The sequence below is a fragment of the Armigeres subalbatus genome, chromosome 1 (assembly GCF_024139115.2).
Source record: "Armigeres subalbatus isolate Guangzhou_Male chromosome 1, GZ_Asu_2, whole genome shotgun sequence".
NCBI lineage: Eukaryota > Metazoa > Arthropoda > Insecta > Diptera > Culicidae > Armigeres > Armigeres subalbatus.
The window spans coordinates 154,603,041-154,674,281 of NC_085139.1; the positions used below are offsets into that span (position 1 = coordinate 154,603,041).

Sequence of the window (71,241 nt, forward strand, 5' to 3'; positions counted from 1 at the left end):
CGGTATATAACACTATGTGTCTCCGGGCCTTCTAGAAAAATGTTATTGGAGTGAACATATAGCTTTTACGTATACTTATTATACGAGAAAATATATTTTGGTCATAACGTGTGTTATAAAAATAGTATTTTGGCAATAACTTCGAAACCCATAGTCCGATCTGTCCAATTTTCAATTTCTGTTCAATTTTTTTTCTGCTTTAAATGAAACTTGTTGCAGTTAAGGATAAATGTCTAAAAATGAGTAAGATTAGTTTGCGCACACACATACACAACCACAGACATCACTTCAATTCGTCGAGCTTAGTCGATCGGTATATAGCACTATGGGTCTCCGGGCCTCCTGTAAAAAGTTTGTTTTTGGAGCGAACATATAGCCTTTACGTATACTTTGTATACGAGAAAGGCAAAAAATATTCTGTTTCATAGAACCTACTTAAGCTACAATGTTTATAATTAATGAAAAGAAATATCAATAATTGTTTTGATTAATGATCATTTTAATTTACATGCAAATTAACTACTTCTAATCAGTGCAGCAGGCTTGCGGTTCATCACAAAATAACTCAACAGACATCAAGCGAAAATCTTCCTCTTCTAAACAGGTTTTCTGTTTTCTATCCCCTCCTGTAGGAGCAACGGGAACGCATCACTCACCATGTGTTTTAAGTCGCTCCGATAAGAAAACTTTAAATCAGCTTTTTTATTTTATTTCTGCCCGGCGGAGTTCGCATCGGTTAATGCCGATCCGCACCGTGAGCCAAGCCTCCCGCAGTTCTTTATCTTTATCTGCCCCTATAGACAACGCAAAGTGCTTTTGTTGAGTGGCTTCGCGTTTGAACGGGCATAATTGTCCAACCAACAGTCGTGTCTCAGTGTTTCATCGGATTGGTTGCTGGCAAGTTCTGGAGATATACGGTTCTAAATAGGTGTGTTCTACTTCCGGTACGAATTTACTTTAGAATTGAAGTGATTGTTCGGGTTATTTTAATAAGTCGTGCGAATGTATCTGCATGTGTTAAAATTTAACATAGAATGGCAGAATGTTGTCAGATTTTTTTACAATTTCAGATTCTATTATTTGTCCCTGCTTGGTATTTTCTTCGTATGTTATTTTCTCGTTAGCTTTGAATATGTACAAGTTCAAATATCAGCAATTTCGACGACTTATAATCAGATTCTCATAACTTACCAATTATTTTGTTGGCGAGAATTTCAGCGAGATCTCAGTTAAAGCTACGTTTCTTGGCTAAGATTAGGCAAATAATTTATCGAAGATTAGCTAATAATTGAGTCATTTTGCCAAAACTCAGTTCTTGAATATGCCAAGCGCTCAACTGTATTAACTTCAGAAAGTAAAATTGGATACAAAATTAGACGTACCTATGAAACAGTCGGCCAGGGACGTTCCGTGGTGGAACTCAAAATTGGAAAAACTGCGGAAGACTTCTCGTAAACTTTTTAATAAAGCAAAAATAACCACGAATTGGACTCCGTATAGGAGTGCACTTACTGAGTACAATAACGAAATAAGAAAATCCAAAAGAAGATCTTCGGTTCAAACGTGTGAAAATATTAGCAATACTCCAGATGTCGCGTGATTTCAGAGGGCACTTGCAAAGGATCATACTAATTAATTAGGGAATCTGAAAAAAGAGGATGGATTTTCCACACAAACTTCTGGTGAAACATTAAAGTTGATTATGGAAACCCATTTTCCTGGATCGATTATGTGTGTAGACCCAACAACAAGTGGTTCGTTTGAATGTCAAAGATGTTCAGCAAGAAAAACTAAAATGTCTGATGACTCAAAACTGTTGCACAAGCTTTGGCTGACGATATCTTTACGATAGCCAGGGTAGAGAATGCAGTGAGATCTTTTGAGTATTATAAATCTGCAGGACCGGACGGAACAATTCCAGTAATGCTTCAAAACGGCGAATCGATGCTGAATCCTAAATCATCCAGGCCCATTAGTCTTTCTTTAGTTCTGTTGAAAACTATGGAAAAGGTGTTGAGTGATTATATCAACTCAAATTACACGATTAAACATCCACTGTCTAAGTTCCAGTTTGCTTACCAGTCCGTTAGGCCAACAATTACGGCACTTCATACAGTGGTATCTAAAGTGGAAAAAGTGCTATCGGCAATAGAAATAGCACTTTGTTCTTTCTTGGACATTGAAGGAGCTTTCGATAACGCTTCTTATTCGTCAATGGATCGTGCCATGGAGAAAAGAAACTTCGACACGAGCATTATCAAATGGATTCACACCATGTTTGCAAAAAGAGAAATCTCTTCAGAGCTGGAAAGTTCGTCTCTTACATTATGGGCAACAAAAGGTTTCCCTCAAGGAGGAGTCCTCTCACCACTAATGTGGTCCTTAGTTGTAGACGATCTTCTAGGAAGCTTAGAAGAAAAAGGTTTCGAGGTTGTAGGTTGTAGAAAACTAACCTAAGCCTATTATTTGGCCTATTATGTATAAACCTATTATACTGGAAAAAATCAATAAAATCAATAAAAGTACGATAAACCGTATTTATTCTAATTGATTGCTGGTTCGCTATTTTGAATTAAATTCGGGTATCATTTTTGTTATATTGACTGGTAATTCAACCAAAATGATAACAATTCTAGTTATCAATATAACTGGATAATAAAGTTTGTTATTAATAAGTTATTCTGTTCTCAACTCTGTACAGCTGACTGTTATTTACATAAAATGGTCATATGGCATCATGATTTGATTATAAATAGTTTGCTCTTCTCTTCTGCTTCTCAAGAAAGCGTAATTGGGTGAGTACCTAGAGACGACGCCGTACAATCACTCGATTCGAGTTCGAATCCCAGTGAATGGCAACATTTTTTTCAATGCGTAACGAAGTCGGCAAAAAAGATTCAACTATTTTTTTGGGTCGATCTAAACAGTGATGGCTGATAACTTCAAATACTAACTTCAAATTAGTTATTTGGAGTAAATAACATGTATAACAAAATGTGTTATCAATTTGGTATCAGTGATAACTTAATTTGTTTTCATGTAGTTATTTAACGAATAAAATTCTGGTATCATTTTTGTTATGTTGGCTGTTAAGTCAGCCAAAATGATAACAAGTTCAGTTATCAATATGTCCGATAACCGGATAACTGAATTTGTTATCAATTAGTTATTTATTTGTGCTCGGGCTGGCAGCCTATTACCTGAAAGACTTGAACTTGGCTCATGTTGTTGCTCTACTAGCGCAACAGCGCTCAGAAATGCAGAGTAAGCTGAACAACCTAGCCGATGTCTCCTCTATGGTGGTTTAAACCATCAACGTCAACAAAACCAAGTCGTTGGTTGGATGTCAACACAAATAACACCTCCAAAACTCGGTAGCCGGGCAAGCAGTGGAGAAGATCTACAACGTTCAATATCTTGGCAGTCATTTAGCACAGATCAATAAGGCTCGGGCTGCTTTTGTGAGTTTACAAAGCATGTGGAGATTCAATCAAATTAGTCAACGCACCAAATTTAGAATTTTCAACTACACAGGATTCTGCTTTTACACGATTTTTTTTCGCTTGTAGTTTTGATCGTGTGACTTCAATTTGCCACCAAAGTCTTTGCAACATGTTTCAAATAATCCTAAATAATTTAAAGAAAAATCACATGGTAATTAATATGCGTTAAACATTTGGGATGAGCGCAAAATTGAAAAAACGTAAATCGTGTAAAAACAGAATCCAGTGTATAACGAGAAGTCTGTGTTGTTATACGCCAGTGAGACTTCGTGTGCATTAGCAGAGATCACGCGGAAGCTGCAAGTATTCATCAACCGATGTCTACATAGCTCGCTTGGCCTCACAACTAGAATGCTGAGCGCCATCGACGATGCCATCAAAAACCTATATCAACCGAATTTGAGGGACTCGTGACGATGAAGATTTAACAAAGAGATAAAACGACTTGTACGATCCTACTCATTAGACTGGGGCATGAGTAAGTATTTCGACGACGAGGTGTTTAAGGAAGCGCTCCGCCGCGAGCACAATACCCCCGGTCTGAGCGGCGAGCAGCTGGTAACAGTACTCTCGAGTGCATGCGATGCCACTATGCCTAGGAAAGTCCACCCTAGGAATGGGACTGGCGGACTCAAGCAATTGCGAACCTGCGCACATAGGAGTACGCAGTGTAAAAGCGTGGCCAAAAGTATGTCAATCATTGTGTCGTCTGTAAGTGCATTCAATAGAAACAGTAAAGTATACTTTTTGTTTTTATGTTTATGTTGACATGACATTCATCTAACGAGCGGCAGTGAAGTATGACCACAGGCGGCGTCAGTTGTTATTGTGTTTTGATAGAGCACCACTTGGCGCAAAACGCTGTCTTTGAGAACTACAGCGTTCATGCAACGAGTGGTGCCCTGCATCAGCTCCGTCAGTGAGTATGATTTTCCTTATGTTAATCTTCATTCTTTGATTATTACTTAATAAATTTTCCAAAAAGATGTACTTTGTTTGTTTACTTCAACAATATAAATTTGTCATCGAATCATGTTAAAGTCCCTGGATAATATTTTGTAATATCAAATGGAGCTGATCTTATACATCCGAAATGCAAATCAACCGCTATGTTTCTTAATAAAAATGAAAATGCGTTTGCTTTTATGGATCGTGTGTTCATCAAGGTCTCACTCTTCTTTGGAAGCAAAACGTAATTTATGTGAGGTTCGGCACTCAAAACCATGATTTTTTTTTCTAACATTTATATGCGAACTTCACTAAATAAATAAAAATAAGTCACGATTGCGTGAGTATGCTTGAAATGTTTTTTAAGGAGCTTATTCAGGAAACTCCGATCTTTCCAACGCTGACAATTTTGTTGCTTGGACTGGTTTGGAACCTAATTAAAAGTTTTACTTTGTAAAACATATTATTGTAAAAAGGTAGAAAAAAGCTAGCAATTAATATCATGATTATGGGTCACCTGAAAAAGGTTTCAGATCGAATCATGCTTGGAAAAGTTTTAAATAACCTCTTTATTGATACCTATATTGATTTTCAACTTGAAAGTCATTAAAAATCAAGAAAAAATTGATAAAATGTGAACATTTTTTAATGCACAATTGCGATAAAACTAGCATTGAAACTATGGTGAAGTTTGGACAGCCAGCATCGCTTACAGATAAACAATATTGTTTCAACAGTCCCATGGCAAATTAGTATCACTATTTGAGAATTCAAAAACGAAAAATAAAAATAAATTTTTGTTTTTGACTTTTGGTCAGGATTTGGGCTGAAATACTCCTCAGTGCTGCGCCGCGCCTGCCTATGGGCACTAGAGTGATTTTTGACATTTTTGCCCCCCGATGCTTAAACGATTGTATTTGCTTTTTTATTAACCCACCTAAATTTTAAGCTAATTTGGATGTAAATTGAGTGAGCACGCGCGGTTTGAAGTTTGTATGAAAATTGCTATGAAAACAGTGAGCACGTTCATGAAGCAGCAACCGTTCCCTCAACGCTTCAGGGCCGTACACTAATTACGTAAAGCAATTTTTCTAGGTTTTCATTTCAACTCCACCTCCCCCATGTAAGATTTTTTCCATCCAAATCATTTTTATTTATATGGATCGTAAGAAAATGGCAGACCCCCCTCCCTCATTAGTGCTTACGTAATTAGTGTATATTTACTTCCCCTTCAAGCTCTAACAACATATAAGTACATCAGCAACATGAGAAATTTTTACAAGAAACAGGCCGTCTATCACCTGTCCATAAGACAGGTTGAACAATCCCATTGAATTCCACCCACTTAATCTTTGTATCTACAGCACTCGACACGACTATTTCGACATCAACGGTACAAAATAAATGGGCCGTCTTGTGTCTTGTCGCCCGACTCACCGACAGACTAGAAGTCGAGTCAAGTACTGTTGAGAACTGTATCTGGCAGGATACAATTACTAGTGAATCAAAGCTGGATTGTTCTGAAACTCAGTCTTATGTTTCTAGGTGAAAATAATTCCACTAAAAAGAGCTCAAAATAATTTTCTTTATCAGGGTTAGGCTAATCTATGTTTTGAAAACGATTTGATCCTCGCAAGAAAGTTAATTTAAAGAAAATACTGAATCGTGGGAAATTCAATTTAACACGTAAAGAATAACATCAATAGCAATAATGAGCATTTTTGTTTTCTTCATAACTTTGCTTCCAACTGGCAAACAAAAGAAATCGCTTTATAAAAACAAACTGCCTTACGAAGCTTGAGAAATATTCTGTTTTAGGCAGCAATGTGTTTATTACATTTAAATAGTTCATGGGCCACCTCACGGAACGGTCTTCCACATAAGGGTCAGTTTCCACAGTAATTTCCATACAAACTTCAAATGACGTGTGCACAATCAAATTACATCCAAAATTGCTAAAAATTTTGGAGGATTACTAAAATGACAAATGCAATCGTTTAAGCATCGGGGCAAAAAAGGCAAAATTTGAATCACTCTAATGGGCACGGAGGCGGATGCAGCGAGCACGCACAGAAGAGGAGCCTGTTGAACGACGGGTGGCGTTCGTGGCTGCTAGAGCCGCTCTGAAGACTGAGATTAGATCAAGCGAAAAAGCTTGCTTCCTGTGTCAAAGTGCCAACGCGATTCCATGAGGTGACGCCTATAGGGTCGTAATAGCCAAGACACGTGGGGCGATGGCCCCTACAGAGCGGTCTCCAGAGATGCTGGAGAGGATCATCGCGGGGCTCTTCCCACGTCATGACCCAAGTCCCTGGCCTCACTTTGTGGAGCTGCCAGGGGCCAGAAATTGACGAGGAAGAGTAACTGTGGCAGAACTTGCAGGGATTGCACAGTCCCTTAGTGTAGGTAAGGCGCCAGGACCGGATGGAATTTCGAAACTGGCCATCAAAGCGGCCATTGCTGAGGCTCCCGAGATGTTCAGATCTGTCATGCAGAGATGCCTGGACAAGGGAGTCTTCCCTGAAGCATGGAAAAAGCAGAACTTGATCCTATTGCCAAAGGCGGGAAAACCACCGTCGGCATATAGACCAATATGCCTGCTTGATACGGCGGGGAAGGTGCTCGAGAATATCATCCTCAACAGGTTGTTGATACGCCCGGATGGTGCGGATGGTATATCGAGTAACCAGTTTGGCTTCCGAAAGGGTGAGTCGACCGTACACGCTATCTTGTCGATTACCAAATCCGCGGAGATAGCTATCCAGCGTAAAAGAGGGGAGTTCGCTATTGTGCAGTAGTGACTCTCGACGTGAGGAATGCATTCAATAGTGCCAGTTGAGCAGCTATTGCAAATGCGCTCCTGCGTCTTGGAATTCCCGAGTGCCTGTACAAGATTCTCGGAAGCTACTTCCAGAATCGAGTACTGGTATACGACACGGAGGCGGGGCGGAAATTCGTTGACATAACCTCAGGGGTTCCGCAAGGTTCCATACTGGGTCTGGTGTTATGGAACGTCATGTACGACGGTGTCTTGAGGTTGAAGTTCCCGGTGGGCGTGGTAATCGTCGGCTTCGCTGGAGGTCTACGGCGAATCGATCGAAGAGGTGGAGTTGACTGAGCCCACTCGATCGCAATTGTGGAGGAGTGGATGAGTTCCAGGAAGTTAGAACTGGCTCCCCACAAGACTGAGGTGGTTATTGTTAACAACCGAAAGTCGGAGGTAAGGGCAGGCAACTGCGCGGTCACCTCTGAACGTTCCATCAAACTCTTGGGGGTAATGATCAACGATAAGCTCACCTTTGGTAGCCACGTCAATTACGCCTGCAAGCGTGCCTCCACAGCTATAGTGGCATTGTCGGCACACGAGCTAAATAGTATCGTGTTTAATTTTAGTTACAAAAATAACCATTGTAATATTTATATAAATATCTTTCTTGCAGATGTCACAATGAAGCTAATATACATTCCCATATTAGCAGCTTTTGTAGCTGCTACCCTATCGGAGGTATGAATTCAGATCCTCGTTCGTCTCAATGCCCTCTCAAAAAGATCACATTACATTTACCTACAGAGGTCCTTTACGGTTGACTATGAGAAGGACACTTTTCTCATGGACGGAAAACCATTCCGATTTATTTCCGGATCGTTTCATTACTTCCGCGCCCTACCAGGATCATGGCGGCACATACTACGTTTGATGCGTGCCGCTGGACTAAATGCGGTGATGACGTAAGTTACTTTAAAGTATTATCACTTAAGGTGTACGTTGACATGTAAATATTTTTGTCCACAAGGTACATCGAATGGTCGACGCATGAACCCACGGAGGGAAACTACAATTGGGATGGCATTGCAAACTTGGAACAGTTCATACAGATTGCCGAAGAGGAAGATCTGTATGTTATCCTCAGACCAGGTCCGTACATCTGTGCTGAACGAGATATGGGAGGCTTTCCGTATTGGCTTCTCACCAAGCATCCGAACGTTAAGTTGCGTACTTACGACTTTGGTGAGGTGTTTTACCGTATCTTAATTTAGTGAATAATAACAAATGGGATGACTATTTCAGATTACCTTCATGAGGTGCAAAAGTGGTATGGCGTACTCATGCCAAAGATTCAAAACCATCTATACGGCCGAGGAGGGCCTGTTATAATGGTGTCGATCGAAAATGAGTACGGATCATTTGCGGCATGTGATGGAAGATATTTGTCGTTCCTTAAGAATTTAACAGGTATGAAGTGTGGTGCATCTTCCATTTGCAAACAAATTAAATTTCTATTGTTTAGAACAATACATTCAAAACGATGCTGTGCTCTTTACAAACGACGGGCCAGAGCAACTGCCTTGTGGAAGGATTCCAGGTGTGCTAGCGACTCTCGACTTTGGAACTGGTAAGTGATTGAACTACTGAAAATCATCTGATAGAAAAACTGGTTTGTGTGAGAGAATCGTGACCACCGTGAACCAATTTTGGTCTCATGAATCAACAAAAGATACAAACAGGAATGAAAAACAGCAATTAGCGTAGCACGTTTTTCCATTCTACCGTTACTGAGACACAGACTAACGGAATGTGGTATAGAAACCTAAAATTATCGAGTACCTGACTGATTGCTGAGGGATCCTGTTGATGACCGCTTAGGTAAATAGAGTTCAACCGTTTTCAAGTATCAAGTGCACTCGGGGCATATCGTAATCCTCATATGGACAACCAGTGATCTGAAAGCTTCCGGGGTTTTTGAGCAAAAAGTGCGGTAAACAATACTCGACAATAAACTAGAAAATGGTATGTGGCGCAAGCGCAGGAATTGCGAGCTGCATCAAGGTTACAAAGGAGAAAGTATTGTAAATCGTATAAAACAAAGCCTTCTTTAGTCATGCGATAAGATGCGCGGCTACAAAGCAAGACCATGCTGAAGGTGGCTGGGTTCGATTCCTGGTCCGGTCTAGGAAATCGGTCGACTGCCCTGGGCATAACGGTATCATCGTGTTAGCCCCATGATATACAAATACAAAAATGGTAAATTGGCTTAGAAACCTCGCAGGTAATAACTGTAGAAGTGCTGAATGAACTGAACACCAAGCTGCGAGGCGACAATGTCCCAGTGGAGGATGTTATGCCAATAAGAAGAAGAAAAAGAAGAAGATAGCAGACTTCGTTGGGGTAGCGAGCAGGGAGTTATAATCTTCAGATCATTAGTACCCATAAAAGTGAACAAATAACAACCACGGCATGCAGCTTCATCAGATGAGTAAGGTGCGCTCCTGATTGGGTGTAGCAAAAAGATATTTTAGTTACTAGATAAAGATTGTCGCTGTCGCGCCAATTTTCTCGCGAACAAAGTTTACTATTGAACTGTCAAATCTAACCATGCTTCGGAGCAGGGTTATTTTTAACCACGGCGAAATAACCATCGAACTGTCAAATTTTAACTAAAAGTTAAACGAATCGGTGGAATGGTTCACAGCCTAAGACTACAATCCGCGTCGACTGCAACTTGTTCTGCGTCGAGCAAATCGGATAATGCTAAGTAGGGTAGAATACGGCTTTGGCAGGGTGCGACATTTGTTGGCACCCTCAACAATATTTGCGTTTTCCAGCAAACATACACTATTTATGAACATAAATTTGATTCAATCACACAATTTCAAGTCTAGGCTTTCATTTGAATAAGTTGTTTTGTGTAAAAGTAGCAAGATTTGACGAATTAATCACCAGAAACAAATTTGCACACGAAATCCTTGCCATTATTGCCTTGCCAAGAAAGCAGCAGATGAAAAGCAAACTATTACTTACTTTTTGGATCGCCTGTTTCTTCTCTTTATCGTGTGATACGACAAATTAGGTACGTCAAACTACTTTTACACTTTATTACCTTGATTATCACCACAAATAGCAAATTTATCCAATATTTGCTCTATGTTTCACTAAATAAAATCAGGACTGTTCGTTTTCTTTGACAGCAGCGCACTTGGAAATAGAGCGAGAGAATGTGTTTGTGAGCATATCAAACACGCTAAAAAAATACCACGTACAATTCCATGTGATTTGATTTTAGCAAAACTACGAACAAAATATCCGGCGTTGGCATTTATTTTAAAAAAGTGTTAGAATACAAATGCTTCAGATTTTTACTCAGACCATGAATTATATCAAAAGTGATAGCCACACCGTAGTATTTTAAGCCTTATGTGGCTGACAGAACCGTTTTCCTTTTGCAACTTTAATACTTTCCAAGCTTATCAAAAAAATCATAACCATTCCCGTTCCTACATAGCGCAACTGTGAAACGTAGTGTACGAATGAGGTGGCTCCAGCTCAATCTTATGTGTATAGATTTGGTTTTACATAGTTTACGTCGTTGTACACAACCCCCATGATTATTTTGATGAAACAAACATATCATGTAAGGACCTTCAAATTTAAGGACCGTAATAGGCATATTTGAAACTGGTTGATAGACTTTTCCTTACGCTTGAAGACTCTAAGGCATCACAAAAGACAAAAGATGTAAATCTTGGCAGCGGACGAAAAGTAAGTAAGAGAAGGTAAGTAAGTAAGTTGGAGAAGGGCCAAAATGGCCAACATTATTCAAATAGGTTAAAAATGGTAAAAGTTATGAAATTGTCAATATCTGGGTACACGGGTACCTATCTGCCATTCCACGTCTGTTTTTGTTGGCCGCATAAGAGGGTAACATTTGTTTTACAATGTGTTTAAATGTTTTTGCCTATCTTCCACATGACATAAAATTGATGCCAAGGCTAAAATTCATGTTTTGTTTTAAGCCAGTTTTGATAATTAATAAAATTTCTTCCAAAATTGAGTGAAGGAGATGAGCGTGCAGCCGATTATTATGAATGAATTTTACTACTAGAGGATATAAACAACCAGCATCTGTCACCAATACATTGTCAGTTTCTACTTCCATGTCTAGTTGCTGAAGGGAGCAAAATCATTGCTGATAATAGAAATTGCTATGCCAATAGAAGAAACTTTGACCTGTTACTTTATATTAAATTTACTAAGTTTGTGGTAAAAGATATTATATTAAGTGAACACCAATCATCAAAGGAAGAGCATACAAATGTATACCAGTTAAACTGTACCTGTGTTTTAGTGTAATTATTCATTATTTTTATCATTCAATTTGGCGAATGTCTTAGACTGCCAAGAATAGGTATTTTCCCCTACCAAAAAGAGTGTCTCACATTTTTGTACACATACACAAGATTTTTTTATGTACAGGTTATCAAAAGCTCAAAATAATTTTCTTAAAAGAATTATGTTCAGTTAGAGTCAAACCGCCAAAAGTGAACTAACTCAATAAAAGTCCCGCAATGTGGTCATAATAGACAATCCAGCTACATCATTTTAAAATTATTATTTTAGTAGTAAAAATGATTTTTTTGTGTCTTTTATATACGAAACATGCTGATAACTTTTACTTGTCATATGATGCTGCAGAACGTCAATTTGACATGAGGCCCACTCTAGCGGAGTGACTAAAATAAATTTCAGTAGCTAAGGGGTCCATTACTAGCACTGAAACCCAAATCTGTAGACCTAAAACAAATGTTGCAATAAGGTGTTACATTTTTATACCCTAGATGCGAAGTGCGAAATTCCTGAACCGCAAACCACTGTAAGATGTTTTTACAGCTTGATGTGTATTATGCAAACAAGAGGTCATGAAGCAGATAAAAAAAACGATAGAGAACCGTTCGGACGTGACGAGTACAGGAACAAAATTTATGTCGGAGTGTTTCCACTGTATGATTTCCGCAGTGTGTGCAGTTCTCGTCTGCCACCCGTTGTGTCACGAATAGAAGTTTTCGGTGTTCAATTGCTTGTCGAACTTCTCCACCAGTGCATTTCAAATTTATGGTTGTCATCAGCCTTCAGCCTGTAGAATTTGCAAATGAGATACCCAGAATCTTGACTACGTGGTTCTTTTGTAGCCAATGGATGTGAAAGATATCGTCATAACCCCATATTAAACGCAACGATCCCGCTGATGTCGTCAGCGTAGGCAACGAGAAGATCATCCCCACATTCTTGATCGAACCTGCAGACCAGTGTGTGAAGATAGAGAACGAAGAGTGCATTGATGACCGGTCCTCTTGCTGCACCGAACGAACGCGAGAAACCCCCATTAACCAGGACCCGAGAAGCTGTTCATCATTCAGAACGCGATGGGCTTGCATTACGTGCTCTACCTATTTTTTTGAGGGTGCGAGAGAGGAGCTTGTATTCGCTGTATAGCAGCTATAGGGGCCGGTAGGCTTGGACTTGTTAGCCTCGTGTATCATCGTGTTAGCCTCATGATATACGAATGCAAAAATGGTAACTTGGCTTAGAAACCTCGCAGTTAATAACTGTGGTAGTGCTTAATGAACACTAAGCTGCGATGCGGCTCTGTCCCAGTGTGGGGATGTAGTGTCAATAAGAAGAAGAAGAAGAAGAAGGCTTGGACTTGGACCGTGTTGTCTGTGTTGCTTCACCAGCACGATGACTCTTCTTATCTCCCACTGGAACATTGCCGCCTCGCTGCTTAGTGTTCATTCAGCACTTCCACAGTTATTAACCACGAGGTTTCTAAGTCAAGTTACAATTTTTGCATTCGTATATATTGTATTCTCAGAGCAATCTAATTGAAACGACTTGTTTGTTTCACGTGTGACTAATAACTAAATAATTTTATTTAAAACAAACTAATGGCTTACTTAGATCCTAACGCTCCTCCTTAAGCTACGACTCCTATGGCTTCACGATTTGCTTCAAATTTCAAACGAGGTAATGGTTTTGTGAGGCCATCGGCGAGTTGGTTTTCCGATGATATATAATTAACTTTAACAACTTCTCTTTCTAGCGCATCCCGTATGTAGTGGTGGCGTATGTCGATATGCTTGTCCGAGGATTGTAGCCACCGTTCTTCGCGATCGCAATTGCGCTTTGATTATCGCAATTTATAGTAATTGCACAACTAGGCGCAAATTGTGCGGTTAACCCTTGCCACCACGACGCTTCTTGAACAGCAGCGGACAGAGCCATATATTCTGCTTCGCATTTCAATAAGGCAATTGTTGGTTGGCGCTTACAGCACCACGAAATAGCTGCTACTTGCAGCGTAAAAATGTAGCCGCTGGTGGACTTCCTGATGGTAGCCATTTATGCCATTTCCGCCATCATTGCGATACACGAGCTTGAACGAAGATGTTCCGCGAAGGTAGCGGAACAAGGTTTTCACCGCAATCCAATGCTGCATTCCGGGATTAGAATTGTACCGGCTGAGTTGATTAACGGCATACAAAATATCCGGCCGAGTGCATTGAGCCAGATACATCAGGCTACCCACCGCTTCCTGGTACGGAATTTGCATCATCCGAGCCGCTTCCTGCTCTGTTTTCGGAGACATGTCCTTCGGTCATTGGAATTTTCGCTGGTTTGCAGTTCACCATGTTGAACTTTGTGAGCATCGCCTCCACGTATGCTTCTTGGTCTAGCTCTACCGATCCGGATTTGCGTGTAATCCGAATGCCAAGGCAGTTCTTTGCCGCACCAAGATCTTTCATATGAAAATTACCACTCAAGAACGCTTTTGTTTGCTCCAGCCAACCACTATCATTCGAAAATTAGCATGACGTCGTCTACGTATACTGCCACGAATATTATACTACCATCTTGGATGTGATAATATACACAAGGGTCGTATTTTGCCTGGGTCAGCCTCCTTCAGCATTTGATCCAGCTTTTTGTTCCAGACGCGGCTGGATTGCTTCAGTCCGTACAGTGCTTTGTTCAAGCGGCACACCAGGGTTGGATTCCGTTCATTTTCGAAGAGCGGAGGTTGCTCCATATAGATTTCATCCGTTAGTTCACTTTGTAGAAATGTAGTAACCGCATCCATCTGATGAACAACCAGATTTTGCTTCGCTGCCATTGCAAACAAGTATCGCAGCGAACTGTGCCGAACTACCGGGGAATATGTTTCGTCATAATCTACCCCTTTTCGCTGCGAGAACCCCTTAATGACTAAACGTGCCTTGTGTCGTGCAAGGTTTCCGTTAACGTCCTGCTTGCTTTTGTATGTCCACTTGCAACGGATCGCCTTCTTAGGGCCGATGCCCACGTAGCGTTTTTTCAACCCTGCGTGCACGTGGCATTGAAAAAACGCTGGTGTGCAGCGGTGCGGCGACGCTGCGTTACCGCTTTTTCCCGATGCACACATGCGTCCTTTTAACGCGGTGTGCACACAGCGTTGAAAAGACGCTACGTGGGCATCGGGCCTTATCCACAGGAAGTTCCGTTAGGGTCCATGTTTCGTTGTCCATCAGTGCATCGTACTCCTCCTGCATAGCAACTTTCTATTTGTCGGCATCGTCACGCTACATTGCTTCTTGATGCGTAATTGAATCGTCCGAAACGACGAGACACTCGTCACTTTGCTGCTGGGAAGCCACACCAGTAAATTGTAGCGACCTCTCAGGCCCCGAGGACGAGCTACTTCCTTCGCCGCTTGCCGTATCGGGATGTAATGGAATGTTGTCATCAGGTGTAAAAATCTGCGGAGTATGAGAAGAGGGCAAGCGTTTGCTCGAAATAGCAAAATCATTATACTTGCCTGGAAGTTTGTGCTCCCGACCACTGGGCCCAACACCTGTGACAAAGGTGGATTTGAAGTTTGACGTGGTGGGAGCACAGTCACACAGAATTACTAATGTTGCTTTCAGCTTCTTCGAAATCTTCCTGGTCCCAGTCACTTTCATCGACCTCAACTGGACCAGTCGCACCCTCCAAGGAAATTGGATGCTTGTCAGTAGCTTCTTCGGGATCTAGAAACAATGATACTGCTTCTTCTTCATTCAGTATGATGAACGTTGGTTTTCTGCTATTGGCTGTCGAAACGGTGGTACCAACATCGTTCTCATCGATAAATGTCACATCACGGCTTCTCGAAATCTTCTTCGTCACTGGATCGTAGGCACGATAGCCTTTTGTATCTTCATCGAATCCAACCAGTCTGCATTCGCGGACTTTCCATCCCATCCATTTTCATCCCACTTGCGTCGCTTCGGTTTTGGAATATGAACCATCACTTTAGCACCGAAGATTCGTACGTGTGATAAATCCGGCTTTTTGCCGCTCCAGCATTCTTCGGGTGTCATGTTGTGGCCACGGGTTGGTGACCGGTTGAATAAATACACCGCGGTCGAAACTGCTTCCGCCCAAAATGATTTGATTAAGTTGGCTTCGAACAGCATGCATCTGGCACGCTCAACGATCGTTCGGTTTGCTCTCTCTGCCATACCGTTCTGCTGCGGGGTGTAGTCATTGGTTCGCTGATGTCGAATACCAAACTTTTCCAGGTAGGTTTGGAATTTTTGGTTCGTGTATTCCAGTCCGTTGTCGGTTCTGATCACCTTGATTTAGCGGCCGGTTTGCCGCTCTGCCATTGTGTGGAAGCCTTGAAATGTCTTCAATACTTCGTCCTCGGATTTTGTTCCCAGAAAATACACGAACATGCGGCGTGATCTGTCGTCCACAAATACGATGTAGTACCTGCTACCCCCTAGGGATGGTACTTCCATCGGACCGCAAATATCCGAGTGAACAATTTCCAGTAGCTCTTTCGCACGGGAACCATTCTTCCCAAAGGGCAACCGACTTTGCTTTCCCTTTGCGCACACGCTGCAATCATTACTAAATTTATTAGTGTTAATTGTAATTCCACTCACCAGGCCACTTGATAGCTTTTTCAATCCCGCCGTACTGAGATGTCCCATTCGCCGATGCCACACATCCAGGGAATCATTCGACGGACAGACCAATGCTTTATTGGATCCACTTTGGTCACGCTGTTCCAGCCTAAAAAGCTCGTTTTCGTGGCACCCAGTTGCCACCACGCCACCGCTCGTGTTGATGACTTTGCAGCCATTGTTGTCAAACACTATCGTGTAGCCCTTACTTACGATTTTGTTGACGGATAGGGAGATTCACCGACAGCTCTGGTATATATTGGACATCATTCACAGGTATTTCGATCCCAGATTTCTGACAGATAGGCTTGAGTACAGTTGTTACTGTTGCTTCAATCCCCATAGAAGCTTTGTTTGCGGCCACGGCAGCACCGTTGGATGACTTTACGTTCTGCAACAGACCCTTGTTCCGGGTCATATGAGTTGTTGCTCCTGAATCGAAATACCAGTCAGGTTCACTACCAGCTTCGAATGTCGTCAGGACTGTGCAGAAGGCATCTCCTTTTTTAGACATTCTTCAATCCTTCGCAATGTGCCCAAAGTTTTGATACTTTCTACATCTCGGTTCCTTCGGTGGATTGGCTTGCTTGGATCTGTTGCTGTGATTTTCGTGTCCGAGCTTTTGGTAACCATGGTTGTGGTTGCTATGGTTACGTTTACCTTTCGACAACAACGCCGCGTCCGCCGTTGAAGTTTGTATTTTTTGCAGCAGCTTAGTTTTTATGGTGTCACCAGTGATTTTCGTTCCGGAATTTTCTAGAGCCATGATCATTGGTCTGTATTCCTCCGGAAGACCATAGAGCAGTAGGGTACCAATCCATTCTTCTGAAATTTTGAAGCCGATTCCATTCAGCTGGTGCGCTGTGGAAATCACCCGATTCACATATTCGGCCATCGATGAACAGCTTACCAATTCCGATTTTACCAGCTTGTGAAGCAAGCGAATTCTTCTAGTCAAACCGGAATCCTCAAATGCTTTTTCCAGGTTTTTACACACTTCGCGTGCCATTTTCGCCTCCTTAACGTGAACGTAATTTATTGGCTCAAGAAGAAGAATCACTTTAGCTCTTCCCTCTCGGTCCTTCGCAGGGTCCACAGCTTCGTACGTTCCGTCCGCATTTTGCTTCGGTTTGACGGCTCCCCAGAGATCTTCCAACTCGAGGTACGTTTGCACAGCAAACTTCCACGTGGCCCAATTATCCCGTCCGGATAACCGTTCAATTCCCGGCAGACTTGAAATTGCTTGCACAGAACTTCCGCTTGATCCTGCTTGACTTCCGGTAGCCATTTTCCATTTTGATTCTTCAGAGTTTCGGCTTGAAAACGATGAATAGGCCCATAACCTATTGTATTCTCAGAGCAATCTAATTGAAACGACTTGTTTGTTTCACGTGTGACTAATAACTAAATAATTTTATTTAAAACAAAGTCATGGCTTACTTAGATCCTAACAGTATATCATAAGGCTAACACGATGATACGATGATAGTGCTCTCGTGATATACCGTCGGCACCTGGGGATCGTTTTGGCGAACTCGCTCTGATAGCAGTTGAATAATTTGTTTGAAAAACACAATGTCGAGAAAACAACAAAAACTGTTTTTGAACAAATTGGCACCGAATCTTTAGATTTCTTCGATACAGATCAATAGTACATGTACGCCTGCTGACCATTGATCGTGACCAATGAATCGACGTTTCGCTTGGTCAGCATACAAGGCGACCAAATACTAAGCGAAATTCCACCGAACACGAAACCATCACCCCACGTAAATTCGCGTAGAAAAATAACTTCAACGAACTCACTGAGGAACTAAAGAATCTACTACGTGGTAACTAATGCAAAAGTATTTAGTACTAAGCATTAGACTGTGTACAATATACGCAACCTTTATTCATGAATGCCATGCCGTCTAAAGACCTTTTGCCGTTTGATTTTATAGTCTCTATCGACAGCCTTATTCACTAAATATGAATGGTAAGAAGGCGGTCCTGCTTGAACTATTTTTTTTCTGATTCACAGCTGGCAGTCCCGACAACTATTGGAAAAAGTTGCGGAAATACCAACCCAGAGGACCCTTGGTAAATGCAGAATACTATCCAGGATGGCTTACGCACTGGATGGAACCAATGTCTCGTGTTACCGCTGGACCCGTGGTGACCCAATTGCGCAAAATGCTCAGCCAGGGAGCTAGCGTGAACTTCTATATGTTCTTTGGTGGAACCAATTTCGCTTTCACGGCCGGTGCCAATGATGGCGGACCGGGAAAATTCAATACCGATGTCACATCTTACGACTACGATGCCCCACTAGACGAAGCTGGCGATCCAACTTCCAAGTATTATAACCTCAGGGATGTTATATTGGAGGTAATGTAAGAATATTCTCAATCTCTTTAATCCACATGTTAACTAAGCATCGTTTCAGTTTCTACCTCATCCGGGGTTGTCCGTTCCCGGAAAGCTTCCAAAGATGAAGTTTCCACCGGTTAAAATGAGTAGTTTAGGAACGCTACTATCGGAGCAGGCACGACGGATCCTCTCAAAATATTCGGTGGTATCACAGAAACCATTAGGATTCGAGGCGCTCAATCAACACTCAGGTTTGATTTTGTACGAAACTCAAATTCCAAAAGACCTGCGTCGCGATCCCCAGAATCTCAGCGTGAATAATTTACACGATCGCGCCTATGTCCATGTAGATAACGTAAGTACCAATAAGTTTTAAAGAATTTATGATTGGGTACATATTTGGTTCATTAGATTTAAGGCTCCCCCAGACCTAAGCGATTTCATCGCCGCGACGGCGACAACTAGTCGCCGCGATTCTATCGTTGGGTCGCTGCAGGCAATGTTTGATTTACGCTTCCATACCAACGGCGACAGAATCGCTGTCGCCAAGAGATAGAATCGCGTCGCGACTGTCGCGTCGCGTGTGTTTGGGGGAACCTTTAAAGTTTTTTTGCCTTTCTCGTACAACAAAGTTGTAGGATTACTACAAAAAAAAAACTTTTGATAGAAGGCCCGGAGACCTATAGTGTTATATTCCGATCGACTCAGCTCGACGAACTGAGGTGATGTCTGTATTTGTGTATGTATGTGTACAAATTTTGAAGACACACTTTATTGGAACTTAGCTTTATCCGATTTACTTACATTCGAGTTGCATTCGACGGGAATAAGGGTCCCATTGTTTGCTATTCAAAATTGGCCCGACCGGACATTGCATTTCGGAATTATTGAAAAAATCGAAGAAAAAAAACTTTGTTTTTTCCCGATACATATTTTTCCATACCTCACCGGTGGTGCTTAGAAGACTCGTGATATCATCCACCGTGCAGGGTTGCCATTATGCCAGATATATCTGGCACTGCCAGACTTTTTGGCAACAAAAAGAGAAAAAGAAAAACCAGTCAAAATGCCAGACTTTTCAAATTTCAGACAGATTTTTTTTAAATTATGACCTGCATGAACATGTTCAAACATTTCTAATGAGTAATTCAGTTATTGTTTTCATATTCATTCAATAACTGAAATCTGACCGCAAAATTCATTTTTGAATCAATTTCAATCTTTTATAAATAAAGTGAAGGTATTGTTTCCGCGGATGTTGTTCCGGATTGCGGTTTGGCCATGCTGGTTTCCAGAAATCGGTTTTGAAGGAATCTTCCAAGGCTAATTTTTTGGATTTCGAGTTCTGGAAATGCTTACAACATTCTGTAACAATGATCCCAATAAATGTAATCATTGTCTAGGTCCATGATTTATCACATTTCCTGGTTATTCGTCGTCGGCGTCCTTCTGGAAGATCCGAAACATTAAACTGCTTATGATGGACCTTATTGGCCACCGGAAGTCGGAAGTCGGCCACGGAAGATTTGGAGCATAGGTAAAAGTGAAAAGTTCATAAAACTCATCCGTCTCTGAAAAGCGAATGATTAACGTGGTCCGTTCTCATGAGTCTGAGTGGCCACCGAAATTCCTCCGGAAAATCCGGAACCTCCGTAAAAGTGGTCAATTCGCGATACTCAGAGCGCAATTTTGTTCAAATCTTTTTCATAATCGTACTCTGAGTAACAAATGCTTGTCTTAACCTTTTCTCATGGACTTGTTACGCTCATCAAAATCCTCTGCTATTATGGATATTTCGTAAAAATATGATGGCACTTTTAACAAATATACAATTATTAACTATGCTTATCAAAATTCTTTTTGGAATACCTATGGGCTTACAGGTACTGTAGACCATTTTAATTTGAGCTTCGTTTGTTTGGTAATCAATCAATTTAAAAATGGTTTGAACTTCATGTAAGTGTTGCCTTAGAAATTCAAAATAAAAGTGAACCCTGTTATTCTGAATGAAGTCAATAGCTGTTCGGAAATGTTCCAATCTCCATCTCACTGAACATACATTTATCTCATCGCGAAACAGATAAATACGGCACCAACTTCGTCGCTTCTTTTTGAAAACATTCGTGCCCACTGCTGAAAAAAATCACAAAATGAGAAACAAATCAAATACTTTTCCATTGCTTTGTTATTGATGCGATGAACATCGGAGACATGAGATGAAGTTCAGGAGCCATAATTATTTATATTGTTTTATAATTTTTAGATATTTCAGAGCTAATCTAAAATCTAACAATCAATTCATTCTGAATTTTCTGAATTGTATAAAATTGTATGATTTCTAAGAATCTCATTTTTACAAATATCGAATTGTTCAAACAAATATCTTAGGCGGAAAAGATATTCTTTTTAAGATAAAAATTGATAAACATAGAGTAAAAGCAAAAAGGGGCCAGGATTTTCTAATATTGGTAAAAATAATTAGTATTAGATCACATTTTTAGTTAAAATCTCTTAAATTAAAAAGAAATATAAATTAATATTAGAAACTAAAAAAAAACCTAAATAGAGACTAAAAAACGTTAAAGACGAATTTCTTCGCCAGATTTTGCCAGATTTTTAATTTGTAGCATACCAGACTTTTCCCAAAAAGTAGTGGCAACCCTGCCACCGTGTCAAACATTTCCAATAGATCCGAACATGGTTTCGGTTTGGGACGTCACATCTCGGTGCAACAACAATTTAGTAACTTGACGCTTTTTAGAATTACCGATGTTAAACTAGGCGTTAGCTAATACTAAAGACACACTGGTGGTACAAGGACCGTGGTATACCACGGTTATGTACCCTAGTACATATTGTACAATGGTTTTCCACGTTGTACCAGCATGGTACAATGTGACACACCTGTGGTACAACTTGTACCATGGTACGAATACCACCAGTGTGTCATTAGTATAACTTACTGGGCTATTGAAGCCATCATCTTCGTTGTGCTGCTGACTGTGAAGGGAATGCTCATATTCATATTCATATTCTGTTGTCTATTGTTTTGTTATGCGCTCCAACGTTGATCGCAATGCAAAATTGTGCTTATTGCGTCATCCTCATTCTGTTTCTCAGGTTGACATCAAAAGCGACCGCTCCTGGGTTGACTATATGTCCGATTTATTAATTTCTTACCTCCAGCAAGATGCAGCATCTCAAAAACATGCCGGAATACGTCTAATGTTGAAGAATTTCATGATCATTATCGTTACAACCTTGTCTTGTTTCGTTTCAGAAACTAATCGGAGTATTATCACGTGAAAATGCCATCTACTCATTACCGATTAGCCTAGGCGTAGGTACTAAACTTCAGCTGGTGGTGGAGAACCAAGGACGCATCAACTATGGTATAGCAAATGACTTCAAGGGCATTCTGGGCGCTGTTACCCTTGATGGACATGAACTCTTGAACTGGACCATGACTGGTTTTCCATTCGAAGACTACTCATTGTTGGAAAAATACATCGATCAGTACAGCACTTCGGAGGACACTACAAGTTCCGTGAAAATATTTCATGGCGATTTTGATATTACAGCCGATAAGATATTCGACACTTATTTGGATCCAAGAGGATGGGGTAAGGGAGTGGTGTTCATCAATGGATTCAACTTGGGCCGCTATTGGCCAATAGTAGGACCACAAGTGACGATCTACGTGCCACGGCACATTCTTGTGCAAGGCAAAAACACGATCGTTATGGTCGAATATCAGAGAGATATACCCGAGGATGCTGTCATCAATTTTACAGACGTGCCTATTCTTGATGGACCGGATAACTGATATTGATACTTAATATATTTATTGTGTACGTATACAACCATCAACTTAATTCTACTTAATCGAAAGTTTGAAATGCCTGATACCGATGTACGTACAGCCGACTAAAAGTGAGACCAACAATATTTTGTGAAGACAACTACCTCGTTTACCTCTATTATTCGGGTTCGAAAATCCTTTCTTTTTGTCAAATCGTCCTTTTCTCAGCTCTTTGATGAAATGCTCTATTTCTTGACTTTTAATCGCTAGTTTTTGGCAAATACTTACCGCTGCTTCCGATGCATATTTATCGTCCTCGATTTGTACGTTTTCCACGTGTTGTGTGGAGAGCTTCAGTTGTGTTAAGGTAAGTAACGCGGCGAGACTATCCAAGTGGGATAGAGTATTTTTTAGGATACCTCTGGTGTAGCCCTGAACGTCGAGTGTTTTCATAGCCCTATAAAGTGATAGAATAATGGTACACACTGATGAGGAAGTGCAGAACAATCTGAAGTCACATTCTATGAGTCCATGAAAATAGGAGGAGGCTTAGATGAACTAGATTCTAAAAAAGGATTATTTGCTAGTTTTATCATTTAGTTCAACAATTTAATTCATATTCGTATTATATTGAACCATTTTTTCACTAATAAACATTGTTTTCGATAGTCCTTCTTTAAAATAAAAACCCGTGTAGCCCTGGGATTACCAATTGATACATCAGGATGAAGCATTAACGGACCTTGTATTGGATACCATAATATTGTGAAAGCGAGAGCTGACAGTCTGACATTCTACTCTCATAGTAGAGTCGGGTGACACTGACTTGAAACGGCGAGTAGGCTAATGGCTATTCTGTCTTCCGTCCCCTAAAACCGTGTCGGATCTTGTAGCACGCTTTCCAGTCCTGCCACCAAGCTTTGTCTGCTGGGTGGGAGTAGGCTCAAATTACCTTTCCTGACTTGCGCTGGTCTGGCTCTGAATACGTAAGTGACAACCCATGAATGGGCCTGTAAGGCATGCAAAGATAACCGTGGGATAATTAAAGGCGACTACCTTAGTAGAATTCGACGGCAGCCACAAGCGGGACGTTAGCAGTGGATGAGGTAAACCCCGCAAGGCAGAACATCAGTGAGGAACTGAAACATGGCAAAGCGGAAGTCGAACGCATCTTGACCCGCAAAGAAAGCTAAGGACAAAGGCTACCCGATCCAAGAGTACCACTCCACTGCTGAGGGTGTTTTTTTTTATCTTTTTTTTTTTTTTGCAAGGGAGAATGCATTTACACACTAACCCAGTACACGTGCATTGTAGTTGCCAAACTACCACACGGAAGTGTACTGGAGTGTCGGACTCGACCATACCGGTAATACCGACTAAACTCCCTTGGGCTCCACCATCGTTTCCCCCAGGAACTACCTCCCAGTACTACTTCTGGGGGATGGCAGTACTCTATCGCACCCTCAAACACACCCTACATACTCTGTTGCACCTCTGTCATGCCGTGCGGGTCTAACTTGTGTGCCCACCCTTCTCATGCCATGTGGGTCTAACTTGTATGCCCACCCAAACCCTTGATTCATGCTCATACACTCCATGCTTGCACACACGCTAACGCTCCTATGGGTCTGACTTGTGTGCCCACCCTTCTCATGCCGTGCGGGACTAACTTTTGTGCCCACCCTTCTCATGCCGTGTGGGACTCACCTCTTTCATTCAGTTCGCGCTGACACATACTACTCGAGTCATTCGACCTAACACTCCCTCTGGCATCCCTTGTGGGACTCTTCACTTAGGTTCCCACTTCTGACATACCATGTGAGTCTGACTCACCTCGTTCATGCCATATGAGACTAGCTCAACACGACTCAACTCATTCCTTTCGTACCATGTGAGACTGACTTGGATGCTCACCCACACTCCTCTGCCACGCCGCGGGGTATCAGTAGTCGTAGGAACCAACATTCCTGCGCTATTCCCAGCGCGGCATGTGCAGTCCATACATTTTTTTTTTCTTCCTAAACAATGGAGGGGGAATCTGCTCAACAGACATCCTGGGTTGACCAGGAAGTGCTGGGTTAGGGGCCACCTCCAATGAGGGAGGCAGGACTGCATCCCCGACCAGCTAAACCGTTTCCATTGCCGCCAAGCCCATCGTCCCTTCGGTACAACCAGAAAGTAATGCTTCAAAGGAGGGCCAGTGCACAACGCACCCTCGAGGTTAGCTGCGTGTCCTTGCAGCACCGGACATCGTGACTCGCTTTTTAGAAGAACACCATGGTATCGTGCCAGCGCATTGCCGGCTTTCCAGGTGGCCTTACCACGCCCTATGTCCTCGGAAGGTGGGCAGGGTCGACTTCGCGCCTGCTTCCCTCTGCACGACTGATATCAAGAATGATGATGCCGCGTGCACCCCTAAATTGACCTTTCTGCGATAGGGCCTATTCGCCAGCACACAGAGGACTTGCCGACGCGGTGCCTACGCCTGCCCCAGCCTTGACGAGGACCCTTTCCGTCCTTGGGCCTGGAACCCGCCTGGTTGACCGACGCCGCGAAAGCGACGATACCATGTTGTTCTTCGCGCGGCCACTTGTTCGATAAAAGGATCTAGTTCGACCACAGGGCACCGGTATGACCCATGAAGCCGACTCCGAACCCTTGGACCACCTCTTATTTGCTTATTTGTCCACGCGCCACCTTCATCTTTACACATCCTCCGAACTAGGTTGTCCGGGGTAGTGTCCAGACCACATGTGGCAAGCATGTGGTCACGCATTGTGCGAAAACGCGGGCACACGAACAACACGTGTTCCGCCGTTTCCTCTAAACCAACGCACACCGGACACTCGGGCGAGGCCGAGTGTCCGAACCGGTGTAGGTACTGTCTGAAGCAACCATGGCCTGTAAGGACCTGGGTCAGGTGGAAAGTGATTTCTCCATGGCGCCTCTTGACCCACGTACCTATCTCCGGTATCAACCTATGTGTCCATCTACCCTTAGTGGAACTGTCCCACGCACGCTGCCATTTGACGATTGAGGCCAACCTGACAGTCCTGCGGATGCCTCTCGTGCCGCGCATTTCAAAGCACAAAGCTGTCCATACATACACCTATTCATTCACCCTTCTGCCATGCTTCGAGGTGACGATCTCGGTTGCCACTCGCTGCGCCATTACCTCTGCATGGGCAGACCATTCACACACTTCTTCGCGTTCGGCACTTTCGCTCTAACTTACCAATCACAAGTTAGTCATGCTTGTCGATTGTTGCTCGGCGCGCCAGATTCTCTGCAGGCTGCAGGCAATCTGAGTGGTTGCAGTCGAGACTGCGTTCCACTTCTCCACCGCTTGACACATCCTTTGGATAAGATTATCCGGAGTTGTGTCCCGGCCGCAAACGTCTAGCATTGCTCTTCTTTCGACGTCGAAACGAGGACATACGAACAGTATGTGCTCTGCAGTTTCGTCAACACCTGAGCAGTCAGGGCATACGGGGACCTCCGCTTGCCAAACCTGTGGAGGTACTGTCGGAAACAGCCATAGCCTGACAGAAATTGTGTCAGCTGGAAATGAATTTCCCCACCCAGCTTGATATGTTAGGAATCAGCCGGTGAGTCCACCTACCTTACTCGAGGAGTTATCTCACTTGCGCTGCCATCTAGCAACCGAAGTCACCCTGGTACGCTCGCGGGCTCCTCTGGTGCCACGTAGCTGAAAACACTCCTCGTCTTCCCGGATGACCAGCTCGACTGGCATCATGCACGCTATGACGCAGGATGCGGCGTGCGATACAGTGGGGTAGGCAGATATCACCCTGAGGCACATCAAGCGGTAGGTGCTCTCCAGTTTCTGCAGCTAACTGGTTACCCCCAGTGCTTTTGCCCAGGACGGACCGCCGTACCTAAGAATAGATGCGGCAACGCCTGCCAGTAGCCTACGTCTACCGGCGCACACCTTGGAGCTGTTGGACATCATCCTCGATAATGCCGCCACAGCAGTCGAAGCCTTCTTGCACGCATATTCGACATGGCTACCGAAGGTAAGCTTGTCGTCTATGATGACCCCAAGAATCTTCAGACTCCGCTTTGAAGTGATCGCGACGTCTCCCACGTGTACAACTGCATGTTGTGCCGACTTACGGTTGCTGACGATAACCACCTCCGTCTTATGTTGAGCGAGCTCAAGGCCTCTCGCACTCATCCAGTCCGCCACAGTGCTGATCGCGTGTTCTGCGGTTAGCTCTACTTCGGGGATTGACTCCCCGTAGACCTCTAGGGTTACATCGTCAGCAAAGCCGACGATCTTCACACCAGGAGGAAGTTTAGCTTCAGAACCCGTCATACATCAGGTTCCATAGTACCGGGCCCAGGATTGACCTTGCGGGACTCCTGCGGTAATAGGAACACTTTTCTGACCGGCATCGGTCTCGTATAGCAGCACACGGTTCTGGAAGTAGCTTTCAAGATCCGGTACAGTCCCACCGGCAGGCTAAGCCGGTGTAACGAGAGCGCGATGGCATCCCAGCTTGCGCTGTTGAATGCGTTCTTCACGTCCAGTGTCACCAACGCACAGTATCGAATTCCTCGCCTTTTCCGTTGGATCGCTACCTCTGCAGTCTTGAGGACTGAATTGATAGCGCCCACCGTGGACTTACCCTTCCGAAAACCAAACTGGTTACTCGACAGGCCATCCGTACCCTCTGCGTACGGGGTGAGCCTGTTGAGGATGATCCTCTCGAGCAGTTTACCCGTCGTGTCGATCAGGCAAATTGGTCTGTACGCCGATGGGTCACCCGGAGGCTTCCGGCCTTCGGCAGCAGTACCAACTTCTGCCTTTTCCATCTCTCAGGGAAACAACACTTCATCAAGGCATATCTACATAGCTAGCCTGAACATGTTCGGGTTCGCTATGATCGCCGCCTTAAGTGCACTGTTTGGAACTCCATCGGGGCCTGGAGCTTTGTTCATCGCAAGGGCGTTAGCCACTGCGAGTAACTCTTCGTTCGTCACCGGAGCCACCATTTCGGCCACACTCCCAGCGCCTTGCAGCGCAGGAGGAGGCCAGGGACTTGTGGCTCGGGACGGGAAGAGTACTTCGATAATCCTCGCCAACCGGTCCGGTGACCGTTCGGGGGGTGAAGAGCCCCCTTTGGTCTTGGCCATCATGATCCTATAGGCGTCACCCCACGGATTCGCATTGGCACCCTCGCACAGGTTGTCGAAGCACGCTTTCTTGCTGCTCTTGATGGCCTTGTTAAGGGCCAGTCTCGCAGCTTGAAACACTTCCCGGCGGACCGCTCTTTCCTCCTCGGTGCGGGCTCGTTGCGTCCTACGTCTAGCCTTGAGGCAGGCTGATCGTAGGGCTGCAATTTCGGCACTCCACCAATATACCGGGCGTCTGCCATTTCCTGGCAGGGCTTTCCTCGGCATAGTAGCGTCGCACGCGCGTGATAGGACAGCTATCAGCGCATCCCCGGTGTTGGCCTCCAGTCCCAGGGCCGCGGTGAAAACTTCGCTGTCGAAGTGATTTGTCTTCCACCCACGGACCTGACAAGGATCACCCGCCCTCGGACGCTGCACACCATAGTTGATCTTGAAGCGAATTGCTAGGTGATCACTATGGGTGTAGCCCTCGTCTACCCTCCAGTCCAGGTCCGAGACCAGACTGGGGCTGACAAACGTTACATCTATCCATGACTCGGCCCCATTCCTACGGAATGTGCTACTGGCTCCGTCATTGACAAGCACTGCGTCGAGTTTTGCAAGTGCCTCGAGTAAAGCTTGTCCCCTCTGATTGGTGCAGCAGCTGCCCCATTCCACTGCCTAAGCATTAAAGTCTCCCGCTATAACGAACGGGCTCCGACCTACTAGGTCGGCCGATAGCCTGTCGATCATCTGGTTGAACTGTTCCATTGGCCACCTTGGTGGGGCGTAGCAGCTACAATAGAACACCCCATTGATCTTGGCTATCGCGACACCCTCCGCGGAGGAGTGTACAACCTCTTGAACGGGGTACCTTCCCGTTGTGCAGATTGCCGCCGATTCCAGACCCGTCCACCACCCAGTTGCCATTGCCGGCAGGGACGTTGTACGGGTCGGACAGGAGGGCGACATCGATCCTCGACTCCGAGACCGCCTGCCACAGCAGCTGCTGGGCAGGTGCACAGTGATTCAGATTCAGCTGTGTTACTTGCACGGCTTTTTCCGATTGGCTTCTCCGAAGGGACACGCAGGCCCGCCCATAGCATGGTTCCGGGCCTCCTTCTTACTGGCGCAGATAAGGCACCTAGGTGCCTTGTCGCATTCCTGTGCCTTGTGTCCCTCCTCGCCGCAGCGACGACACATCTTGCTTCGGTCTGGGCCCTTGCAGTCATAAGACTTGTGCCCGGACTCAAGGCACCGGTTGCACCTGTCCACTGAAGGTGGCTGGAGCATGCTTACTGGGCATACTGACCAGCCAATCTTCAGCTTCCTTTCTCAATGACCTTTTTGGCGTCAGCCACCGGTAGTCTGAGATAGGCTACCTGCGTACCAAAGAATCCCCCTCTTAGACGTACAGAGGACCGCTCAACCTCTGTGCCGCACTACTCTTTGACGGCAGAGACGACGTCTTCCGCGGTCGTGACCTCATCCAGCTGCTTACACTGGAGGGTCACTTCCGCACCCAACGACCTGACCTGAGCGCCGTCACCCAAGACCTCCTGGGCAAGCTTTTTGTAAGCCACCCCGCTGGATTGCGCGCCACGCTTCAGTGCCAAGATCATTTCACCGTTCTTGGTACGTCTAACGCTGCGCACGTCCTGGCCCCCCTGCTGAGGGTGTCGTGATAGCCAAGATCAATGGTGTGTTCTATTGTAGCTGCTATGCTCCACCACGGGGCAGCAGGGACTTTGTCCAAGGGCTTGACGACCCCTCCCCATGGCCACTGCGAGTTAGACCGGGACCATCGTCCCTAACCCCTAATCCCAAGGCGTCAAGCGACCCGTGCCGAGGGGATGCATGGCCAGGGGGGTGAAATAATGAGCTAGGCCTTTAACGGAGCCTGTGGGGTACCTGGGCACCCTCCACAGTAATTGTCCCTTACCGCGTCTCCCGAGCAACTCGTGGGACCAAAATGGAAAACCAAGTCAATTCTTCAATTAGTGGTAGTAGTGTAGGCGACAACCCCTTCGCAAGAGGTGGGTTGTTCAGGTATCCGCCTAGGAGGCCAGAGGCAATAGTCGGCAGCTCAGTGCTCAGCGCCAGCGTGGGTCACTCAACCTTCCTCTCGGCTAGAAAAACGCCGGTAGGGGTTATTGACGGCCCATGGCTTGTGGAGGCGATGAACCGCAAACGCGATGGGCTTTCGGCCTTCGAGGTGGCGACGGAACAGCTGGACGCCATCATCGACTTTGCGTCATCGAAGCATAATATCAGCAAGGACCTCAAGAGGAGCTTGCAGAAACTTCGAAAGTCGGTGCTGGACGCCAAGCTGGAGAGGGGCGGTCGGGACGGCCAAGTGTAAACCCGTAAAATCGGTGGAGTCGAGGTCTACCCAGACTGAGGCCCAAGGATTCGCGGACTCGGGCACGGTCGAATCGACCGAAGGCATGCCAGCGAAGACGGTGGTGCCAAAGTCTACCCAGACTGAGGCTCAAGTATTTGCGGGTACGTCGGGGGTGACTGCTCCAACGGAGCAGACATAAAAACGGGGGAGACAGTCTCCAGGGGATGAGCTCTCTGGGGCCGCTCCAAAACGCGGAGGGTTACTACCCCGAACAAGGGTAGTGGGGCTGGGAAGCTGAACCCCGGCCAGGTACCTCCAAAACCGGGGGAGGAAGGACCTGGAAAGGTCCGTCCACTCAGGAAAGACGGTGGCAAGGGGTTACGGCAGGCTGAAAGTTCTCAGCCACACCAGACCAGGGAAATAGAGGGGGATGACGCCTCCTGGACCCTGGTCAAGAACAAGAGGAAACCGAAGACGTCAAGGGCCGAAAAGAAGGCCCAGGCGAATGAGGGTAGCAAGAAGTCTAGGGTAGGCGCCAATCGCTCCAGGGGCGATGCCCTAGTCATCACGGCGGACGAGGCTAAGTACTCGGATGTTTTGAAGGCGATGAGGAGTGACGTCAAGCTCGGTGAACTCGGCGCCGACGTACGTCGAATAAGACGTACCCGGATGGGCGAGATGATCCTCGAGCTGAAGCGGGGCATCTCGCAAAAGGGCGCCGCCTACAAGAAGTTGGCGGAGGAAGTCCTAGGCGAGACGGTCAAGGTGAGGGCACTCACGACGGAGGTGAATCTAAGGGTTAAAGACCTGGACGAGATCACCGAAGTCGAAGAGCTCGTCACGGCACTGCGGCGACAGTGTGAAGTGGAGACGCCCACCGCAGCCGTTCGGCTACGGAAAGGTCCGGCAGGGACGCAGGTAGCATTGGTTCGGCTATCTGCAGCGGACGCCTCCAAGGTAGTCAAGTTAGGGCGCGTCAAAGTGGGATGGTCGGTATGCCCTGTGCGCATATACGAGCAACTCGAAGTTTGCTTCAAGTGTCTGGAACCGGGGCACAAGCAATGGGACTCCAAAGGCCCTGACAGAAGCAATCTCTGCCGACGCTGCGGTTTGGAGGGACATAAGGCACAATGCTGCACGCACCCTCTCAATTGTTTGATTAGTTCCAGCAAAGCTGTGAACAGCAAGCACCCCATGGGGGGTTCGATGTGCCCGGCGTTTAAGCGTGCTGCAAAATCAAAGTGCAGGTAACGCAGCTGGCTTGCTCGGCCTCGCCCGAGTGTTTGGTGTGCGCAGGTTTAGAGGAAACGGCGGAACACGTGTTGTTCGTGTGCTCACGTTTTCGCGCAATGCGTGACCACATGCTTGCCACATGTGGTCTGGACACTACCCCGGACAACCTAGTTCGGAGGATGTGTAAAGATGAAGTTGGCTGGAACGCCGTTTTATCGGCTATCGCCCAAATCGTCTCGGAGCTACATAGAAGGTGGCGCGTGGACTCAAGGATGGCTAGTTCAGGCGCAAATAAGAGGTGGTCCAAGGGATCGGAGTCGGCTTCATGGGTCATACCGGTGGTCATGCTCTGTGGTCGAACTCGATCCTTTTACCGAACAAGTGGCCGCGCGAAGAACAACATGGTATCGTCGCTTTCGCGGCGTCGGTCAACCGGGCGGGTTTCGAGCCCGAGGACGGAAAGGGGTCCTCGTCAAAGCTGGGGCAGGCGTAGGCACCGCGTCGGCAAGTCCCTCTGTGTGCTGGCGAATAGGCCCTATCGCAGAAAGGTCAATTTGGGGTGTACGCGGCATCATCATTTTTGATACCAGTCGTGCAGAGGGAAGCAGGCGCGAAGTCGTCCCTTCCCACCTTCCGAGGACATAGGGCGTGGTAAGGCCACCTGGAAAGCCGGCAACGCGCTGGCACGATACCATGGTGTTCTTCTAAAAAAGCGAGTTACGATGTTCGGTGCTGCAAGAACACGCAGCTAACCTCGAGGGTGCGTTGTGCACTGGCCCCCCTTTGAAGCATTACTTTCTGGTTGTACCGAAGGGACTATGGGCTTGGCGGCAATGGAAACGGTTTAGCGGGTCGGAGATGTAGTCCTGCCTCCCTCGGTGATCCCTAACCCCGCACTTCCTGGTCAACCCAGGATGTCTGTTGAGCAGATTCCCCCTCCATTGTTTAGGAAGAAAAAAAAATGCTCCACAAAGGTGGCCATTAGAACAGTTCAACCTGATGATCCGTCATATCGTCCGACCTAGTGGGTTATAAGCCGGTTGCAAAGCAGAATATTTTAACGCTAGCACAATGGAGTGGGGCAGCCACTGCACCAATCGAAGGGGTTAAACATTACTAGAAGCGCTAGCGAAGTTCGACGCAGTGCTATTCAATTATGGTTCCGATAACACGTTCAGATGTTCAGAAGGAACGGGGTCGAGTCATGGATTGACATAACGTTTGTCAGTCCTGGTCTGGCACCAGATTTGGACTGCAGCATCTGAGGTACAGAGATGCGTTGGTAGCTGTCCTATCATGCGCCGAGGAAAGCCCAGCCAATCTCCTTAATAAAGACAAAAAAAAAAAAAGCCCAGCCAAGAAATAGCAGACGCCCGGTATACTGGTGGAGTGCCGATATTGCGGCTCTTATCGTCAACAACCGCAAATCGGTTCAACACGCAGTGATTCATGCGGGTGAAGTCGCGATCGCATCAAAGCGGAATTTGAAGCTCCTTGGGGTCGTTATAGACGACAAGCTGACCTTCGGAACCCAAGTCGACTATGCGTGCAAGAGGGCTTCGGCTGCTGTTGCGGCATATCACCTGCCTACCGCACGATATCACACGATGCATCATGCGTGATAGCGAGCATGCTGCCAGTCTTACTGGTCATCCGGGAAGACGAGTGGAATAACTCTTCTAACGGTAGGTGGATCAACCGGCTGATACCTAACATATCGTGCTGGGTGGGGAGACCCCATGGGGAAGTTCACTTCCATCGTATACAATTCCTGTCAGTAAGGGTCAAGTCATGACCAAGTAAAAGTCAAGTCGAGGTCGAGTAAAAGTCAAGTAAAGAAAGGTCGAGTAAAAGTCAAGTGAAGGTCAAGTAAAGATCAAATCAAGATCAAGTAGATGCCAAGTTACGGCCTTTGATCGGACACGAATCCGGGTGTTTAGTTATATTTTGTGCGGTCGGAAGTTAAATGAATTAGTTCGCGTTTGAACGTATCTGGTATCAGACGTGGATCTGTGGCGTTTAGTTCTGTTTAATGCGGTCGAAAAGTTAATCAATTAGTTCGCGATTGAACGTGTTGCGTATCGGGCGCGAATCCGGGTGTTTAGTTCTATGTTCTATTGCAATTGCGCAGAGTGCGCCTTTGCTCGTGTTTTCTATCGGAGTAAATTATTTTGACATGACTTCGTACAAAATAATTATTTAATCGCTTACCAAGGCGACCTCCTATAGATTACTTTCTCATCTAAGGGAGCATCCATAAATTACGTAACGCTCAGGGGGGAAAGGGGGTTGCCGGAAGTGTGACAATCCATACAAAAATTTTGAATGATTCATACAAAAAGTGTGACATAGGGGGGAGGGGGATTGAAAAGGGCCAATTTTTGCGTTACGTAATTAATGGATCTTCCCTAACCAACTATTCATTTAGTGTTGAACTTAATATACCTATATACATAACAATAAATTTCTGTCTGTCTAACCCTTATAGACTCGGAAACTACTGAACCGATCGGCGTGAAACTTGGTATGCAGAGGTTTTTGGGGCCGGGGAAAGTTCTTAAGATGGTTTGAGACCTCTCCCCCTTTGAAAAGAAAGGCCCCATACAAATGAAACAGAAATTCCAGGCGAAATAAAGTTTGTCGGTCTGCTAGTCTACAAATAATAAAAAAAAAACACTTTAACAAAGTTTTAAAAAAAAATCAAGAAAAACCCAACTATCAATTTCCCGTTGCGCTTACGAAGATGCGAGGGGCGCTGGTCGCAATTGGTTGCTAGCGCTCTAATTGCTTTCGATTTGCTGAAACCAAAATCAAACACCCTGAGATACAAACAATTCAGAAGCTCCTGGACGATACAGATCGTAATATTACTTTTACATGGTATTTTTCGGGACACGAAGAAACCAGAAGCTAAGAAGCCGACACCTTGCCAACATTGGTCGGACAGGACGCCGTCACACGAGCTATCTAATACTTGTTTCTTCGTCAATAAAAATGGGATGGGGATACGTGGAAAGACCGACATAACTGGAGAGAACAAGTCGACTGTCTTGACTTGACTTCAAACACGGCACGTGATATGCGACATCTGCAACCCCTACAATACTTTTTTTTATCTTTATTAATGTTTTTTTTTAATTCAGGATTAAGTTCAACACAAGCCCTACAATACTGTTACTGGACCTGTAGAACCTTTCATCAGATGAGAAGCACCTGAGACGTGCTCCGTAACGATAATGCAAGTTTCCTAAAGAAGCAGGCATTTCTTCACGAATACGTTAGACGTAAATTTCAAGCAAAATTCTTATAGAATATATATGTCTAGAATATTGTTCCGCTATATATAAAATTAATATTATTTCTGTTACTACTTACTGATCATAGTGTTCCATTTGGTTAGGCAAAACTTCAATTTCGGCCAGTACTTCATCTCTGATCTTTTTGTTCTTCAGCCCTAGAACAATTAGATCCTCATCGCATAAACCGGAAAGATGTTCGTACTTGATATCATATTTCCTGAAATGGGTTTCCTGTTAGCTTTACTGTGCCAAATAATCAGGACCGCATAATCACCTCAACTCCTCGGTGAGATTTTCAGCCTCCCCACCAATGCTGGACAATAGAGCCGCGATCGGATCATAAAAATCCGTCATTTCCACCAGTCCATCGTCGTCCTCTCCATCGTCCTGATTGCCTTTGGCATCGACTGCACGGAACGCTTCGTTCATATTAGAAAGATTTCACTCTGACCGGTTCCGGAACGTGGAACAATGGTAAGGTAAATAACTAATAGATTGAGATTGCGCGCTTTGCGGCGACTGTAGAACGAAACATAAACAAAAATCAGCCGGTTTGACGATGATCGATGATTTGGTGCGGGCTAACATGGCGTGTCAGTACTCGACGATTTGATCGACTCGATATTTTTGACATCATCAGTTTTATGATAGGGTTGTACCAGAACATTGGAATTTTATTGGGATCGATTATTACTAGTAACTAGTTAATAATAACGAATTCGTTTGTGCTTTCAAGTGCTGTATATAAGTAAATCAGTTGATTAACTCAATAACTGTTGTTTTTTTTTTATTCAGAAAAAAAAGATTAAGTGAATAGAAATATGTAACAATAACTTATATGAACCAGCCCCCTGAAACGGCTGTCATCTGCATACAATATGATTGAAGCCAAAAACTTGGTGCTAAACTTGGTGCTAGCTGTCAAGCTGTGGCTTTAAGCACGGAACACAGTGACGCATGCGACAATATCGCCCGAGGAGAGATTTAATTCGAATAAAAAATAAATAAACAGTATTTTTTTATTTTGGGCTCGATTTTAGGCTGTTGTTAAAAGTAAAAGCGCACCATCTAAAATATGTAATTTATTACAATTATCTCTATAGCTGAATCGTTCATTTCAGATACACATGTTTCGCTATAGCGCAAAAGTTATCAGTACTGTATTTGTCACAATAACAAATACCAAATCTATATGAACCATTTGTTTGAGAAACTGCATAAGTCCATTTTACACAATTTCGAGAAAACAACAAAAAACTGTTTTTAGACAAATTGGCACCGAACCATTCGATTTCTTCAATACAGATCAATAGTTTTTGGCAAAACTCAACACCCTGAGGCACTTCCAGTGCAAAAACTGTAAACAGTACTCCATAATTGCTCTTCAAAGTGCGTGGACTTATGTAGTTTCTCAAACAAACGAAAAATATTTCATACATTCCTGAACAAAAATTTTTTTTCGTATTTTTTGCCAGAATACGTATTTTTGGAAGAGGATTCAGAATATATAAAAATCTCATTTTGGCCAAAAATGTTACATATGCAGTTTCTCAAACAAACGGTTCATATAATAAAAATGAAATGGTCTGTGTTTGTATCCGCATAACTCGAAAACGGCTGGATGGATTATCTCCATTTCTTCAGCAGAAACGTTCGTTATAGTTTCCGACGGGTTTATATGATATTTTCTTATTCGAAAATCACGAATAAAGTTGAGAAAATCATCAAAAACTTAAAATTAGATTCGTATGGAAATTTCTCATGGGAAGTTTACAGCGCCCTTTTTCGCCTACTATGCAGGACAACGTCTGCCGGGTCGACTAGTTATTAATAATAACAAATTTGTCAAGTCTGCCTGATACCCATGTCGATATCTAAACAGTTTGATAGATGTCTAAAGGAATTTGACAAATATTTGGCATTGAGGTAAAGAGTGGGCCTTTAATTTCTAATGCATCGTTCTGTTAAAAAACCAAATTTTTTGAAGTAGAAAAAAAATAAGACTGCAAACCAATTAACTGATTGATCAGCAGTGATTTATTTTTCCTCCAAATTTTAGAACACTATTCTCGTTGGAATCTGAAGCAAAATGAAACAAAAACGCTGGTATCTCCAGCAGTGTTCTGTTCATGTTTGAATTTTGTTTGAATAAATAAAATAATTATCTATTTTGCTGCTCAGAAATGCGGCGTAGTTGCAAAGTACATTGATCCGAATTCCGTAGTTAAAATAACGCGTTCAATCGCCAAAACATACAACATTTGAATCTCGTGATTCAATCTGCAGAAAATAGAACAAAGCTGTGCAACAGTTTTGAGTTTTTGAATCTGAACTTAAATTAATGTAGGGCAGCTGCTGGGAGAATGCATGTTTAAGATTCATTTTAAAATTAAATGCAGCAGTATACATAATTTGAATCACTACTAATCTGCTTTAATTCTTAGGTCGATTCTTAAGGATTCTTTAGATTAACTATAAATCGACAAAAATTCAAATGTTACGCATTTACGACATGAGCAGTATGGTTAGGTTTCTCGTCAGCTAAAATGGTTCAGTTTAAAGCAAAATTTTATCCAATATCCGCTTATATCTTTCAAATGAGACGTGTGATACAAGCCAAAATCACATAATTTCATATATTTCATATATGGGATTCAGCAGCGGTATTGATTTTAGTTCAGATATCAAGAAAATGTCGACAGGAGGGTCCAAAATATGTAGGGGTTCAAATCAAGTTGGTTACCCTAATTTTTCGGTAAATGAGATGGACCTTAAAGTTTGTTTTCATTCGGATTCTGATGAACTTATTTTTCGAAGGACCTTAGCCGGCTTTGCAAACATATTGTGAAACAATATAAAATTTCCGGTTCAGGCATCCCTAAATTGTCAAAATCGGATGATAATTGACAAAGTTGAAATATATTTATTTAATTTCTCTCAAAATTTGCTTCACCCAGTTAATGTGGTCATGTACAGCGCTAATGGCCGCTTAGCTCTGTTAGTGGAATGTCTAGAAGTAATTTGATTAAAAATGGAAAGCAGTAAGGGGTTGGACTTTTCTCATTCTGTGTATCTAGTGTGATATCACAAAATAAAATTTGAAATAAAAAAATTGCGTTTATTATGCAGTAGAAGGAAAATCTAGCCCCGCCCCCGTACTGCTAACTGTTTTTAATTAAATTGCTCCTAAAATTTTTGAGAAGAGTTTTAAAAAACTTCCCGTATGTTACCCCGCGCAATTATTTTCAAATATTATACTTCGACTTCTTCTTTTTCGTGCAACCTTTATTAGCCAATAATGATAAATTCATGAGGATGATGATGATCGCTGCGACGACAAACGACACAAGACAAACGTCAAATAGATTGCACCTTACCAGAACATGTTAAATTGTGGCGGCTATCGAAATTAATTAATTGTTTTTTTTGGTGATAATTTCGGCTGATTTTGATGATAATTATATTGTGGCAGCTATAACCGCACGTAAAATGCTGGATAAATGACGAAAGCAGACCAAGTTAAGTTATTGAAATTTAAAATTTTCAGATCGAAAATCATTTTGCGATACATAAATCTAGATTGCTTTGAGAATAGGTCGTATGTGCAAAAGAGAGATTCTCTTTGATCGCGCTCTCTTTCGCTAATATATCGGCTAGTTTTGCATTTTTTGCTACATTTCCACTTCAGCATGATAGATAAAGCTATCGTCTTTGGTTATCTGCCAAAAAAATCGAAGTAAACTTTTGTATAGTTTTGTAATAATCGAAAGAGAATAGATCCAAAGAGAGACTCTCTTTTGCACATACGACCTATTTTCAAAGTACTCTAGAAATACTCGCGTGAAATGTACGGTACAATATGAACGGAGCTTTAAATTTCAAGAACAGCACTAGCGCCACACCAACAAACGGTGGCTTCGAGAACTAGTGCTTGTTTCACGGGGTTGATATGAACCTGTTCATTTGCTGATGACGTGTATATCAGATATTTTTAGTTATTTTTATTATAGAACACCCCTATAGGCACTGCTTTGGCTTTCTTCTCTCCAAGTTGTCAAAGTTGATTTTGTCGTCCAGTCATTTTGTAAAAGGAAAACAGTTTTCTGCAAAGTTAATCGTGAAATATCGTGCAAAATGTCGTCTGCAGTTGAGCCAGCTCGCGAAAAAGCATTACAAGATTACCGCAAGAAGTTGCTGGAACACAAGGAAGTGGAATCTCGCCTAAAAGAGCGTAAGTTTGATCTTGCTGATACAGCTTCCTTACAAGTAGAGGTTAGGGAGCAAAATTTGATTTGTCATTCTGGATTTTTTTGTTGTTTATTTTAGTGAGAGAATCTTTGAAGGAACTTACTAAGCAATTTGATAAATCGGAGAACGACTTGAAGGCGTTGCAAAGCGTCGGACAGATCGTGGGAGAAGTGCTGAAGCAACTTACGGAAGACAAGTTTATAGTAAAGGCCACAAATGGGCCTCGGTATGTGGTGGGTTGCCGCAGGCAACTGGACAAGACCAAACTCAAGTCAGGCACTCGGGTAGCGCTGGACATGACAACGTTGACTATTATGAGATATTTGCCGCGGGAAGTTGATCCCTTGGTGTATAACATGTCTCACGAAGATCCAGGAGAGGTGACTTATTCGGCCATTGGTGGCTTATCCGAGCAAATCCGTGAGCTTCGTGAGGTTATTGAATTGCCACTGCTCAACCCGGAGCTGTTTCTACGTGTTGGAATTACTCCACCAAAAGGGTGCCTTCTGTACGGACCCCCTGGCACCGGTAAGACATTGCTTGCCCGTGCGGTAGCTTCCCAGTTGGATGCTAACTTTTTAAAAGTGGTATCATCTGCCATTGTTGACAAATACATCGGAGAATCGGCCCGATTGATCCGAGAAATGTTCAACTATGCCAGGGATCATCAACCCTGCATCATCTTTATGGATGAAATCGATGCCATCGGAGGACGTCGATTCTCGGAGGGCACTTCGGCGGATCGCGAAATTCAGCGTACCTTGATGGAACTGTTGAACCAGATGGATGGATTCGATTCATTGGGACAAGTAAAAATGATAATGGCTACTAACCGACCGGATACGCTGGATCCGGCTCTGCTGCGTCCCGGTCGTTTGGATAGGAAGATTGAAATTCCTCTCCCTAATGAACAAGCAAGGTAGGTTAAGATATAAACAGAAAGATTATTCCTCCCAATTCTTGACATTTTATTTGATCTTTTAAAACGTTCAACCACCATTTTTACGTTAAATCAATAAAATCATTATTCAACAACAATTGCATTACAACGAAGAATATTCAATTTATTTTTCCGCTTACAGACTGGAAATTTTGAAAATCCACGCCGGACCGATAGCCAAGCACGGTGACATCGATTACGAAGCAGTCGTCAAGCTGTCCGACAATTTCAACGGCGCTGATTTACGCAACGTGTGCACCGAGGCCGGACTGTTTGCTATCCGTGCGGAGCGGGAGTACGTTATTCAGGAGGACTTCATGAAGGCCGTTCGGAAGGTCGCCGACAACAAAAGACTGGAAAGCAAGCTCGACTACAAGCCGGTATAAAAAATACAGCGGGTGTTCACATTCGCACATTGCGCAAGTATATTCAATTTTTTTCCGTTTACTTCGTATATATTAACCATGTGTAACAAATACTTGTGTACGTGTGATACAAATTATTAGAGAAGTTGAGAACTTTCCCTTTTTCTTACATTCTATTTTCCATCTTCCTCAATTCTCCTTCTTTTTCGTTCTTTGTAATCCTTCATGTTGTCAATCTTTTTCTTGAACAGGAACATAACTGAATCAACATAAGGAATTTTATCGGTCATTGTGTTAGCAGAAAATGATTTCACTAATGAGTTGGAGGATTGCTCACTGAATTTACTATTTTCATTCTCAAATTGGTAGAATTTTAGGGATATTTTTTCAGTTCTTTTATCAACTACTAAAGCTAAAAGATTATTATGTGCATCAAAGGCTAAACTCGAGAACACTTCATTCGGTTCGGTTTTTAAAGTTTGAAAACTATCGGATTTTAAGGCTTCAACATCAATAATTTTAAATACGTCTATCTCAGTGGGTTCGTAGAATAAAACGGCCACTAGTACTCCTCCTTCCTTCAATTGTTTGATCGCAATACGACTTCCCGGTTGTGGTAAATCTTTTCGTGCGAGTTCTTTCCCAGTTGTGTAATCCCATAATCTGAGTGTTCTATCCCCCGACAGAGACAGAAGAGCAGGTTGGGCATCTTTCGTCTGCACGAATTCCAGCTGTGACACGAATTCTCTATGCCCCAGACAGAATGTCTCGATGGTGTCGCAGTTCGGGTGGTTGGTCACGCGAATCTTTTCATCGCGATCGCTCGTGATTATCATGCTGCAAAGAAAGATAATATTGTGAGTTAGGTTCAATCAAAGTTAATTGCCTATTTTCCGGATATTAGACCACCCGACTTGGACATTAATTTACAATGTTCTGAAAATTCAGATTTGAATATGCACATTATGTGGAAAATTATGATTTGAAAAATGTATTGGAAGTAACTACTTTCCTTCAATGGGACTCGAACCCACGACCCTCAGTACAAAAATTGTGAGTTAATAAAATTGAAGAAATGTAATAACATCGCACTCCACCTAGAATAGATGTTTTATTTCCTCTCTCGATTATCAAAAGTCAACTATGCTGAAATATTGAGTTTGAAACTTAGACTTCCCCTCTGAGTAGTACTGCAGATTTGGTTACCGGCAACACACTTTTCGCCCAAGCTATAGAACGGGCTCCTCCCTGGCTAGCCTAGTAGACGTTCATTCATTCATTTATTTAGTTTACATCTAAACAGATAACACTGAATCAACAATTTGACGCCACAATACACGGTTCGAGGCCGCATCTCTCCATCCTCGGATACGCCCCACGCTCGCCAAGTCGTTTTGCACCTGGTCTGCCCATCTCGCTCGCTGCGCTCCACGCCGTCTCGTACCTGCCGGATCGGAAGCGAACACCATCTTTGCAGGGTTGGTGTCCGGCATTCTTGCAACATGTCCTGCCCATCGTACCCTTCCGGCTTTAGCTACCTTCTGGATACTGGGTTCGCCGTAGAGTTGGGCGAGCTCATGGTTCATTCTTCGCCGCCACAGACCGTCTTCTTGCACACCTCCAAAGATGGTCCTAAGCACCCGTCTCTCGAATAATCCGAGTGCTTGCAAGTCCTCCTCGAGCATTGTCCATGTTTCATGTCCATAGAGGACAACCGGTCTTATAAGCGTCTTGTACATGACACATTTGGTGCGGTGGCGAATCTTTTTCGACCGCAGTTTCTTCTGGAGCCCGTAGTAGGCCCGACTTCCGCAGATGATTCGCCTTTGCATTTCACGACTAACGTTGTTGTCAGCCGTTAGCAAGGATCTGAGGTAGACGAATTCCTCGACCACCTCGAAGGTATCCCCGTCTATCGTAACACTGCTTCCCAGGCGGGCCCTGTCGCGCTCGGTTCCGCCCACAAGCATGTACTTTGTCTTTGACGCATTCACCACCAGTCCAACTTTTGTTGCTTCACGTTTCAGGCGGGTGTACAGTTCTGCCACCTTTGCAAATGTTTGGCCGACAATGTCCATGTCATCCGCGAAGCAAATAAATTGACTGGATCTGTTGAAAATCGTACCCCGGCTGTTAAACCCGGCTCTCCGCATGACACCTTCTAGGGCATGTTGAACAACAGGCACGAAAGTCCATCACCTTGTCTTAGTCCCGGCGCGATTCGAACGAACTGGAGTGTTCGCCCGAAATCTTCACACAGTTTTGCACACCATCCACCGTTGCTTTGATCAGTCTGGAAAGCTTCCCAGGGAAGCTGTTCTCGTCCATAATTTTTCCATAGCTCTACGCGGTCTATACTGTCGTATGCCGCCTTGAAATTAACGAACAGATGGTGCGTTGGGACCTGGTATTCACGGCATTTTTGAAGGATTTGCCGTACAGTAAAGATCTGGTCCGTTGTCGAGCGGCCGTCAACGAAGCCGGCTTGATAACTTCCCACGAACTCGTTCACTAATGGTGACAGACGACGGAAGATGATCTGGGATATCACTTTGTAGGCGGCATTAAGGATGGTGATCGCTCGAAAGTTCTCACACTCCAGTTTGTCGCCTTTCTTGTAGATGGGGCATATAACCCCTTCCTTCCACTCCTCCGGTAGCTGTTCGGTTTCCCAGATTCTGACTATCAGTTTGTGCAGGCAAGTGGCCAGCTTTTCCGGGCCCATCTTGATGAGCTCAGCTCCGATACCATCCTTACCAGCGGCTTTGTTGGTCTTTAGCTGTTGAATGGCATCCTTAACTTCCCTCAAGGTGGGGGCTGGTTGGCTTCCATCGTCCGCTGAACTGACGTAGTCATCTCCTCCGCTGCCTTGACTTTCACTGCCTGTTCTCTCAGCGCCATTCAAATGTTCCTCGTAGTGCTGTTTCCACCTTTCGATCACCACACGTTCGTCCGTCAAGATGCTCCCATCCTTATCCCGGCACGAAGCCTTTGCGGGATGCGTTGAGCTTCTGATAGAACTTACGTGTATCTTGAGAACGGCACAGCTGTTCCATCTCCTCGCACTCCGCTTCTTCCAGGCGGCGTTTCTTCTCCTGAAAAAGGCGGGTCTGCTGTCTCCGCTTCCGTCTATAACGTTCCACGTTCTGCCGGGTACCTTGCTGCAGCGCGACCGCCCGCGCTGCGTTCTTCTCCTCCAGAATCTGTCTGCACTCTTCGTCGAACCAATCGTTCCGTCGACTTCGACCCATATACCCGACGTTGTTCTCCGCTGCGTCGTTAATGGCTGCTTTGACTGTATTCCAGCAGTCCTCAAGAGGGGCCCCATCGAGCTCACCCTCTTCCGGCAACGCTGCCTCGAGATGCTGCGCGTATGCAGTGGCGACATCAGGTTGCTTCAGTCGCTCTAGGTCGTACCGCGGCGGTCGTCGGTACCGAACATTGTTGATGACGGATAGTTTTGGGCGCAGTTTAACCATTAACGCAGCCTAGTAGACGTAGAGAAAACAATGGATCACCAATGAGACCTGGAGGACGGTAGAGGAGCAAATAGAAACCAAAGCCATGATAGAGCGAAAGGAGCCAGAATATTAGCCTGTTAACGATACTCGGCTTTGGATAATGAAGTGAACCGCCCATGTTGACGGAACTAGCGAGCGGACATTCGCCTCCTTTACGATATCTCACGATGCTTAGGCGAGGAGAATTTGAATGCCACGATGCCTGTGCAAGACGCGACTGATCAGCTACTGATCGATCCAACTGATTAGCTGAAACGCTGGTTCGAGCACTTTGGACAACTTTTCTAAGTGCCAGGCAGGCCACCACCACCTCGGCATGATCTGCCTAGGATCCGACATATAGCAATACCGAAACCTCATCACTGCTAGAGATTCAAACGACCATCCAAATAATGAAATCTAACAATGCTCCAGGGGTCGATCGCATATCAGCCGAGATGCTCAAAGCCATGGCATCCACTGAACTATTGCATCGTTTATTTTGTAATATCTTGGACACCGCAACTTTCCCGGTCGACTGTATTCAGGGTATCTTTGTGAAGACGCACAAAAAGGGTGACCAGACTACATGCGATAGCTGGCGAGGAATGCTGCTGTGTACACTGCCCATGATCGCATATTTGTAACACTCGCATCTAATCCCACAACAGAAAAATAGGCTTTACTATCTTTTCTTTTTCGTCGTAGTAGCTGACGCGCATATGCTAGACAAGTGTATTTAAGTCCCATGACAATATTATTTTTCGTTGTGATTTTAGGTACTGTTTTGTTAATTAGTTATAATTGTAGTGACCATACTAGTTTTAAATCATCATTAGGATTACGAACAATCTGTTGATGTACACCATAAATAAACAAATCTTATTTATCTGTGGTAAGCAGCACGGGGCGCTCCTTAGCCGTGCGGTAAGACGCGCGGCTACAAAGTAAGACCATGCTGAGGGTGGCTGGGTTCGATTCCCGGTGCCGGTCTAGACAATTTTCGGATTGGAAATTGTCTCGACTTCCCTGAGCATAAAAGTATCATCGTGCTAGCCTCATGATATACGAATGCAAAAATGGTAACTTGGCTTAGAAACCTCGCAGTTAATAACTGTGGAAGTGCTTAATGAACACTAAGCTGTGATGCGGCTCTGTCCCAGTGTGGGGATGTAATGCCACTAAGAAGAAGAAGCTGCAAATGGCAGCAGGGACTATGTCCAAGAGCTTGACGGTCCCTCCCCACGCCATCTGCGAGTTGTGGAGCTTGCCTAGGATGTGGTGGGGTTTGACAGTGGGCCATGTTAAACCTCTATAAAAAGCTGCATGCATCCGCAAGTAGGCACCACCAAAGCGACCGTTTGCCGCTCAAAGCGCACAAGCCCAAGTCCTGGTGTTAGGTGGGACGCTAAACAGCCCTGACACGACGGCCCTCCGACGAAAAAGGAGGTTTGCGCAGGCCCAATAAGCCGCCTGGAAAACCAATAATTACGAACAATATAAGAGATAATGCGACTCGATATAATCGGCAAAGACCTAGACCAAAGACTAATTAAGACGTTCATGTCCCATACAAGAGCCCACTTTTTTAGTGCTCATGAAGTACTAGAGTAGAAAATTGAACAACCGCATTATGTTATCACCTTGATTCAAGTACGGCGCTTAGTAACTGGTACTACTTCATATGTTGCTACGGTGACTTGCCAAATGTTATGTCAATCATAACAACGGAAAACAATCAGTTCATGGAATCAGTTTTTAAACACAACGCAAATTATTTCGTCTGGAAACAATCTCTCCTTTTAATCGGTTATACGGATGCTGATCCCTGGTTTTGGCATGGTTCCTGAGGATTATCCGACAGTCAGCTGAGTTTGTCTTTGAGTCCCGAAGCTTCTGAAGATTATTTTTGTCGAAAATCTAAACCATTTCATTTTTTAGGGTCTCAAATGTGAATATGGCAAGTGCCAATAATTAGTGTTCATTTTGAATATTTGAATGGAACTTGTAATGTATGTCAGCACTCCATAATCCATCATTGCTAAAACATGATGGCGAATGTTCTATATGTTCGCTATGTGTGTAGGAGAATACGGTAACGGTAGCAGATACTCCCTATGATGTTCCGTGTGCTAGAGTTCCAGATCGTGCTCACTGAAGATTGGATCGGATAAATTTCTTTTAATCATTTAATCTGAATCTTTAATCATTTGAGGCTGACCTTGGCTGCAATCGGTTGACCAGAAAAGTCAACCTTATTTTGAAGAAATAAAATAATAAATTATCAAGAAGTTGAGAACAGTACAATTTGCGGAAGTCTTACAACTCGCTCTGATCTCAGACACCTATCCGAGCATATAAAGCATGTCTGAGTCTGTTCGTCTGTATCTTCTTTTAAAATAGTTGTTCATTCTCGTAATATCATAATCCATAGTCAGAAAATTATTCGATAGATCTGTATCGTCGTTTTTAATTCGATGAGCCAACTATTACCAATTCAGGTCGGCCGTAGAGTAGCCATAATATTTATGATCAGTTGTAGCCCGACAAGAAAAGACGGATTCGAAAACTGCTCCGATATCAGATATCCCTGAGTCGGATTTGCTCGGAATATATTTACCAAAACAAACAAACGGTTTCATTCCAAACATTGGCTTGTTGCCATAGGCTACTGCATTGCAAAGTTGATGTAAGCAAAGGTATTCATCAAGATGTCAAACTTGGGTACCGAGGGACCGATTGCAGTGCTAGAATTGGTCCCTACGAGGAGCTCGACAGTGACGTCTTAATTAGTCTTTGCCTAGGCGACGCATAAAGTATCACGATTGGAAGCTTGGAACAAGGAACTTTAAGTCGCTAGGTTTCGCAGGTTGCGACAGGATGATCTATGATGAATTACATCCCCGCAACTTTGACGTCGTGGCGCTGCAGGAGATTTGCTGGACAGGACAGAAAGTGTGGAAAAGCGGGCATCGAGCGGCTACCTTCTACCAAAGCTGTGACACCACCAACGAGCTGGGTACCGGCTTCATAGGCCGTTTCTTCAACTATAGCATCATCAACGGAAGTTTCTGAAGGGATGAACGCTATCGTGAGGCATTGAATGTGGTCTGAGTTTTTTTTGGCTGTTTTTCCGTGCTATTTGCCAGCAATAACCACCGTTTATGCTTAAATCTGGCTTGAAATAAGTGCTCGCAATTGTGACAAAGCAGTGATCAAAGAGTCTATCTGCAAAAGTGTCTTTTTCGTCATTATTTTCGATAGCATCAAACGTTATATTCACCCTTCAGACGTTTTTTTTTTCTGAGCCACTAACAATCGACAATAGCCATTGTGTGATGTTGCAAAACAAACCTATCACACGCTCTGTGTCCACATCGTCCGTAACAAACGATGGGAATTCATCTAAACGATCGCGCGATGATTTTGCAAAGCCGTTTGGTATGGATAACGATTCCTGTGAAATGCTAGTTAAAATTCAAGAAATGTTTGCTGAATCCAACAGTAAAATCGAAGAGAAGATCGATAACAGTGTATACAAGCTAGAAAACAGAATCACTGATGTGGAGAAGCAGCTGTCGTGCTTCAGAATTGAATGCACCGATAACATCAACAAGCTGACTACTGCGGTAACTGAGGTTCGTGCTGGATTATTGTCAACATCGCAACGGATTGACCGGTTCGAAAAATGCAACGATCTCATCATATCCGAGTCCCATATGTCAACAACGAATGTCTACAACAGTTGTTCCGTAAATTGGCTATTAGCCTCGACTACAAAGATCCCGCACTACCCCTAGTGGACCTGAAGCGATTGATGCGTCCACCTATTTCTACAGGATCATCTCCACCGATAGTTTGCCAGTTTGCGATTAAAATGCTAGGTACGAATTCTACAGGCGTTACCTAAGAAACAGAAATTTTCGCTTCGCATTTTGGGTTTTGAAAGTGATCAGAGAGTGTACATGAACGAGAATCTCACACAAGATGCAAGAATCGTACGGGCGGAGGCCATCAAGCTGAAGAAGAAAGGGCTGATTCAAAAGTCTTTACTCGTAACGGGATCGTGCATATCCAGCGAGGGAATAGTACCGTAGCCGAACCAATCAACGAAATTGCTCATCTTGGATCAAAACACAGATAAACCTATCCTAATAAGTTTCTCTTTTCCTACCTAGAAATATCCATGTATCCTTCCTTTATATAATCCATGTTTCATTCCCTTCCTGAAAGTCAATCATTGATGATACTTGCTGCTGCTGGCGTCGATGTTTGCTGCTGCTGTTGTGGTTGAATAATACGCTGTTGCTGCTGTTGTTTCCTTATTTTGCACTGCTGGTGGTGTCGTAGTTATGTTTTCTTTTTTTTTCTTGTTCGATTGCTGACAGAGAGTAGATTTCTCCTCAATGAATTAATCATAAATTATTGCTCAAATGCCAAATTAACCATGATGAAAGTATAGCTCATAAAAGTATGATTGTAGTTAATAGTATGGTTTCCTTTGATTCTGACATCGCATGCTACTCGGGTTCTAGGGATGGATTCTTTTTAAAGCTAGTTTTTCCCATCAGTTTTGACTATGGATGACCTTCCATATGTTAATGCTTCTCCAAACTATTTGATTCCACGAGTAGTTATCAATGCTGCTCTAAAAACAGAGTGCTTGAATGTTTGCCATATGAACGTACAGAGTTTAATTGCACGAAATTTTACCAAATTTCAGGAACTGAGGTTAAACTTTGTTGATGGGAAGGCTGATATAATTTGTTTCACCGAAACGTGGTTGAATAACACGATTGATAATACAATGATTAATATTGAAGGCTACCATTTGATTAGGAATGATAGAAATAGACAAGGGGGTGGCATTTGCATTTACTTAAAAAATAATTTGTCGTTTAGAGTTATTTCAAAGTCTGAGAGTTCTATTAATAATTTCAGTGGAACTGAGTTTCTAAATGTTGAAATTAAAACAGCTTACGAAAAAATTCTACTAGGAGTTATATACAATCCTCCTAACGTAGAATGTACCGATACAATCTATGACATGCTAGAATACTTCACCGTTAATTATGATAAGTCATTTTTCTTTGGGGATTTCAACACCGACCTTCTTAAATCGTCGAGTCGATCACGCAAATTCAAAGAAATGCTACTTACTTTGTCCTATGAGTGTGTGAACAACGAACCTACTTTTTCCATAGAACTGGTTGCTCATTATTAGATCTTTGCATTACCGATGTACCCAACGTTGTAGCAAAACATGATCAAATATCTATGCCTGGTATCTCTAATCACGATTTGGTTTTTTGTTCACTTAATTTGTCATTGCGTAGAGATGAACTGACTACATTCAGTTACCGTGATTATGTCAATTTTGATGCTGGAGCACTTTTAGGAGGATTCTTCAGTATAGACTGGAATCACTTTTTCAACATGAATGATCCGAGTGATATGCTCAATTTTATGAATTATCATTTACTTAAGCTACACGATGACTACATACCCTTGCGGCGGAAGAAGCCCAACAGTACTCCGTGGTTTAATAATGATATTTCCTACGCTATTATTAGTAGAAATCTCGCTTACAGTAAATGGAAACATACCAAATGCGAAAATGATAAGCAAACTTTTAAACGGCTTAGGAATAAAGTTAATACTTTGGTTAGACAGGCTAAAACGAATTTCGACAGACAGAAGATAAATGTGAAACTACCTAGTAAACAATTATGGAATAACATTAAAAAACTAGGAATCTCTAAGGGCTCAGGATCTTTTCATCAGAATGAGTGTAGTGCAGATGAAATCAACGAATATTTTACCTCAAATTTCACAAATGATACTTTACCAATCCCGAGTTCATTTCCTATGTACGGTTCGAATAGTTTTAAATTCAACGAAGTCGACGAACACGATATAATCAACAGTATTTTTTCTATTAAATCTAATGCAATTGGTCTTGATAGTATTCCTATACGTTTTATTAAAATCCTACTACCTTTGGCTCTTCCTATCTATAAGTATTTATTCGATACTATAATAAATACATCGATTTTCCCAAGTGCATGGAAAAACTCTAAAATAATTCCGCTTAAAAAAAAGAGTAATGGTTCTTCTGTTTCTAATTTGCGTCCAATCAGTATTCTTTGTTCCCTATCCAAAGTATTTGAAAAACTTATTAAAAATCAAATTTCGAAGTATATTGAAGAATATGATCTTCTACATCCACTACAGTCTGGGTTCCGTAGTAAGCACAGTACCAAAACAGCCTTGATGAAAGTCCACGATGATATAGCTCAAGTAATCGATAAAAAAGGACTAGCCATATTGCTTCTGATCGATTTTGCAAAAGCTTTCGATCGTGTTTCACATTCGAGGTTAACAAGGAAGTTATCATATAAATTCAATTTTTCGAATGATGCTGCTAAATTAATTAAGTCATACCTAAGTGGAAGACAACAAGCTGTCTTCTACAATGGTGTCTTGTCTGCATTTGCCTCTATCGAATCTGGTGTACCACAAGGCTCTGTACTTGGTCCCTTATTGTTTCCTCTTTTCATAAATGATTTACCTGCAACTCTGGATTATTGTTCCATTCATATGTTCGCTGACGATGTCCAAATTTATTTGTGTGCTCATGGAGCTATTGACATGAACGAACTCGCCAGAAGAATAAACCATGATCTGAACAATATTTTATGTTGGTCGAATCACAATATGTTGGTTATTAACTCATCAAAAACGAAAGCCATGTTGATATGTAAACTAAAAATCCACCACACCCACCCACTTTGTTCCTTGATAGACAAAGAGTTCAATTCTTCAATAAAATTGAAAACCTAGGAGTTACATTTACCTCAAATCTATCGTGGGATGTCTTTATCAATTCCCAATGTGGTAAAATATATGGTACATTGAAAAAATTGAATATTGTTACCAGGCATCTGGAAACGTCAATGAAAATTAAGCTTTTCCAATCATTATTACTGCCTCATTTTCTATATGGTGATTTCATATATACTAATGCATCAGCTTATTCACTTGATAGACTTAGAATCGCCTTGAACGCCTGCATCAGATACATTTTCAATCTTGATAGATTCTCTCATGTCTCACATTTACATGAATCTTTATTAGGATGCCATTTTTCAAAATTTCTTATTTCCAGAAACTGCATTATTTTATATAGGCTTATTAAAACTAAAACACCTCACTATCTTTACGGTAAACTTCAGTTCTTGAGAAATACGCGTACTATGAGTATAATAATACCACAGCATTCATCTTCATACTACAACCAGTCATTCTTTGTGAGAGGCATTAACAATTGGAATCGTTTATCCCCGATGCTCAAACCATCCACTTGTATTTCCGGCTTTAAAAGGGGTCTTCTCAATGAACTCGAACGCTTGCGATGAATTAGTCAAAGGAATCAATTGAAATGAATAAGGTAGTTAATCAGTAATTTTCAGAAACTTTATTACAATATTATCCTATTGCCCTCCACAGTGTAACATGAATAGAAGGTTTAACCTTAAGTTACGCGAATACTCAATAAATGAAATGAAATGAAACGTGCACTGCCCACACGAAGGGTGATCCGACGATGACAAAGAAGCGTTCTGCGCACAGCTGGAGCAGACATACGATGGATGCCCACTGCGGGACGTCAAAATCGTCATCGGTGACATGAACGCACAGGTAGGAAGGTAGGAAATGTATACACCGGTCATCGGACCGGATAGTCTGCACACCGTATCGAATGACAACGGCCATCGATGCATAAACTTCGCAGCATCCCGTGGAATGGTAGTCCGAAGCACCTTCTTTCTCCGCAAAAATATCCACAAGGCCACCACCACTACCTCGTTGCAGTATGCCTACGCTCAAAACTCTCGACGGTGTACAACACGCGTCGAATTCGGACGCCGCGGCTAAACATTGGGCGGCTACAAGACGGTAGACTAGCCCAAGACTACGCTCAGCAGCTGGAAGAGGCACTCCCAACAGAAGAGCAGTTCCCAACTCCCAACAGAATTCGATCCGCCATTGGAAGCACCGCAACCGCTGCACTAGGCACGGTGGCTCCGGATCAGAGAAACGACTGGTATGACGGCGAATGTGAGCAGTTAGTTGAGGAGAAGAATGCAGCATGGGCGACACTGCTGCAACACCGCACGAGGGCGAACGAGGCACGATACAAACGAGCGCGGAACAGACAAAACTCGATTTTCCGGAGGAAATGCCAGCAGGAAGATCGAGACCGTGAAGAGACGGAGGAACTGTACCGCGCTAATAACGCACGAAGGTTCTATGAGAAGTTGAACCGTTCACGTAAGGGCCACGTGCCACAGCCCGATATGTGCAAGGACATAAACAGGAACCTTCTTACAAACGAGCGTGAGGTGATCCAAAGGTGGCGGCAGCACTACGAAGAGCATCTGAATGGCGATATGGCAGACAACGGTGGCGGTATGGTAATAAACCTAGAAGCACGCGCACAGTACATGCAACTTCTGGCTCCGAATCTCCAGGAAATCCAGGAGGAGATCGGCCGGCTGAAAAACAACAAAGCCCCTGGAGTTGACCAACTACCAGGAGAGCTGTTTAAACACGGTGGTGAGGTACTGGCTGGAGCGCTGCACTGGGTTTGGGAGGATGAGGTTCTGCCGCAGGAGTGGATGGAAGGTGTCGTGTGTCCCATCTACAAAAAGGGCGATAAGCTGGATTGTAGCAACTACCGCGCAATCACATTGCTGAACGCCGCCTACAAGGTACTCTCCCAAATTGTATGCCGCCGACTAACACCAATTGCAAGAGAGTTCGTTGGGTAGTACCAGGTGGGATTTATGGGTGAACGCTCTACCACAAACCAGGTGTTCGCCAAACGTCAAGTATTGCATAAATGCCGCGAATACAACGTGCCCACACATCATCTATTTATCGACTTCAAAGCCGCATATGATACAATCGATCGGGACCAGCTATGGCAGCTAATGCACGAAAACGGATTTCCGGATAAACTGACACGGTTGATCAAGGCGACGATGGATCGGGTGATGTGCGTAGTTTGAGTTTCAGGGGCATTCTCGAGTCCCTTCGAAACGCGTAGAGGGTTACGGCAAGGTGATGGTCTTTGGTATCTGCTATTCACCATCGCTTTGGAGGGAGTAATACGAAGGGCAGGGATTGACACGAGTGGTACGATTTTCACGAAGTCCGTCCAGTTATTTGGTTTCGCCGACGACATTGATATCATGGCACGTATCTTTGAGAGGATGGAGGAAGCCTACATCAGACTGAAAAGCGAAGCTAAACGGATTGGACTAGTCATCAACACGTCGAAGACGAAGTACATGATAGGAAGAGGCTCAAGGGAGGGCAATGTAAGCCACCCACCACGAGTTTCTATCGGTGGTGACGAAATCGAGGTGGTTGAAGAATTCATGTACTTGGGCTCACTGGTGACCGCCGATAACGATACCAGCAGAGAAATTCGGGGCGCATAGTGGCTGGAAATCGTACGTACTTTGGACTCCGATCGAATAGAGTTCGTCGCCGTACCAAACTGACTATCTACAAAACGCTTATAAGACCGGTAGTTCTCTACGGACACGAGACCTGGACGATGCTCAAGGAGGACCAACGCGCACTGGGAGTTTTTGAAAGGAAAGTGTTGCGTAACATCTATGGTGGGGTGCAGATGGCGGATGGTACGTGGAGGAGGCGAATGAACCACGAGTTGCATCAGCTGTTGGGAGAACCATCCATCGTTCACACCACGAAAATCGGAAGACTGCGGTGGGCCGGACACGTAGCCAGAATGTCGGACAGTTATCCGGTGAAAATGGTTCTCGACAACTATCCGACGGGAACAAGAAGGCGAGGTTCACAGCGGGCAAGATGGATCGATCAGGTGTAGGACGATTTGCGGACCCTCCGCAAACTGCGTGGTTGGCGAAGTGCAGCCATGGACCGAGCTGAATGGAGGAGACTTTTATGTGCAGCACAGGCCACTCCGGCCTTAGTCTGATATTAAATAAATATAAATCACTTGTACTACACAATCCATAAGAAAAAGAAGAAGTCCCAAACACCAGATTCCCAGAGAAACGTGCATAATCCCTGCCAGCATTGGAGGATGGGGGTCTGTATAGACGCATCTAAAAACAATTGCCTTTTGGACCTCCCGAGTCAAGTGTAATACCCACAATCCGAGGCGGATGGGCTTTTCTCGGTTTCATCCAAAGCTGTAAGAATGGTTGCCGTTGCTTCAAATTCTTATTTCCCACTTCACGTATTTTTGTGTCGACACGAGAATGATCCGCGGTTTCCCGATTTCTTTATGTAATGAGGTTTTCTTTTCTGGTGATGATTTTTTCGTTCTTTTTTCGTCGCACAACATTTTTTCATGTGAGTATCCAACATACATGCAAAACATTTTGCCTTAATTCCATCGTAATGGATCCTCTTCCTGTCTTGTTCTCATCGATGTTCATGTAGTTTCCACAAACTCCAGTTAACATGTCCAGCTGGAATCGTTCACGTACAGTTCGTTTGACCTTACCAAACTTTGACCTATGATAATTCGGAATCTGGAATCTCCGGCGAAAACTGGATGAACTCTCCTGGTGTTTAGTTGACGGTGACGGAGGTTTATCCATCATCATGACAAAAAGCAGTGGGCCCAAATGACTACGTTGTGGAACTCCTGAATTCACATCGATTGACACTTTTACGTTCTACATATTGAATTCTGCGCAACAGATATGTTTTGACCCATTCGAACATTTTATCATCTGATACCGAAATAGCCTTAATCGCGCTTTATCTAGTTTTCCGCGAGCGGTAATGGCCGCCAGCTTGCCTGCGGGTTAGTCTCTGATTTGACGTTTCTGGAGGTCAACTGCACCCACCATTCCAGCATTTTGATCAATGTGGTATATAAGAAGGCTTGAATTCACTGAATCAGCACCTTCTTATATGCAACACTGGTCAGAATGTTCGGAGCGGTGGGTGCAGATGACCTCCAGAAACGTCAAATCAGAGACTAACCCGCAGGCAAGCTGGCGGCCATTACCGCTCGCGGAAAACTGGATACTATCTATCCCAACAACATCAAATGCCTGCTTATATCCGTATAGTCCTTCGAATCCTATCCAGCTTTCCACGAGCGGTAATGGCTGCCAGCTTCCCTGTGGGTTAGTCTCTGATTTGACGTTTGTGGAGGTCAACTGCACCCACCGTTCAGAGCATTCTTGCCAATTTGGTAAATAAACAGGTTCTGATGAAGTGGATTCACACCTTCTTATTTACCACATTGATCAAAATGCTCGGGACAGTGGGTGCAGTTGACCTCGACAAACGTTAAATCAGAGACTAGCCAGCCCATAGGCGAGTTGGCGGCCATTACCGCCCGGGGAAAACTGGATTCGACTGTCATTTCGCGGGAGGCTGCAAAGTTTATACATCGTTGGCGGTTGTCGTTCGGTACAAAAGATATTTTAGTTACAAGATAAAATTTGTCGCTGTCGTCGCTGTCCGGAACATCTTTTCCTGGCGAGGATAGGGTGCTAAATGTCAATGAAGGAAACATACATACGGTTTGACAGTTCGATACTCAACATGTTTCGGACAGCAGAACGGTCCATACATTTCTTCTCTTCCTATCTGAGCATTTTTGTGACTAATGACGATTTTGATTTTCCCCAGTGGGCATCCATCATATGTCTTCTCCAGCTGTGCATGAAACGTTTCTTTCTCGTCGTCGGGTCACCCTTCGTGTGGGCATGATACTATAGTTAGAGAAACAATCTTTTATCCTCAGCTTGCACATCCTTGCGTTGATTGGCTATGCATTATGAAGCCGATTCCTAGCTCGTTGGTAGTGCCATAGCTTTGGTAGAAGGTAGCCGCTCGATCCCGCTTTTCCACACTTTCTGTCCTGTCCTCAGAGGCGACTCGTCCATACGTTCTACCTGTTCATGGAACAGGTAACCATTTTTAGGGCAGAAGTAGAAAATTAATGTTATTAGGGCAATTAATTTACTCAGTAAATTTTTTAAACAAAGTTTCACGTAATATTTCCAATGATTTTAACATCTAAACATCTAAAGAAACAAAATATTTCGTAGGCAGATCAAGTTAACGCCACATGCTTGGCGTATACAGTCAAATTGCAGCTAAATGTGTGTTTCCCCGACACACCACACCCCATCGCATAGAAAGTCGTACGATCCATAATGAAGAACCAACAGTAGCGCTGCCAGAAGTCAAATTCAAAGTTTTGCGCCATGATAAATGATTTGAAATAATTTCCTCCTTGGTATGCTCACTCGTTCTCCGCGCGCAGAGAACCAGCGTGAGCGTTGCCAGCTTTTTCCGTTTCCTCACATCATCCTCTTTCGCATGCGAAGCAAGCACGTTTAGATGCAAGTTCTGCTATGCGCGCAGCAGGAGTCAAACCCGTTCGACGCGCTGCGAGAACAATCAACGACGCGACGCACCTTCGGTTAGACTCGATCGTAGTGTCGGGCTGTGTTTTGCCGAAAGGCGCACTGCGCACGCTTTCGTTCATACTTCATTGAATTGCCTGCTTTGAGCGTGCTTACAGTGGCACACTAGGAGTTAACTTTCTGAAATCAGTATGGCGAAAAACATCTAAGGTTCGATTTCTCAAAATTAAGCACCTTAATCGAAAAAATACTTGGTAGGCGTAGTAGCGCACACCATGCTTCATAACCGGTGTCAAATAGTTTTTTCATGAAAAGTTCCTAATTTTGAGAAATCCCGCGTTAGATGTCTTCCGCCATACAAATTTCTGACGGTTAACTCATGCTGGCTATTTGCGCATATACGATAGCGCCTGGATGTGAACGCGGAGAGTAGAAAATCAGTCACTGCCAATAATTCATTTGTTTTTCTTTTTTCTCCTGATGAATATGCAATGCATCAAGAACAATATTAAATTAATGTTTGCGTTTTCAAAAGAGACATTAAATAATGCTTTTTCACGAATACTCAAAATCAATCAACATAGAGAAAAAGGTATAGTTTTCACTAAATTTGAAGAATTAAATAACTGGAACACATTTCAGCTTCTAAATGTAACACTCATTGGTCGTCACAATCTGGGGTCGCATCAAACAATAATTGTATAATCATATACTAATTATATACTATAATTATTGTACTAATAATGGTTAATAACATTTCTTTCATAGCAACAAAATATGTGAGAATTTAAATATTAGCGGCTATGGGACCCGTGTACCCCGAATGGTGGAATGAGAGCCGATTTGAAAGATCTCTATTCTGAACAATATCCAGTTATTGCCAACTGTTACCAAGTTGGATTTTAGACGATTTGCAAGTGTTTTAAATTTTAAGTGCATCTAAATTTAAAACATTTTTGTAACAAAAGAGATTATTAAGCTATTTATTGTTTTGTAAATCCTTTCCTTTTAAATTGTTTTTTTTTTTCTAATATTTGGTTAAGTTGTACAAGAAAAGGTTGTAATATTAGATAAAATGCAAAACTTCCATTCGAAACCACTCAGCTTGATCAATATTTTTTTATAAGCATGGTAGAACAGGTGTAGCAAAAGTCCACGAGACGCCCCTGCCTGTCCTACAGATTTCTTACAGCACTACGACATCGAAGTTGCAGGGATGTAATATATCGTAGTTTATCCCGTCTACTAGCGACTAGCGACTTACAGTTTCATGTTCCAGCTTCTATTGTGCTATTTTTTTTTGCTTGCGGATACATGCAGCTTTTTATAGAAGTTTAACAACTACCTCTGTAGAACCCCACCACATCCTAGTCAGACACCACAACTCGCAGTTATCCTGAGGAGGGATCCTAAAGCCCTTGGACATAGTTCCTGCCGTCCGCGAGGACAGCAGGGTTCAATAGTGTATCATCTACTTTGAATTGTCAGGATTCGTATTCAGGCCAAAATTGCTTCCGTCCATACTGAGAACTTGAAGGCGAAAAAGTTCAAATTTCTTTAATTTTATTTCTAATAAAAACAATTACCTATGGAACGTGGCCTTATGTAAGCCAAAAATAAAACCAACATGTTTGGTTTACTATGAAACTTAGGTATTTTATAAAAAAAAATCTGTAGTAAAGCTCATATCATTGCATGCTGGTGTTGTATATTGCACTGCCTTCGGCACAACAGTGCTGGAGGAGAACATCATGCCGGGAGGAAATAGGTTCTTGGGTTCTTTATATCGTGACCTGCTTGTGCACGACTGGCATTGGTGTTATACGTTCTGATTGGTGGATATGCCTATACAGAGTTGCATGAAAAAATGGGCATACATGCTTAGTTTACTTGTTATGTCGGATGTTAACAGACAACCAACAATTCGAAAAATGATCAAGAACTTCATGATGAGTTTAACGAAAAGTTCTACGATGTTGAAAAGAATGAATGGAAAGTAAGTGAACAAAACAGTTGCCCTAATGAAGTGAAGAATATCTAATTGATTGATGCGGAATAAATTTATAGAATGATTTACAAAATCTTCAACAATCAAATATAAACTTGAAAATCATAGATTTTTATAAAAACGAAACGCGAACTTACCTTTCGTCAGAAGAAACCAGCACATCCAATACTTGACTCATGTGGCCCAACAACCAACGGCCCGGTTTTTTGCTGTTGTCCTCATCACATTCGTACCGATAGCAATCACCACCCTTATCGCAAACAACCAGGAACTTTCCACCAGCTGCAAATTTCAAACAACTGGAAGTCCTTGATACCATCCTCCGTGAGAGTAGCTTCAGCGTGCCCTTCGTCGTCCCATCGCCATCGTTCATGCCAATCTCGAATAGGTACAAAGTTTTATCACTACAGGCCACCGCCAGTAAGTACTGCTCCTCGTGCACTTCCAAGGCTACGATTTGTGTCTTGTCCGCTGTGTTGTTTCCGTTTGCGGGGAGTTGCTTCTGGGGCTGCTGGCCGGATTCGTCATCGCTGTCACTGTCGGCATCGAAGTACTTCTTGGGGCGGCATTTCTCCAGTGGCAAATCCGGCAGTATTTCGTATGACCAGCTACTGGTTCCGTCGAAGAACAATAGTTTCGTATTGAACCCAGTTATGACGAAATTCTTAAATAATTTAATGAAGGACATGTTTCCTTAAAATTTGAACTGCAACCGAATAAAGATTTTGTTTTGAAAGTGGTTCTGCCGCTGATGAACGCGCACGCGGTTCCATATAACATTGGGAAGTGATGCTGATTTCGTCGATTTTTTACGGTTCAAGATAAAGAAAAGATTCAGAAGATACAAAATACGAAGAAAGCCTAAAATTCTTCTCAAAAATTTTAAAAGCAAGAGTTTTGTACTAAGAAATTGGACTTCGCTATTGTGTATTAAAAACCTATTTTGCCTTTCTCGTGTACAAAGTATACGTAAAGGCTATATGTTCGCTCCAAAAACAAACTTTTTATAAAAGTCCCGAAGACCCATAGTGTTATATACCGATCAACTCAGCTCGACGAATTGAGGTGATGTATGTGTGTGCAAAATAATCTCACTCATTTTTCAGGCACTCATTTAAAACGGATTTGCTCGCAACAAGTTGCATTCGACGCGAAATCTTGTTTCGTATTGAAAATGGGCGGAGTCGGACTATGGGATTCGAAGTTATGGCCAAAATACATTTTTTTACAAAAAAAAAATCTCACTCATGTTTAGGCGCTTACCCTCAGTCGATTTTCTTGCAACAATTTGCATTCGACGCAGAATCCTGTCCCATTATTTTCTATTAAAAATTGGCCGGATCGGACTATGGGCTCAGAAGTTATAGCCAAAATACTTTTTTTTCATACCAAAAGTGATTACTCACTCAAAAAAACGAGAAAGGCACCATCACCGCTAGGTGGATTAATCTATGTACTATATAGCAAAGACGATAATAAAATAATAATATAAAATAAAATTCAATGCCAAAATTTCAAACGACTTATCTGCTTCCGTAAACAAAAATTCAAACGCCGATTTGACAACGCTCCCACGCAAATTAACACAGGTAGCAAAATTCTTAATTCATCTACCTCATAATGGGTGAAAGATGCTATTAGATTCGTCAAATCGACGTTTCAATCTTTGTTTACAAAAGTCGTTTTAAAAATTTGGTATTGAATTATTAATGAAACTCATGCTTTGCGGAAAAACGGGGGCATCAACATCAACTATGTTAAATATTATTCGGTAAATGTGACCGAATCAGCAAAACAAGAATATCGTCAAATCAAACCATTTTCGCCCAATGTTGATGAAACGTCAAAAGGTCAAAACAGATCACCGCCCGCGAAACGACAGACAGTGGACCATCGGGAGAGATCCATCTGCCAAGATTCGATGATATGGTGTGCAAAAAGATCGTGAAAGTGATGGTACTAAACAAAAAGTGTTGCATAAATAGAACCTCTTACAAAAATTGATAATTTTATAGTAAATTACGATACGAATAGTGAGTTGTGCTATTCTAAAGAGATCATTTTGAATTATCACATCCGACGGTCACTAAGCATACGGCAAAATGGTCGTAGGGGCATTTCCGGCCGCCAAACTGGGCGTGCTGGCCATGAAACAGATTTCCAAGCCGATTGCCGCCCTGCTCAAAGAACGAGCCAAGAACAGTCCGTTCTTCCGGAAGTATGTTTGCATGCCACCGGCGCAGTTCTACAATTGGATGGAAGTGAAAACCAAGATGTGGGCCATGAACCTCGGGAAGCCCACCAACGTTCCGGTACTGAATGAAGCCATGGCGATAGAACTGGGTGCCAATCTGTTAGGTGAAATTGTAATTTTCACTATTGGAGCCGGCTTACTCTTATTAGAGTATCAAAGGTAAGTTTTGGGTGTGCCTTTTTCTATCATGAATTCTATTCAAAGTTAATTGCAGACAAGTCCGAAAGGAAGCTACAAAAGAAGAAATGGTTCTACAGGAAAAGTTGGAACTGCAATCTACTATCAACGAACTGATTTTTCAGGTGCAACGGCAGGATACTCAGATCAGGGAGATGGCTCGAGTTGTGGCCGATTTAGGTAAGATGAGGATCCTGTATTAAGGTTTTCCTATTGAAAGTTACATTATTTATCCAAACACTTCAAATTAACTCTAATCTAATGCTGACTCGATTGTACAACATATGCACAGACATAAATCATTTTATCATTTAAACTTCCCCGTTAAAATTTATTTGCTCAATCGATTCTATAATTTATTCAAGCTCATTTTTCTCAAAACACCCACATTTTTTCACGACTCTAACATAAAAAAAATAAAACAAATAATCTAAAAGTGCTGCTTCTCCAGATTGGCCTAACATATTTTGAACACACATCAGGCCATTTTCAGGCCAGTTCACAACTACAGCACTTTTTCAGTTTTTTGTCGATTTTTAAATAGAGGTCAAAAGTTATGAAGAAAATGGTGTATCGAACTAAAAATGTTGGGTGTTTTATGTGAAAGCAAAAAAGGCTATGTATCACCACTTGATGATTTTATTCATAAGTTGTGCCTTGAAATAACGAACCTATAATATGATATGTAATTTCATTTTACGGAAATATCCGCTAAATTCTCGTTTCTCTTACAGAGTCTAAATCGTCTTGGACACCGAAAATTTTGTCGGATTTGGCTAATAAAAGAAACAGTGCCGAGCAGCCGTTATATCTGCCAGATAAACCTATGAGTAGCTCATCTACCGACGGTGGTGGTAATTCCGGGCTGGTAACAAAAGCATTGAATGTGATTGAAAATGAAGTCTTTTATAGAGAAAGCGAATCGGACGGCGAAGATGACGAATTCAGGCGACGAGCGGGTGTCGTCTCGAAAGCCTTAGTCTATCTTTTGGGTGAAAGTACCAGCTAAACAACCCGTAGAATATTTGCTATACTTTCGTTCATGTTGTCCGTATTGCTTTTAGGTTGTTGTTTTGTAAATAGGCATTAACTAATGTAATTACTCGAGAGGACTTGTTTGAATAAAATGACATGCCACAATGATCACAATGATGCTGTGTTTCCTTTTTACCTGAATTTGGTCACCCGCTGATGAAGAATGCTGTCATACAATAATAAAATACTCCTCTCGAATTTGATGTTTAAAACAACATGTGTAAATGTTAATTCTAAAGAAATCGCGACTATAGGATCATATGTTTGCTTGGGATTTTGGATTCATTAGTAGCAATTATTGCTAAACTGCGGAGAAAATGAAGGAAATGTCATCTTCACCTAAGGCTTTCATCTAATAATAGATTTCACTTTATCCAAATTAGTTCCCCAATAAAGTTCAAAAACATTCTTTTGATTGTAAATGTTACGCAGATGACAATGTTAAGTACATCTGCCTCACCGTATCCCCAATAGGACTATTGGGACCTAGACTACAATTATGCAAACTCTCAAACTGCTGAGCAATTGTTTGAGCGATCTCGTCATTAAATTTGGTCAATAAAATTGTATTTATGTAATAAGTCTTGAGTTTTTTTTTAAACTTTTTAGTCATTTTTCAGAATGATTTCGAACTGAGATTCTACTTTGAGACATTTTCTAAATAGGGGTGATCGGGGCAATATGGGCCACCTAAGGAAATCGTTCCGAAAAGCGCTGAAAAGCTCAACAAATCATCATTCAAATGTAGTTGCCTTATACTGGGGAGTGTTAACTTTCATATTACGTCGATGAATGGTGAAAAATGCGTTTGGAAATTGTTAGAATGCACTTTTGAAAATGTATTGATTTCAATGTGTGTTCCCGACTATACGGGGCAATATGAGCCACCATTTGGGGCAGTATGGGCCACCCATCCAAAACGTTTTTTTGGGAGAGAAAAGTGTGGTAATATGGAAGAATATTATATTACTACAACAGTTTAGAGTATTCCATACCAAATAAAATTAATAAACCGCACAACAGCGGATCGAACCGATTTGCCACTCTTCACCGTTTGAATAGCCATATTTCAATTGACCAATAGTCATTTTTTTCTGTTTCGATCGCATTAATCTGGTGTTGTAATTTTTCCGTAATGAATCTTACATAAATGATTACTTTCTTGTATTTGGCAACAGAAATTTAAACTTGTTCGCATATTCAGGCCTGATATCTTGCTCTGGGCAGGTATGCCCATATTGCCCCATACAGACGGGTTTTAGAAAAAAAAATTGTTTTTATAAATTCTTATTTGTATCAGTATAAACATGTATGCACAATATTCAATTATAATAGATCTTTTGATTGTGATGTATTTTCGACCTGTATTTTAATCAGTTTTGTGTCAAAACCTTATTTATAAACTTCAAATCTTATAATAATTTTGCATATGTCGCGAAAATTTACATTTTCAAGTGTATTTTCATGTTAGAATTGAATTTTAATGCGGTTTTCATGTTGAGGCATATGTGGAGCATTCTCCTAAAGATCATATAACTTTTACACGATAAAACTTGTCAATAAGCTCAAAAAGAGAGTGGCTCATATTGCCCCGTATGTTCATATTGCCCCTACTGCCCCTAAGTATTTTTCTAAAGAGCAAAACGTATTTTCATATTGCAAATCGCGCCATAATAAGTTTTTTAAAGCGAAATCGCGATATCTTTGTTGTTCTCTTCGGCTCATATTTTTAAGACGGATCAGTTCGTTTTCAATAATAACGAATTGAATTGAATTTACCTTCACATTTTGCAATTGACCGTCAAAACATTTTATTCGGTCTATCGAAACTTTATTTTACTTGGTGTTTAATTATTTTTAAATTTTAAAACAAAAAATCGAGCCGTAGTTCTTCTTCTTTTTATTGGCTTTACACCCCCACACTGATGGGACAGAGCCGCCTCGCGTAGTGTTCATTGCACTTTCATAGTTATTAACTGCGAGGTTTCTAAGCCAAGTTTCCATTTTGCATTCGTATATCATGAGGGTAACACGATGATACTTTTATGCCCAGGGAAGTCGAGACAATTTCCAATCCGAAAATTACCTAGACCGGGAATTGGGAATCGAACCCAGCCACCCTCAGCATGGTCTTGCTTTGTAGCCGCGCGTCTTACCACACGGTTAAGGGGAGCCTCCTGTTGTTACACCAATGAATACGACACTGAGAGACTTCTACATAAGGCTGAAAACTAAAAATCGGCTAGAATGACAAAAGGCTGAAACCCGATTGGCTGAAATATTGGGATAAGGTACAGTGGGGCAAGTGGGTAAAGGAAATCGTATATTTCATGTTCATGAAGTCATAAAAGTTGAAGATAATATTGAATTTGATCATATTTATGTCATAACGAATCATCTATCCAATCTTTATATGCCTGCGAACAAGATCTTTGAAAAATACTTTTAGGATACAAAATATTTGGAAAACAAAAAATCGGTTTCAATTTTTCACTTGCCCCACATGTGGGGTAAGTGAAAAAATGATTTTAAAAGAGGATTTTTCAATATAAGATCACATTTTCTGATCATATGTTTCATGCAAATGATAATTATACTAGTGCTGTCCAATGAGAGCTTGAAGTAGCTCGAAGTTTCTCCCTATCCTGCTTATGCCCGTTTGTTTACAAAAAAGAACGAAAAGGACGGGAACAACTTCGAGCTACTTCGAGCTGCTCATTGGACAGCACTACTGAATAGAGCATAACTGTGATCTGTTGTGGTGCTTTTTGACACTTCATGAAAGTCAAAGGGCACTAGACACTATGTTTTCTTTACTTGATTTTTTGAGATCTAATATCTCATCTCCATTTGTGTCTAACACTACTTTCTATTTCAGGTTTATAGTAAGATGATGAACCTTGGCGATAATGCAGAGAAATTATCTTTGAAATATTCATCAAACCTGGAATCATATTGTGTTTCATTAACAATCCACTTATGATTTCAGTAAAAGTAAAAGTATAATATATTTTATGATTTTCAACTTAATAAATCATAATTGTTGATATATTCGCAATAGTAGTGATTCTTGTATTTAAGCTATATAAATAACATTTTTTCACGAATTATTTATCAAACATAGATTATTTAAAACACTGACACGCTTGGCATTTTGGGTTCCTGATTTAGTATTACTACGTATCACTGTAATGACCAAAAGCCTTCGAATGAGTTCGAATTGGTATCATTTGTTTTTATACGCCTAATAGAAATTATTTGTGTTTAGAAAAATAGAGAAATGCATTCAGTGTCGGAAAATTTTCACTTGCCCCACCCATGGTAAAAAACAGGCAAAGCAATAAAATATTTTTTTCAAAATTTATTATGTTCATATCAATATTTTTGTGGCTGGAATTCAAAACTACAAAGAAAACCAACTTATCAATGCACTAATTGAATGTGGAAATATGGAAACCAACATTAAAAAATATTTGTATTTATTGACACGCAAAACAACTTGTGCAAAAGATAAACTTGAAAGGTTAATAAACTTTTACTCTCGCATGTTGAAATGGTTCATTATTTCATGTTTCACTTATTCAACGCATTGATTTGAATGGCCTTATATGATTGTGAAGTGAAATTGAATAATTCTGTGCTTCATCAGTGAAATACTTGCGTTTTTTTCACTTACCCCATTTACCCACTTACCCCACTGTACCTTAAACCGATTTTTATGGAAGAATTCACATTTGACGTAGATGGGGGTACAAACGGAAATAAACCGACCTCTTCTTGCGATTCCTTTTTTTAAATTTTGATTCAGATTTTTTTTTTGTCCGTGCTGCACAACAAATTTGGAGGTAGCTTAGAAAGGAACAAGACTTTATTTATTGTGCTTGGTTCTTGCATTTGGTTTTTGATTCTTGCCAAGATTACTTCTATATTTTTCATTCTTTATTTTTTTTCTCTCCTTCCTTTTTTTATTTTTCCTTCATCCGTCTTCCTTTTTCTTTCTTTTCTCTTTTTTCTTCCTTGTCACTTCTTCTTTTGTCCTAATTCCTTTCCTTGTTCCTTTATCCTTCTCTCTTATTCGTTGTTTATCCTTGTTTTCTTCTCCATTATTCCTTCTTCCTTTAACTTTTTCCTTCTTCCTTGTTCCTTCTTCGTTAATCCATTTTTCTTCTTTCTTGTTTCTTCATCCTTCTTTCGTATTCCTTCTTTATTCCGGTTTTCTTTTTCCTTCTTATTCCTTCCCCTTTCTTCCTTCTTCCTTGTTCCTTCTTCGTTCTTTCATTTCCTTTTTCCAACTACCTTCTTCATTCTTTCTTATTCCTACTTCCAACTTCCTTCTTCCATCTTCTTTATTTCTTCCTCCTTCTTCTGTTTTTCTTATTCTTTCCTCCATCTTCCTCCTTTCTTTATTCTTTCTTCTTTCATCCTTCTGTCTTCTTTCTTCCTTATTTCTTCTTCCTTGTTTCTCTTTCCTTTTTCTTCTTCCTTTTTCTTTTTTCCTTATTCTTCCTTATTTATTTTTTCTCCTTCGTCTATCTTTTTTCTCCATTCTTTCTTTCAACTCTCTTTCATCATCCATCCATCAAAAGTTGTACCAAGGCTATCATTTCACTGCAAAATCGAACTTTTTATAGAAGTGACCCATGATGTTATATACCAATCGACTCAGATCGTCGAACCACAGACAAACAGACGTAACACTAGAGAAAATATCTTCGACCATGACTTTAACGACCAATTTGAATTTGATTGATTGCTCGTTTCACAACTAGAGGCGCTAGCGTCGTAATCCTTCGAGTTTGACATTTCACTCTAGCGCCTTCTGGTGACAATGTCATACGAAACATTGTTTCGTGTAACATGCTCGCAAGATGGTGGTAAAGGAGTTGAGCGATGAATTTTTAAATAAATTATTCAAGCTGTTACGTCTGTTTGTCTGTGGTCGAACTGTCAGTCCGTGTATGTGTGTGTGTCCACCTTCCTTTCTCCGTACTGTCCCACACCTGCTGCCACATTGCCATCGAACGAATTTTCGCCACCTTTCTCATGTTTCCGGTGTCTCTCCACTGGTAACACTCGATGTCTTCCGCCAGGGTGATGCAAATGGGTACCATCCTGGCGATAACGCATACTACCCCCGACGATATCGTTCTATACGCACTTGCTTTTCCCGGTTCCGCTTGCTTTGCAGTGTATTGCCCCAAGCAGGACCCCCATACCACAGTATCGATGACGAGACACTAACTAGCAGACGCCTCGTATTGCTTCTTGAGCCGCCAACGTTTGGTGTGATCCTCGCTATTGCGTTCATTGCCTTCGCCGACTTTTCACAGGCGTACTCAACGTGGCTGTTGAAATTTCGCCAGTCGTCGATCATCACTCCCAGGTGCTTCAGTGATCGCTTCGAAGCAATCGCATGTTCTCCGACGACGATTTCCATCCGTTGGATCGCCGTGCAGCTGCTGACTAATAGCACCGCCGTTTTGTGGTGAGCTATCTGTAGCTTAACTTCATTCGTGGCTATCGCCTCTGTCAAAGACGCATCTACTTCTTCGAGTGTCTCGCCCATCACTGTCAATTAGACGTCGGCCGCAAAACCCACGATTTTCACTTTCCTAAGCAGCCGCTGTGTCAGAACTCCATCATACATCCCGTTCCAGAGGGTTGGGTCGAGTATGGATCCCTGAGGAACACTCGCTGTAACACGCATCGACTTTTGGCCTTCGTTAGTGTCGTACACCAGGACTCTGCTCTCAAAGTAGCTCTTTAGGATGTGGCAAAGATATTCGAAAACCCGCATTCTGTGCAGCGCAGCGGCAATGGCTTCAAAGCTGGCGCGTCTATCGTAACCACTGCGCAGTATCGATCTTCTCTTCGCTTCTGTTTTGACACTTTCTCAGCACTCTCGAGCATTGTCCGAGTTGCATCCACTGTCGATACTCCTTTGTGGAATCCAAACTGGTTGTTCAACAGTCCACGCTCACACTCCATACACTTCGTCAACCTGTTGAGGATGATCCTCTCCAGAAGTATCCCAACTGTGTCTATCAGGTATATAGGCCTGTACGAAGCTGGATTTCCCGACGGCTTCCCTGATTTTGGGAGCAGTATCAGCTTCTGGGTCTTCCACATTTCTGAAAAATTACCCTCGTCTAGGCACTTCTGTAGTACCATTCTGAAGAGCCACGTTTGGTATTCCATCTGGACTAGGTGCTTTCTTAATTTTCAGGCGCTTCGCAGCTTCTCCCAGCTCGACATTGGACACTTGCCGACCCTCGGAAATTGCTTCTTCTTCTTCTTCGCCATACGGTATCAGCGGCCACGTAGTCTGATCGTGTTTCGGGAAGAGACCCTCCACGATTTCCTTCAGCATGACTGGGCACATTTCAGCTGGCGTCGACGAGCTTTTAATCTTCGTCATTACAACGCGGTACACGTCACCCCAGGGATTGGCGTCTGCTTCTCGGCATAGCTCTTTGTAGCAATCTGACTTGCTAATCTTGATTACCCGTTTCAATGCAATTCTAGCTTCCCGGAACGCCGCCTTGTGCGCCTCTCTCTCTGGTTCCATCCTCGCTCTCTGTACCCGCCTCCTGGATCTGAGACAAGCAGCGAGTAGTGCACTGAGCCTCTCGTTCCACCAGTAGGCTGAACGACGATTGCTCCTAGGCTCCATTGCGGGATCACAAGCCGCTACCATCCTTCTTATCAGTTCTGCCGCATCGTCGTTCTCGAAATGGTCCGGTCGAAGTGCCTCTACATGTGTGTGTTTTTTTGCCGAGATTTCTGTCAAAGTTGCTGCAAACCAGCAAATAATTTGCCCAAAAACATCTAACAAACGTAATTTTTGCCGTATTTTGTATATTCTGTATTTTTTATTCTTTATTCTTTGCTATTTTTTTATTTTCTATTCTTTATTGCACTTCATCGTACGTTTGGGATTCATTGCATCTCACCAATTTCAGCCTTTTGATACTTTCAGTCTTTCGAGATTTCAGATTTTGAGTTCAGCCTTATGATTTCGAAATGTTGATTTTTTTTTTAAATGTGCAACCCAGATTCGAACCATAGACGTTGTCACTATGCGCGGCACGGCAAATGCTGGGTAAAGCGTACCATTGGTACTTCGCGTACCTGAAGGAATAAAATAGACCCCAACTCGCGGTCCTTAGCCTCTTACCCAGCAACTCCCATCCCTATCTCCCCGCGGTGTTGGCCGGGATACGAGCAACCTTAGGGAAGATCGGGTAACCAACCCCGGTGGGAACTATGGTCGTATGCTGACAGGGAAGGGGGGGGGGTTGCTCCTATCCGGAGGTGCAAATCTTATTGAGCGTCTGTTCTCCATGTCAGGATCGGCTCACAACAGCGTCTGTTCTCCATGTTAGGGGCGGCTGATCATCGTCCGAGTGCCAGAGAGGGACTCTAAGTGAAACTGTGCACCATGGTCCACCGGAAATAAGGAGGAGTGTCCTCCGGAAATTTAGGGGGTTTGGTGTCAGGCCCTGCAAGCCAGTAAAAAAACTCACGCAACGAACAATCAACAAGAGTACGGACCGGAACCATCGGCGAAGACCACTGCGACGAAAGGGACTAGCGATTGGAAACTCGGTTCGTGGAACTGCAAATCTCTCAACTTCATCTGGAGCACGCATACTCGCCGATGTGCTCCAAAGACCGTCAGATTCGGCATCGTAGCGCTGCAGGAGGTTTGTTGGAAGGGATCAATGGTGCGAACGTTTAGAGGTAATCATACCATCTACCAGAGCTGCGGCAACACACACGAGCTGGGCACAGCTTTCATAGTGATGGGCGATATGCAAAGGCGCGTGATCGGGTGGTGGCCGATCAATGAAAGAATGTGCAGGTTGAGGATCAAAGGCCGGTTCTTCAACTTCAGCATAATCAACGTCCATAGCCGACACTTCGGAAGCACTGATGATGATAAGGACGCATTCTACGCGCAGCTGGAACGTGAGTACGACAGCTGCCCAAACCACGACGTCAAAATCATCATAGGAGATTTGAACGCTCAGGTTGGCCAAGAGGAGGAGTTTAGACCGACTATTGGAAAATTCAGCGCTCACCGGCTGACGAACGAAAACGGCGTACGACTAATTGATTTCGCCGCCTCCAAGAATATGGCCATTCGCAGCACCTACTTCCAACACAGCCTCCCGTATCGGTACACCTGGAGATCACCACTGCAGACAGAATCACAAATCGACCACGATCTGATTGATGGACGGCACTTCTCCGACATTATCGACGTCAGGACATATCGTGGCGCTAACATCGACTCTTGTAGCATGCGTATCACGTATGTCACCGACCCTAGTTCAATTCCCTAAAATCGCATTCCTTGCGACATGCCGTATATAATTCTAGACTCCATAATCCAGCGACTCATCAAGTCGATGCCTTTTGCAATGCTTATGCACTTCGTTTTGGAAGTGTCGTTTTACAGAGTCATCGCTTTATGGTTGTTCCCAGGGCAAGCTGTTCCCATGCTACCCGTCGCACGCTAGTGCCGACGGTGTGATTTATATAATGACTTCAGGTACCTCCAAATGGGAGCTCAAGTTAAGTTAAGAATTTGAATTAATAAACAGTCTAGTTTGAACGACGAGTGTGTAACGTTTTAAAAGATATCACCCGCCGAACAGTTAACCTGTTACACTCTGACCACTATCTGGTGATGGTTAAACTGCGCCCAAAACTATCCGTCATCAACAATGTTCGGTACCGACGACCGCCGCGGTACGACCTAGAGCGACTGAAGCAACCTGATGTCGCCACTGCATACGCGCAGCATCTCGAGGCAGCGTTGCCGGAAGAGGGTGAGCTCGATGGGGCCCCTCTTGAGGACTGCTGGAATACAGTCAACGCAGCCATTAACGACACAGCGGAGAACAACGTCGGGTATATGGGTCGAAGTCGACGGAACAATTGGTTCGACGAAGAGTGCAGACAGATTCTGGAAGAGAAGGACGCAGCGCGGGCGGTCGTGCTGCAGCAAGGTACCCGGCAGAACGTGGAACGTTATAGACGGAAGCGGAGACAGCAGACCCGCCTTTTTCAGGAAACGCCGCCTGGAAGAAGCGGAGTGCGAGGAGATGGAACAGCTGTGCCGTTCTCAAGATACACGTAAGTTCTATCAGAAGCTCAACGCATCCCGCAAAGGCTTCGTGCCGCGAGCCGAAATGTGCCGGGATAAGGATGGGAGCATCTTGACGGACGAACGTGTGGTGATCGAAAGGTGGAAGCAGCACTACGAGGAACATCTGAATGGCGCTGAGAGTGCAGGCAGTGAAAGTCAAGGCAGCGGAGGAGATGACTACGTCAGTTCAGCGGACGATGGAAGCCAACCAGCCCCCACCTTGAGGGAAGTTAAGGATGCCATTCAACAGCTAAAGACCAATAAAGCAGCTGGTAAGGATGGTATCGGAGCTGAGCTCATTAAGATGGCCCCGGAAAAGCTGGCCACTTGCCTGCACAAACTGATAGTCAGAATCTGGGAAACCGAACAGCAACCGGAGGAGTGGAAGGAAGGGGTTATATGCCCCATCTACAAGAAAGGCAACAAAATGGAGTGTGAGAACTTTCGAGCGATCACCATCCTTAATGCCGCCTACAAAGTGATATCCTAGATCATCTTCCGTCGTCTGTCACCATTAGTGAACGAGTTCGTGGGAAGTTATAAAGCCGGCTTCGTTGAGGGCTCGACAACGGACCAGATCTTTACTGTACGGCAATTCCTTCAAAAATGCCGTGAATACCAGGTTCCAACGCACCATCTGTTCGTTGATTTCAAGGCGGCATACGACAGTATAGACCTCGTAGAGCTATGGAAAATTATGGACGAGAACAGCTTCCCTG

At 43.1% G+C, this 71,241-nt stretch overlaps 5 protein-coding genes across 8 annotated transcripts; 3 read left to right on the forward strand and 2 right to left on the reverse strand.

Annotated features, from left to right (window-relative positions):
* Positions 1–746: 746 nt before the first annotated feature.
* Positions 747–22,531, forward strand: LOC134205338 (beta-galactosidase-like). Of its 2 annotated transcripts, none has more exons than XM_062680508.1 (9): positions 747–944; positions 7,892–7,956; positions 8,023–8,180; positions 8,246–8,460; positions 8,521–8,685; positions 8,741–8,845; positions 18,238–18,584; positions 18,643–18,921; positions 21,847–22,531. In XM_062680508.1, exons 2-9 carry the CDS (start codon positions 7,900–7,902, stop codon positions 22,390–22,392), a joined length of 1,872 nt encoding a protein of 623 aa, XP_062536492.1. In that variant the 5' UTR covers positions 747–944; positions 7,892–7,899; the 3' UTR covers positions 22,393–22,531. The 2 variants fall into 2 exon arrangements, with proteins under 2 accessions (XP_062536492.1, XP_062536491.1); XM_062680507.1 differs by having other exon boundaries at positions 748–928.
* On the reverse strand, positions 22,386–34,924 carry LOC134205341 (uncharacterized). Its single transcript, XM_062680510.1, has 3 exons — positions 34,658–34,924; positions 34,460–34,600; positions 22,386–22,825 (listed from the first exon to the last, which is right to left on the reverse strand). The coding sequence occupies exons 1-3, from the start codon at positions 34,810–34,812 to the stop codon at positions 22,444–22,446; spliced, it is 678 nt and encodes a 225-aa protein (XP_062536494.1). The 5' UTR covers positions 34,813–34,924; the 3' UTR covers positions 22,386–22,443.
* A 3,487-nt stretch (positions 34,925–38,411) lies between these two features.
* On the forward strand, positions 38,412–40,049 carry LOC134205331 (26S proteasome regulatory subunit 10B). The gene is made up of 3 exons (XM_062680497.1): positions 38,412–38,614; positions 38,710–39,550; positions 39,714–40,049. Exons 1-3 carry the CDS (start codon positions 38,518–38,520, stop codon positions 39,955–39,957), a joined length of 1,182 nt encoding a protein of 393 aa, XP_062536481.1. The 5' UTR covers positions 38,412–38,517; the 3' UTR covers positions 39,958–40,049.
* LOC134205330 (tRNA (guanine-N(7)-)-methyltransferase non-catalytic subunit wuho) lies at positions 39,973–58,683 on the reverse strand. The gene is made up of 2 exons (XM_062680496.1): positions 58,037–58,683; positions 39,973–40,773 (listed from the first exon to the last, which is right to left on the reverse strand). Exons 1-2 carry the CDS (start codon positions 58,585–58,587, stop codon positions 40,110–40,112), a joined length of 1,215 nt encoding a protein of 404 aa, XP_062536480.1. The 5' UTR covers positions 58,588–58,683; the 3' UTR covers positions 39,973–40,109.
* Positions 58,684–59,740: 1,057 nt separating this feature from the next.
* On the forward strand, positions 59,741–61,479 carry LOC134207615 (putative OPA3-like protein CG13603). 3 transcript variants are annotated; one of them, XM_062683349.1, is made up of 4 exons: positions 59,741–59,855; positions 59,915–60,312; positions 60,368–60,510; positions 61,065–61,479. In XM_062683349.1, the coding sequence occupies exons 2-4, from the start codon at positions 60,002–60,004 to the stop codon at positions 61,337–61,339; spliced, it is 729 nt and encodes a 242-aa protein (XP_062539333.1). In that variant the 5' UTR covers positions 59,741–59,855; positions 59,915–60,001; the 3' UTR covers positions 61,340–61,479. The 3 variants fall into 3 exon arrangements, with proteins under 3 accessions (XP_062539333.1, XP_062539342.1, XP_062539323.1); XM_062683358.1 differs by having other exon boundaries at positions 59,761–60,312; positions 61,065–61,184; positions 61,243–61,479; XM_062683339.1 differs by having other exon boundaries at positions 59,761–60,312.
* The last annotated feature ends 9,762 nt before the right edge of the window (positions 61,480–71,241 follow it).

Coding starts and splice junctions, on each gene's coding strand:
- LOC134205338 (XM_062680508.1), top strand. CDS start 7,900: ATGAAGCTAATATACATTCCCATATTAGCAGCTTTTGTAGCTGCTACC. Junction 8,181..8,245: donor GGACTAAATGCGGTGATGAC/GTAAGTTACTTT, acceptor TTTGTCCACAAG/GTACATCGAATGGTCGACGC. Junction 18,585..18,642: donor TCAGGGATGTTATATTGGAG/GTAATGTAAGAA, acceptor GCATCGTTTCAG/TTTCTACCTCATCCGGGGTT.
- LOC134205331 (XM_062680497.1), top strand. CDS start 38,518: ATGTCGTCTGCAGTTGAGCCAGCTCGCGAAAAAGCATTACAAGATTAC. Junction 38,615..38,709: donor GGAATCTCGCCTAAAAGAGC/GTAAGTTTGATC, acceptor TGTTTATTTTAG/TGAGAGAATCTTTGAAGGAA. Junction 39,551..39,713: donor CTCCCTAATGAACAAGCAAG/GTAGGTTAAGAT, acceptor TTCCGCTTACAG/ACTGGAAATTTTGAAAATCC.
- LOC134205341 (XM_062680510.1), bottom strand. CDS start 34,812: ATGAACGAAGCGTTCCGTGCAGTCGATGCCAAAGGCAATCAGGACGAT. Junction 34,601..34,657: donor AATCTCACCGAGGAGTTGAG/GTGATTATGCGG, acceptor AACCCATTTCAG/GAAATATGATATCAAGTACG. Junction 22,826..34,459: donor CAAATGGAACACTATGATCA/GTAAGTAGTAAC, acceptor ATCACTTTATAG/GGCTATGAAAACACTCGACG.
- LOC134205330 (XM_062680496.1), bottom strand. CDS start 58,587: ATGTCCTTCATTAAATTATTTAAGAATTTCGTCATAACTGGGTTCAAT. Junction 40,774..58,036: donor CTGGTTTCTTCTGACGAAAG/GTAAGTTCGCGT, acceptor CTTTCTTTGCAG/CATGATAATCACGAGCGATC.
- LOC134207615 (XM_062683349.1), top strand. CDS start 60,002: ATGGTCGTAGGGGCATTTCCGGCCGCCAAACTGGGCGTGCTGGCCATG. Junction 60,313..60,367: donor CTCTTATTAGAGTATCAAAG/GTAAGTTTTGGG, acceptor AGTTAATTGCAG/ACAAGTCCGAAAGGAAGCTA. Junction 60,511..61,064: donor TCGAGTTGTGGCCGATTTAG/GTAAGATGAGGA, acceptor TTTCTCTTACAG/AGTCTAAATCGTCTTGGACA.